Source organism: Eleginops maclovinus, chromosome 5 (assembly GCF_036324505.1).
Source record: "Eleginops maclovinus isolate JMC-PN-2008 ecotype Puerto Natales chromosome 5, JC_Emac_rtc_rv5, whole genome shotgun sequence".
Classification (NCBI taxonomy): domain Eukaryota; kingdom Metazoa; phylum Chordata; class Actinopteri; order Perciformes; family Eleginopidae; genus Eleginops; species Eleginops maclovinus.
This window is the reverse complement of record NC_086353.1, coordinates 22,671,749-22,743,837: the sequence shown is the minus strand read 5'-3', so window position 1 is coordinate 22,743,837 and position 72,089 is coordinate 22,671,749. Positions and strand designations below refer to the sequence as shown.

The window sequence follows — 72,089 nt, the reverse complement described above, 5'->3', positions numbered from 1 at the left end:
ACACATAACCTTGAACTATTATAAACTGGAATGGACAATTTTAACTATTTCCTGAGATTTTTATAGCAAACAACCTTTAGATTGAACACATTTTTTAATAATTTCATTGTAAATTGCAGCAAGGCATTAAGTTTAGCTGTAAAATGCTCACTGAAGAGTGACCTCTCTGTCAGTGTAAGGCAGTGTTGTAATGAAAGCTGGCTATGGGCTGAGGATGAGGAGAAAAGAGATCAGGACACTGTGTCTCCGACACAAAGGGCAGCGGTGGACTGGCTCTGTACAACCCTGCTGCTCCTCACTGGAAAACGAAGAAAACATTGCTGCCAAAATGAAGAAAGTTCTCTATTTGTGTTAAATTACAAAAATGCTGCCCCAGAAAATGATATGCCCAGATGGGAGTAACAAGGGGGTACTTAAATAATAATATGTTCTAACAGGTACAGTGGTTACAGTGGTTACAGTGGTTTATCAGTGTTTTGAGCCACTGGAGAGGCAGCTAATAGGCCAAGCAACAAAAACAAAAACATTACACATTCTTATTATCTCAGAATCTGAATTTCAAGCAATGAGGCAACTGAAACAGTTTTTGTTTTGCAGTATGAGCAAAAACACCCACCGACCCCTTCATCAATTGCTGTTTAGTAGACTACAGCAGGTAATAGGATGTGATGGTACTGCCTTCAGCAGGTGGTGGAGGATGGGTAGAGTCAAGGTTGCCTGAGTGCAATGTCAGGACCCTGATTGAAGCAGACAGGCTATCTAGATGTGCCCCTCAACACAACCTGATCTCTGATTGGTCGGGACTGGCTGGATGGCTTTTGCAGATGGGGGCTTCCTCCTCTAATTGTCACCAAGAGGACAACATCCTCCTCTATAACTACAAACATCCCATGAGAAGACACACAGGAGCAGGAGTAAGACGTCAGAGATCAAAACAAATGTTGTTTTGAGAACAAAATTACCCTGAACATCCCCACATAGAGAAAGAAGGTATCAGTATAATTTAACTGAATATAAAAGAATATCAACTTGTATTTAGCGTGTGAATATATACTATGTATAAGCTGGGCTTGACAGAGAAGTACATACAAAAACAAGCCATTTGAACCAACTCAATTTGAGAAAGGTAAACAATTTGAACAAACAGCAAAAGAGAGAATTCTGGACATGAACTTCAAGAAATAGAAAAATAATCAGACAAAGGATTTTTTAATATATATATTTTTTAAATTCAAGAAGATGAATTTTCATTAGCTCCATAGCCCGACATTTTAAAATTGTGGGGGACTCACATCCAAAATATGATCAGTCTGCCTTGATTAAGTCCTAGCCTGCACATCTGAAGTTCCTTTTCAGATTTTTTAAATAGTATTTCATAGAATATATGGATACAGAATATTATGTTCCTGGATGATTTGAACTACAAAGACAGTGTATTAAAAAAGGACCAAAACTAGATCCTTGAGGAACCCTGCAGCTTTGGTTTGTTAATCAATGTTAACCATTTACATTTACAAGTCTTTAAGAAGGAGTCAGCAGTCAAATAACTATTTGAAGTAATTGAATAATAAATTAAATAACACAAGCAGGAACTTCAATGTAATTGGTACGAACACTTAGACAAGCACAAAGGTTGTAGACGTGCTCCACCAGTAGGAAACCCATGTATGATCAGTGCAGATGTAAAGCTTAAGGTTATATGTAAATGAATGCATTATAAGGTGAGAGAAGTCACTCTCATGGGTCTTTAATGTGGAGGAGAAATCTTCCAAATTGGAGTGAATTATTAAGCTTTACCATCATTTTTCAAAGACAGCATCATACATTCATTGATGTGTTCATGTCATACATTGTAAGGTGTTTGTAGTTTATGGAGTCTGCAACATTTCCCCAATTATTTCTCTGCAGCTCTCCACCTGCAAAGTGTTCTTATTTTAAAATGCAGTCTCAAATGTTTGCCAAGAGCAGACAGTAGGTGTATATCATTTCAATAAATTTGAGTGAAGGAGACAAATTCACAGCTCTCTATCACGACTCTGATGGATACAGAGGAGGAGGCAGAGAGCACTCAGAGGTCTGTCTGCAAGCCCTTTAACTCACCGGCTGTCTGCACTGTAGGTGTGGTGATGCTGCAGGAAGAATACACACACAGCAAAGAGGCGACTGCAAAACACTCATACGCACGCTTATTTATGCAAACAGGGTGTGTATATTGTACATCAATGCTTTGTTAAGCCCATAGCTAACACACACACACACACACACACACACACACATTTTAACACAGTCAGCTTGGAGGCTAGGGCTCAAATGGTTCCCTCTGGATGACAGAAAAGATGATCTGTGGGCTGGGGAGACGAATTGACGATGTCAGGAAGTGTTATATATTATATTATGTGGGAACCGCGCTGACTAAGAAACTTTAAAAAAGTAATTACTTTTTACACCTCTAATATTAATCAGAAGTGCCGTTAAAGGTTCCTTTAAATAACCGTTAAGCCTTCAAATGTTCACATGACAGCTTCTGGATTTAACAGGTGAGGAAAGGAAAAAATGAGAGATTTAACAAGCCTATGATTCTAAGGAATGTTCTGATCACCACCAACTAGCTTAGCATCACCAATCTCTAGAGACCAGCTATTATTCCATCCTTGAGTAACACTTACTATGCGACAGAAAAAGCCATGAAAGGTTTGTGACGTAATCACTTTTTTGCCAATAGGTAGCTGCTAAACGACGTAACTTATAAAGCAGGGGGCCTACTCCTCTGTAAAAATCTGAGAATTATTACCTTTGATATGAGAAGGCGAGTTTGTGTTAGTAAATGAAGGAACGTGCTGAGTACAAATCCCATTAAGGACGGGAAAGAAGTCTTTGTTTTCAATTCGGTTTCTAATGCATTTTAATATGATATCATATCCCCCTATTGCCTAGCAACACAAACATCATCAGGGGTAATCATGTCAGCCCAATTCATTGACTCTATCAATGATTCACCAATAAGTGGCATGTTATGACCCAGCTTTAGGGCTAAATGGATACCAAGAAAATTAAACCAGGTCCCGGAGGACTCCAGGCCTGTGATAAACTAATGGAAATCAATCGGGGTCTCTCATTAAAGCGATAATCCACTATGTTGGCTGAAGTTGCATTGATTGGAAAACAGTTTGAGTGACAGCCATGCTAACCTCAGGGGCCGTTAGCGATGAGTCATGGACAGTGGGACTGTTGGAGCACCCTCGGTGTCACTTGTCATATCCTGGCTCTTCGCTTTGATCCGGCAGGACACTGGGGGCCACATGTTGTGACACTGTTGGAATATCCGCATGATGACTGGATTCCCCTTCTTATTTACTGCACTCTGTATTCACTGCAAGTCATTTCGTAGTGTGAGCAAGGTAAAGGACTTGTAAACATTTATACAGCTCGAAGAAGCTTGTTTTTGAAAAACACCTATACTTTTGATCTATTGCCACATCAGCCCCAGTCTCTCTGCCATTTCTTCTCCCTCCATCTCTGTGAAAGCTTGAGGACACCGATCTCTCCACCCACGGTTTACTCTGAGAAAGTTGCTTCCACCCATCATATGGGAATACTTTCTCTCAGTAAGATATTAAACACAACTCCCCCAAGTCACGACAATATTGGCTCATCACCTGTGTTTGTGTGTGTGTGTGTGTGTGTGTGTGTGTGTGTGTGTGTGTGTGTGTGTGTGTGTGTGTGTGTGTGTGTGTGTGTGTGTGTGTGTGTGTGTGTGTGTGTGTGTGTGTGTGTGTGTGTGTGTGTGTGTGGTTTCATTTCCCTTTCATAAAACTAAATAGAATTCCTTGCGGTGAGGAAAATATTTGTTCACCTTTGGAGCATCTGTGTGTGCATTTGTGTGTGTTTGCTGTCATTGCCCACTGGTCATGTGCCCTATGGGTGTATATAAATATTGATTGGAGTAAAAATGCGTAGTAAAGGTGGAGCAGGTTAGGTGTAAGCGCCACACCGACGTAAAGCTTAGCAGGAGCAAACAAATACCAAGACAATGTGTATATTTCTCTGTCAATGCCAAGCTTCTTTCTTGGAACATTTTAAATGCAAAAGTTGGCAAAAGTCCAAAACACAAGACAAACAACTTCCTATTTTAAGCAGCAGCACATTAACAAGCAGTGAGCTGTGTCAGTGTTCAGGCCTAATCAGTGCACAAAAGCATTTATCGAAGCGGACCTAAATGTTCTCCTCTCAGCCAAATGAAACCAGGCTGCAGTCTGCCATTGATTTCTCCTCCAGGATAGTGACTAACTACCTGAGGGCCGATGTTATCGCTGAGCCAATGTGTAAAGTTTGCTTTTAACTGTTGCTGTTTGTATTGAGCAGCTCACTATTTACAGTACTTGGCAGGATGTGTGTTTTCTGTGTTCACAACAAACTGACCTCCAAATTTTTCCCGCTTACAGTTGGAATTTGAAGAATGTGTGGTTACTTTTTAAATCAAGGTTAAGAAAATCCATAGTCATTAACCTTCCATGCAATTGGTTGTTAAAATGGTGGTGGTTGTGAGTTGTTTTGGAGCTTCTTGGTGATTACTAATTAGCAATGACTTTGCTGTTAGAGATTGGGTTCATTCATTTGTACCTATTCCTTTTTTGTTATTTGAGTTTTCAAATGACTTATCCACTTCAAAATGATAACCACACACAGTCACCAATATCACAACATTTTTGGAGACAATAAATATTTATTTATGTCCCGCTCACGAGCCATGTCAAAAAAACTCTTCATGCTGATCAAGAGCCCTCCACTTCGCTTCGGGCTCCCTGATCAGCCTATCGGGTGTTGTTTTCCCCATAGTGACCACCTCGCTGCACATTATCCCTTACTTATTGAATGGTTAACGTTAGCTTAAGCCTATGTTTGTTCTTGATGCCAGTTGGCTGGATTGGCTGCGCCGACCTGTAAATAAACATATAGGGATTGTGTAACCTTTCTATCATGTTCTTATAAAAAAACATATTTGTATATAACACCCACTTTGATGGTACAGCCTTAGTGCTGTGGATATAAAAGGATGCTCGTTGTGCCATTAGGTTGTGGGTTAATGTTGGTATGGATGGCAGAATGTAACTGTGTCTACTTTGATGTTTTGTAGGATACATCTTCTTGCAGTCGTAGGTCACCAAGACATCAGAGAGAACCACCGCTGGATTGAAGTGTTGCCATGTCCGCAGGCCTGGCTATTTGCCATCCCTTGTAAATAGTTGTACATATTGGCAATAAATTCGCACACTTCCTGCCACTCATAGGTCAGCCTAACAAACCCAAAGAGCTTCAGTCTCCTGTTTGATCCTCAGTTTGCATACTACTGGCACACTGAGATTGCATAAAATAATCTCTCTGAGCATTGGAGACCCATGTAGACACAAAGAGTCTGTGATTTTGTGTCTCCCTTCACCACCAGTAATCACCCTGATCCCAAAGGCCCAGCAGAGGCTCTTGGCGGCTGCCCCAGCAGGTGCCTGTCAGAATACTCTTATTTAAGGGTTTGGTGCTGTGCATTCCCCAGATCCTCATGCAAGGGGTGGGGGGGTTAGCAGGTGCAGAGACACTTATCCTTTAAGCTAAGGTAGGGAGCTGGTTTCGCAGAAAGGGGGTTAGACAATCGGCAGATAAACGGTCGTTAAGCCAGCAAGAGTGAAGTTTCGCCGACATATTATTGCTTTAACTTCTCCAAGTGGTAAGCCAGCCTGCTACGAAATAAGGGGTTGGTTATAGTGAAAGGCAGCAATCCAAAAAAGGGAGGAAGCCAAGGAGACAGGCAGGGACAGAAAAAAAATTCTAGAGGCAGGTGTAGAAGAAGGCAAGGCAATGTCAGACTGTTTGTCCGTTGACTTGTCAGCCTAACTCTCTGGCGTTTGTGTATGTTTGTGTGTGTTAGGAGAAAGGGTGGGGGTGCACTGAGGTGTCAGCTGCATAACAACACATGAGGGAAATCACTGTCGGAAAGCTGGAGCTGTGTGTCAGCCCGGACCCCAGAGGGTGACCAGTCGGATTAGCGGCGCTGCATCGTGTTGTTTCCTTCTCTGCTGCGTGTGGGTGTGGACATGTGATTGGCAGCAGTGTTTTAGTGTGTCTCGCCCCAAATTATCCTTGAGTGCACTGGAGATCAAGCACATGTGTAAGCTCACGGCGTAAACAGATCTATATTTGTTTGCAGTTTGTTTGTCTTACGAATAATCTTTCACAAGCAGAAGGAGAAATAGGCTTAACTGCTTCATCCATACCTTCCACTTTGCTGTTGTATGGATGTTTGCTTTCAGTACAGCAATCTTCCCCGTCTTTCAGGAGATTATGCCGGGTCACTACAGTATGTCAACAAATTGTTTGACCTTGTGCTGACCTTCCTGCTGCTGCTGCTGCTGCCCATATGGAGTTTCTATCCCGCAAACTCCCCCACTGCCTGAAACGCCTTGATTAGACTCTTTATTTACTTATGCGATATAATGACATCACTATGTAACACTCTAGCTTCTATTGACTAGCGTTTTAACACATTGTACGTGATAAGGTAATGGTGCGTTCACTCCAGACACGATGCAAAGATTCGCTCTAATCACTGGAGTTTCTGTAAGGTGAGTTTACTCGCGTCATTCAAACAAGACGCACTGGCGAGGGGGCGGGGCTTATCTTCATGTAGATATTATGGTAGACACCAGCTTGAACAAAATGAACATATTTTACCGTCATTGTGATACACCTTCCAAAATGATGCCGAAATAACAACATACTGGTACCTGCTAAAAACATGAATTAATGATTTGTGCATAAAGACGGCAAACGAAACATTCTTAAAATGCATGTTTTCTGGAAGGAGATCGATCAAGCTAGGCTAACATGTAGCTGCTCCGTCCACACTCACAACAGGCTGAGATCCTCACAGCTGATTGGCTTATGCGAGACTGCGTCGCGCTAATTTGATGCTCGAGTTGAAACAATGTAAGCGTTATTCGCCGCAAGAACGAATACGTGTCTATTTGCATCTTTACAGGTCATCGTCGGAGGGAGCGCACGATAAGGGGCGGGACATCTCAAACCGGTTGACAAATCACAACAGAGCCGGACTGCTAACCAATCAGAGCAGACTGGGCTCTGGTTTCAGACAGAGGGTGAAAAGAGGTGCTGCAGCACAGGCAGTATAAGAAAAATAAAGAGCTTTTTGAACATTAAAGCATGGAGACATTTCATAGTAGAGACACAAAATGCAATTATGAAACATTAGCAGGCACCCTTTTATGCCTTAAGATGTTAACTTAGACATATTTGCAAAGATGTAGATTTTTTTTCCACAGAGACAGAGGCATATGGATCTAAAAGACATAATTTAACCATAGATCAATACCAAAATAGTTGGAATTTCCACCATTGAACGTTTGGTTTCTGTGACGTTATATTCAGCCTTTGTTTGGATGGATAAGCTTAGCTCTTTTGTACCCATGAAAAGCATTTCCAGCTAAATTCCTGCTCTAAAAGAAGCCTAAATTACTCTTGTGACCTGCCTGAGCCCACTTCCATAGATAATGCCCTTTACGTAATCATCTTAACATGATTAATAGACTGTGAGAGCCATCTAAGAGGTGACTTTTGTTGACCTTTTATGGGTATTTCCCTTTAGAGGAGCTATAAGAGGCTTGGCTATTGTCTGTTTCACCATCAGGGCCAACACAGTCTGCCAGAGTTGATATACTTCTGTGACGTATCGCCTCTCTCAAGGGGAGGGGAAATGAAGTCCATAAACTCAAACAGATTTCCCAGTAAGCACATGAAGAGAGCATAGATAGTTTATTACCCTCAAGAGGAAGTCGTTTTTTTGCCACAGGCAGGCTCACGTTACACATAAAAGTGTTTTCCAAAGACAATTGACATATTCTCCCCTTACTAAAAGGATTTTTTATTCAAATACAAACATAGTTGATGAAGACACATACACCATCGGCCATTCAGGGTAACAAAATTTACACCCACAACACAACAGAGAAATATATTCATGCACAGGAAATACACTGTGGTACATCAATACAAGCAAAGGCAGGTACACAGAAGGCACATAGACAATGCTGCGCGCATGTGCACATGCATACACATTGACAGAGCGGCAGGTATCCAGTGACAGAGCAGGACAGGATAGTAAGTACTGCTGCAGAGGCCATTTGACACCTCCTTTATGGAGATTCAGTCGGGGTGCTCTGGCAGCATACTAAAAAGCTAGTTCAGGCTGCCGAATTCATTTCAACAAATTTCTTCTGAAAAGATCACCAAATAGATTACTTTAGGTCTCATTTACATTAACATTCACCTTTGCTATTTTATATATTTCTCCCTGAAAACTGTTTCTTTAACACAGGAACCTATTAGGAAAAGTTTACAGGGGAATGCCCGTTGTTTGATGAAACCATGATAGTCTGAAAAATGTCCTAATGGACCGAGAGCCTTTCATCCCAAAAAAAAGAGAACATTGTGCCAAAAATATTCACTCTACCTGAAAAAAAAGGGAATCACATTGCTGATTATTATGCTGTATAACAACATTTGACCTTAAAAGTAATGTATAGGCATAATAATATATACATATATTTTGTTATTATATGAATACATAATTAAATAGTAACGCTGTGTGATTCCTGGTTCAAATGTTTCAAACACATCAAGGCTTGCCAGGTCTTTCTGCAGTGCTAACTCTGCACTGAAATAAAGTATGGAGAAAGATTTGGCTGTGCGATGTTAGTTTATAACCAACAATGTATGTTAGGAGGAGCTGGTTGTGGACTTGAGGAGGACAAAGGCACCGGTGACTCCTTTCAATGCGAGGGGTAAGTGTAGACATTGTGGAGTATACAATAAGTATGCTACTCCACATTGACAACAAACTGGACTGGTGAAAAGACATTGAAGCCCCTGAAGGGTGCTGGACACTCTGACGGCCGTGTCGGAAAAGAGGATGCTGTCCAAGTTTTGAGTATCTAAGAAAACCATGTCCCACTTAATCCATGACACACTGGTCAGGCACAGGAGTAGCTTAAGTAAAAGACTCATTGTACCAAGATGCACCACAGAGCAGCACAGCGAGTCCTTTCTGCCTGTGCCCATCAGGCTGTTGATCTCTCAGAGCGGCAGGCTCTCTGAGTCAGTATGATGGCACTTTTTATCTTTTATTGAACATTTCCCTTTAATTTTGATGTCTTTTTGTATGCACATTCTTACTTTTTATATTATATAATACATTATATTTAATTTTATTTATCTATTATTTTATTCAGTTTATAATGCAACAACTATCACTTTAACCAAGGATTATGAAAGTATTCTGGTTCTGATTTTATTTATTTATTTAAACGGCCTTCTGAACTTATCATAGGAAACGAGACAATCAGAGTTGTTTTAACTCAGATATTGAACTAAAATGATTGATTAAAAAGAACTAAATAAAGTTGGTAACTAGTGATGATGCAGAGGTTAATAGGTTGGCAAAATGTTTCTTTTACCGCAGACTTGCCTATGTGAGATAACAAACTTTTTGTCAGCAAGTTACATTTTCCTGTGTGTGTGTTTGTGTGTGTGTGTGCGTGCGTGCAGCCACCCTGTGTGTTCCTGCTGCTTCTCTGATGTCATCGCCAGAACACCCCCACAGTGCGGGGCTGCATGCCTCCGTCTGCAGGGCGCTGATTGTTGTGGCATCCCTCCTTTCTCATCTTCCGCCACTCCATCCTTTCTCCGTGTCTGACTCCCCGTGGTGTTATAGTTTGAGTTGACATTCCCATTCTGCCTGAGGACTGTCAGCAGGACACTGTGTTCCTTTTTCACACAGGAGAGCTGATGAAAAGGGAGACCCCCTACTGTACGTGTGCAGCCAGTCAACAAATATAACATTAAAGTTTAAGTAGAAATAAGTGACTCTCTGATTTTGTGCACTTTTGTCCTGGTTTATATCTAGCTATAGATATCAGGTTCAAAACAAAATTCCATAAATGATAAAAACCTAATTGATGAAGTCAAGTGACTGTCTTTGTTTTGTTAATGTGAAAGAAACCATGTAACGTTTTAAGTGTTTGTTGCTATTTATGTATTTACCTAAGGTGACCAAAAGGTGCAAACGTGCTACAGCGGCCCAAAACACTTCCATTAGGAGAAACACGCTGCAGCTTCAGAAACGATGCAAATATAGAAACACAAAAACGCCAAAACACATGCAAATGAAGAAAGAGCTCGACCAACTCGACAATCCATGTGCTGCATTTAGAAAACATTCCGACTTTAGGAAAAGTGCACAGTGTTTACTAAAAGTGTTGCATAATTTCTTGAAGTTTGGGGATGATAAGGTTGGCCAACTGTCATTGCTGGCACTGTTAGCCTGTTACATATTTGGAAGTGTTTTGTCAGTATATTTAAAATGACTATGTTAAGTACCTAAGCTATCTAGCTTACAGCAGATCTGCAGTAATATCGGAAGGATCATGCGATCACATTGTAAAATAAGTTGATTAAACTTACATTTTAGGTACATTTCCAGTGAGGGTGATAGTTGGCCAACTTTAGATTCCCCGACCATCAACAAGTCCGAGCTGTACTGTGTGCGTCACCTTTTAGTTTCCCTGTTTCCATGTTTTGTGATTTGAGCTTCTTGCAGTGTTTTTTATTTGCAGTGTTTTGTTTATACTATGCATCAAGTGGGTTATAGTTTTATAAACGCTTCACATGTTTCGTAACCTTGTTGAAGATGTCCCTTCATTTGCGTGTGTTGTGGCACATTTGTGTTGTTATACAGTATGTGGATTTTCTTTTTACTTCAGGGCATTTTTCCATTCTCTCTAATGTAAATGTTTTGGGCCATTGTTACACATTCGCACCTGTTGGCAACCGTATGTACCTGCCGAAGGACTGATGATAATAGCTCATTCTGGTATAAATCATTCTTCTCTTTTTAGGGATAGACCTTTTTTTAATTAAAAAAGAAATGCAATTTAAAATGTAAATCTATTTATTAATGTCTGAACACACACATCAGTATAACAACATGTAATTTGTCAGTAGAATGAGCGAGTGAAGATTCAACTACAAATTGGGATTACACGTTACCATTAAATACCTAAGAATGTATATCTTTTTTTAAACAAGGAACAAGTTTCATTACCATCATAAGATTTTCAGGGCACTCAGTCTCCCCTCTTCCTCTCCCACGGGTTGATTGCTTGATTGATATAAAATGCATTGCTTTTGAATCTTTAATTCTCATTAAACAAATAGCCTGTATAACGGCTAGCAAATTCAAAATTGTCATCAATTATCTCTCCAGACCTCTCATTAGAGATTCTGGCCACAGTTTTGTGCTGCTGTCCGCGGCAGGACGCTGGCAGCTCCGCCTTCACTAATAAGAAGAAAAGTGCAAAGTCATAGAGAGAGGGGAAAGAGAGCCACGCTATTCCTCTCTTTTTCTCTCATTTGATCATCTTTATATCTCCCTCAGTTGGTGGTAAAGCTGTTACATTACACAGGCAAAGGGAATGGCATGAAATGATGGCAGTTATGAGCTATTAAGATTTTTCAGTCCCCAAATTGAACTCTTTACAGCAGACATAGCCCCAAGCCTATCTGCTGTAGATCTTTCTGATAGTTGATGTTGTTGTGGCATTAATCAGTAACAATAGTTGAAAATGTAATAAATACTCAATTGATGCCTCCAAAAAAAGAGATTAACCAGGAAACTTGTCGACTAAGTGAATCGATTCCTCTTAGTTCTCGATTCACGATGATTTCCAGACTCTGTGTCCGAAAAAGACTCTAAGTATGAGAGTTTTGGAGAGGGCAGAGTGATATGCAGCCAACTCATCATCCATTGACTCACAGTCATTCCGAACTGCAATAAATTATCAGATTAATCATATACAGTACATCAGCTGTAGGCGATTTCCTCTGCAGACATTCGACGATTTTTGAAAGGAGACAATCGCCCAGTGTTGGACCTTTCCGGCAAGATGGATTGGGAACGCTTTGTCTTGATTTTTTTTTATCTCAGGGCTGGAGAGTCCTCTTGAATGTCGATTAGAGTTGCTACTTTGTGTGTTCAATGAAGGAAACACACACTTATGCTTTTCGTATCCTTTACACACACACACACACACACACACACACACACACACACACACACACACACACACACACACACACACACACACACATTACATTGCGTTTGCCAAGCCCAATCAACAGGACCCCAGGGGACCAAGACTGGGAGAACCAAATTCAATCAGGCTATTGATTTAAGGGTGTGTGCGTGTCACACTCACCACCATGTCAAGGCCCACTTTTGTCTAAAACAGCCCTAGAAGTACTTCTATTTAAAGGTCTATCAGCAGCTACAGTGCGGCTGCAGCTGGAGAGCTCTCTCGTCTTCAGCGGCGCCGCGTCCTCGAGCAACGTCCTCCAGGATACGGCGTGAGGTAAACTAAGGCTGACACACTTCATGTCCGGGCTTTGCTGAATATCAGCATAACTGCAAAACATCGCAGCGAGGGCTTCATTTACAAAAGTCCACCGTTGTGTCATGGACACTCGAGGGGACGTGCGGACAAACGTAAACAGACAGCTGGTTTTCTGAACCTGAGGGATTAGTATTGTGATATGCTCTGTGTTCTTTTAAGACAGCCTGTCTGCTGATACTTTTTTCAGAGACAAAACCGTAGCTTGATCCGTTGTTGTTGTTGTTGTTGTTTTGGAGCCTCCTAACCAAAGCATGTTTTCTGATTAACCCTCACCTCTGTGATTCTGCCCCCAGGTAAAGATAATACTGGACCCTTGCGCATTTATGCAGATGTGACGCTAACTGTGACAGACGTTTGACGATTAGCTAGCGCTATGATTCCTGCCCAACAAGACATCTGTACGGGCGCATAAAATGGAGCGATAAATGTCCTTATTACTACACAACACCGTGTCTGGGCACAAGGGGGTCGGATGAGTGCCGTGATGAATGTTATGCCCCCCAGAATGAGACAGCAGTTTATGTATGGAGGAAGGGAAGCAAATGATCTCGTTTTACTAGTGTGCAGGCGGTGTGATAAATCTGAGACCCCAGTGGCCATTTTAAGAGCGGCTTGGCCTGTTTTGCAGACCCCCCCTGACTATGAGGAGAATCAGGCTTCCATTATGAGATTCATATTCCTAGGCATATCGGAGGTCTATTTTAATAATCATTTAACTAGGCTATATTTAATACATAATTATAGCAAACTGCTGTTTAGGTGATTTTTATAGGGCAAAAAATGGGATGGTTGCTGTTTTGAACAATAACATATGTTATACTCTATGCATGACGGAGTTTTTGGTCTATTTTCTTTTGGAATGGCAATACATTTTCAACATACTGGAGCCCAGTAATATTCAAAGAACAAAAAGATGCTCTGACAAATCATTTCCAAAGTTTCACCTATTAAGTCTGATTTATTCTCACTTCATCTAATGATTTTAACCCCATAACACTCTGCTCTATTATTGTCTAACGTATATGCTGTCATGATATCATGATGTGACCTTTGCCATGAGGTGAAGGTCACATTATGGTTCCCAATGCTGTTCATTCCAATTGGTTGCTCGCTAATCTTTATCAAATATGACCGCAGCTTCCTTTGATTTATGTTCCGTAGGAAGCTGCTAAAGCTAGTGGCTCCAATATCCCAATAAAAGTGTCATTCACATGAGATACAGCTCAGCCATTTATTTCCAAGTAAAGAAACAATGTTCTTTGCCCTGAACGCATTGATTCACAAGGACTTGCAGGCATGTTACTGTATGTTAGTCCTATTCTCTTGTTTACCTCTTTAGAATGGACACAAGGGGAAATCAATACTTCTCTCTGGCAGGACCGTAAACAGTCTCCATCCGATATTTACTGGTGTTGAGGTTCAGTGGTCTTCCTCTTGCTACTGTCTCCATCTACCCCACCCGAGTTTAGATTTCTGCCCAGACCGAGTCACTCTATCACTGAGCCTCCTCTCAGATATATTCCCCCTTTTCCTCCCACGGCTATCGCCCATCAGGATGGCAGGGTCTTTAATCGATGTGGAGCCAAATGGGTCCTGGAAAAGGCCATTTAGCCTGGGCTGTTGGCACTGCTGCTCGGACAACATGATGAAGCTTCTTGAGTGGAGATAAAAGGAGGCAGAGAGGCTAGCAGTTAATGATAGAAATGTGTAGTATGGGTCCCCAGCACAGAGAAACTACCAGATGCTAACTTGCATATGTTGGGCAATTTGCACAACTAGCATAAGTTGCGTTAATAAGCATGAATTGCCATTATAGCATATGGTGAAATAGAAAAAAAAAATGGCTTAGCCGATTTGTACAATTTTGGATTGATCTTGGGGATTGTTGAGGATGCTGAGTCCATTTCTGACTTTTTCAGTATCAGAAATGGCACTTTTAATCAGAAAATGGCCATATACAGTGGGGCAAAAAAGTATTTAGTCAGCCACCAATTGTGCAAGTTCTCCCATTTAAAAAGATGAGAGAGGCCTGTAATTTTTATCATAGGTACACTTCATCTATGAGAGACAGAATGAGAAAATAAAATCCAGGAAATCACATTGTAGGATTTTTAATGAATTTATTTTCAAATGATTGTGGAAAATAAGTATTTGGTCAATAACAAAAGTTCATCTCAATACTTTGTTATATACCCTTTGTTGGCAATGACAGAGGTCAAACGTTTTCTGTAAGTCTTCACAAGGTTTTCACACACTGTTGCTGGTATTTTGGCCCATTCCTCCATGCAGATCTCCTCTAAAGCAGTGATGTTTTGGGGCTGTCGCTGGGCAACACGGACTTTCAACTACCTCCAAAGATTTTCTATGGGGTTGAGATCTGGAGACTGGCTAGACCACTCCAGGACCTTGAAATGCTTCTTACGAAGCCACTCCTTCGTTGCCCTGGCGGTGTGTTTGGGATCATTGTCATGCTGAAAGACCCAGCCACGCTTCATCTTCAGTGCCCTTGCTGATGGAAGGAGGTTTTCACTCAAAATCTCACGATACATGGCCCCATTCATTCTTTCCTTTACACGGATCAGTCGTCCTGGTCCCTTTGCAGAAAAACAGCCCCAAAGCATGATGTTTCCACCCCCATGCTTCACAGTAGGTATGGTGTTCTTTGGATGCAACTCTGCATTCTTTCTCCTCCAAACACGACGAGTTGAGTTTTTACCAAAAAGTTCTATTTTGGTTTCATCTGACCATATGACATTCTCCCAATCCTCTTCTGGATCATCCAAATGCCCTCTAGCAAACTTCAGACGGGCCTGGACATGTACTGGCTTAAGCAGGGGGACACGTCTGGAACTGCAGGATTTAAGTCCCTGGCGGCGTAGTGTGTTACTGATGGTAGCCTCTGTTACTTTGGTCCCAGCTCTCTGCAGGTCATTCACTAGGTCCCCCCGTGTGGTTCTGGGATTTTTGCTCACCGTTCTTGTGATCATTTTGACCCCACGGGGTGAGATCTTGCGAGGGGCCCCAGATTGAGGGAGATTAGCAGTGGTCTTGTATGTCTTCCATTTTCTAATAATTGCTCCCACAGTTGATTTCTTCACACCAAGCTGCTTACCTATTGCAGATTCAGTTTTCCCAGCCTGGTGCAGGTCTACAATTTTGTCTCTGGTTTCCTTTGACAGCTCTTTGGTCTTGGCCATAGTGGAGTTTGGAGTATGACTGTTTGAGGTTGTGGACAGGTGTCTTTTATACTGATAACGAGTTCAAAAAGGTGCCATTAATACAGGTAACGAGTGGAGGACAGAGGAGCCTCTTAAAGCAGAAGTTACAGGTCTGTGAGAGCCAGAAATCCTGCTTGTTTGTAGGTGACCAAATACTTATTTTACCGAGGAATTTACCAATTAATTCATTAAAAATCCTACAATGTGATTTCCTGGATTTTTTTTCTCATTTTGTCTCTTATAGTTGAGGTGTACCTATGATAAAAATTACAGGCCTCTCTCATCTTTTTAAATGGGAGAACTTGCACAATTGGTGGCTGACTAAATACTTTTTTGCCCCACTGTATGTATTCCCTATTGGCTGATTTTGATGAATTTGTGGTTGTCAAGTCTGTTAATTTTAGCATCAAATTAACAGACTGGACTAGAAAAAATAGGATGGATTTATATTAAGATATTGTTTATACCACAGCGGCAGAATTGCCATTGCCATTAATTGTGCCATCCAGTGCCTTCTCTCCGTTGCCTCCAAAATCCACTAACATGTCTGTGGAATATTAGCATTGTTAAGCTAGTTTTTTGCTAACCCGAAAATTAACCGACTGGGTGATTGATTTGTTTACTGATTGCAGATTTCTCTATTTATTTAAGACCGAGAGTGAAATATGGCCATTTTCTATCCTGAAAATGTAATAAATGGATTCAGCCTCCTCAATAACACCCAAAGCACTCCAAAAAAATTGTTATTTTCTCACTTCACTTTATGTGTAAGGTTGAGTCAACCTAATCACACCACTGATACTACTGTGAATGTGAAGGTGCAACAGTACAGAAGATTGTGATTCTCATCTCACTATTGTGTTTGTAATTCCTGAAGCACAAACATTATCGACTCATCCAAATGAGTGTGCTGTATTTCCCTGTTGCTTAATCTGATTGCAATGTATACATTGATTTTGTCATCCACTGCAGGCATAATATCTGACAAGCAGAGATGTCTTGAATTTGATGAGGTTTCCTAAACTTAAAGAGAATCAAGTATTATGGAAAATAAAGTGATAAGTGATAAATGTATTGTGTTTTCTAATAAATATATTACTCTGAATTTGGTGTTTCAACAACAAATGCCAAAGCTTCCTACCTTAACTATGATGGCTTTTCAAAAATCACAAATAAAAGTTTATATCAGCAAAGAAACCCCTAAAAAACAAACTTCATTCTCAGGCACATGTCTTATTTGGAGCACTTGTCAAGATAGCTGCCAATACAGCTAGGTGCCATACTGTGAGCAACTGTGATTATTGCCCTATAATGTAGGAATACAAGTTTCCATACGACAGGCACAGCGTGGGGATTGGTGTCACCTTGTACTTGTATTCACTCTACTATGACACACCTCCCTAGTGACTGCATTATGTTTCTACCTATGCTTGGTTACCAAAACAACAAGTGTATCCACATTTAAATAGAGAGGTTTCTATAAAACAATTACCTAGCAGTTGGTTGCTAACTTTATTAACTAAAGCCGTTTTCGCATATGTCCTGGGTCAGACGTTTTTCTCAGTTTCTGGAAGTATGCTGTTTGGTTTAGACGATTAGACAACACCAGGATAAAGTGTGCAGGGGGCCGGACATGGCATGAATAACACTGGGGTCACACAATAAAGGTTGGTAATCTGCTCATGAACAACGTCTCTTATTTGTTCTTAATGGTCTACTGATTTCAGCGTGCTATTACCCACAGAGGTTCCCAAATAGAAAGGTCTCCGGAGTTCATGTAAATTATGCTCAAAATTAGTATGTTAGTTATGACCAAGCAATAGATGTGAAATGTCCAAACAAACACAAAGCAGTTTAACATTTCTTAATGCTGAACTGTAAAAAAAAAATGCACCTTGTCTCTTGTCAACCGCATGACCACATCCGCTGAGGTCGTCATAATGTCTGCGCTGCTAAGGGCAGAGATCATCGGTGTTTGGTTCTGCTTGGGAGAACGACCATACTATCATGGGTCAGTGCGTGACCCCGTGCTGAGAAGATCAGGGGTAAATACAGATGAGTGGGGCATAGCATGGCATGCCGTGGTACACCATATAATAGTTGCTATAGAAGTGAAAAACCAAACTAAAATCTAATAGAGTAGATTGTAATCTGGATGAGGCTGCACTTCCTATTCAGCTATTTGACTTTCAATCATTCTAGTCAGACATCAATAATCAGTAGGTTATTATTGATGCGTAAAGTAGTAACACATTAAACAGGACATTTTTTTTTTGTAGCGCAACCGCCAGTTTCAAGACAGAAGTGTAAAAGGTTAAAAGTCAAAGTGTTAAAGCTAAAAGCAAAAAGAAGACCCAAACAAAAAGTCTTACTCACACAGAGATAACACACTAGTGGGTGAGTGTGAGGATGGAGCATCTGCTGCTGCCCACTGGGCCTCCCAGCTAGAGCAAGCACTCACACAATCAGAACCAAACCGCAGCTGATTCTAATGAGGCCGAAGCCTGCTGGGCAGCAGGACGCCTGTCATGGCTCTCTGATTGTTGTCCCAAAGCCCCTCACACATCCTCCACTGTTTCACACCATCCTCACGGTTTTACACTCTGCAATGTTTCCCCCTCAGCATTGTTTTTTCAAAGTAGCATCAAATTAACAGACTTGACTAGACTGGACAAGAAAAAATAATTGACATGGATTCGTATTAAGATATTATTTATACAACAGCGGCAGAATTGCCATTGCCATTAATTGTGCCTTCCAGTGCCATGTCTCCGTTGCCACCGAAATCCACTAGCATGTCTGTAGAATATTAGCATTGTTAAGCTAGTTGTTTTGCTAACCCGAAAATAAACCGACTGGCAGATTGTTTTGTTTCCTGATTGCAGATTTCCATCGATGGTTTGCAGAAGTGTCTGGTCAGAAGTTGGTTGCAGCACGGTAGGGTTACTTAAACTAGTGGCAATCGCAGGGTGCAGACCTCCGCGAAGGCCATTTATATTCTCCTCGGAAGGTCCCACTTCCTGAGGTGCTTACTCTTTGTTTTTCTACATTGGTGTGTTGATGGGCTTTAAGCCATGTTGTTGAAAACATACTGAACACTGCAAATAACATGTGGTTTGTTATCAAGTGTTAAGACAATATGTTATCATCTGATTTCTTCTGACGTTACATTATGTAATCATCCCATTTATAAAATAATTTTTCAATTATTCTGACACTACCCTGAATGCAGCACAACACCATATCTTGCAATGTTAAGGAAGGAAATATAATTTGTGTATCCGCCCCCTGATCTGGATCTGTCCAAAACCAAACCAATGCAACACCCTTCTATTCATGTAGGTCGGGGCCAGTACGTTTTTTTCCATAATCCTGCTGACAGACAGACACTGAAGTCTTGCAATGTATTCCTGTCCAGCGCCTGCCCTTTTCTCCTTATCCAAACTCCAACTCCTTCAGTCTCTTTGCGTCTCCTTTCTGCCCATTATTCTTTAACTCCAACTCTTTTTTCTTCTCTATCTGAGAGTCTCTCCATCATCAGGGGGGATAAGCCCAAATAAATCTGTCTAAAGCCTTTGCCGGGCCGTTGGTCTCATAGGAATGATACCTATTCCCTCTCATTTCAAACGACACTAATGGCATATTGACGTACGCGCAGATTAACAGATTATTGTATATGTGTGGGTATGCTGGGTGCACACTCATCTCAGTGTATTTTCTAATCCAACTTCAGAGCGTCTTTTATCATTTTGGATCACTCAGAAGGAATCTGAACTTGTCCTTTTGCCCTTAAACTGGCATACATTAGCATGAGCTTTACCACCAGCATGAGTTTACTATTAAGACCCTTTGATTCATTGTGGACTGACAATGCACATAATATATTATAGATCTGTAAAAACCTCATTTGTACCATTTACACAGTCATTTTACTATTTCATTTATGTTTTCATTACCAATGAATAAAATGATATATGTGTAACAGTCAAATCCATTCTAACTTCCCTATTTGCTCTTGCAAACACATCACGTTCGTGAGGGAGCATCTTGCAGATGGATGCTGGGGCTTGGCTATTTTTAAAGCGATAATAAAACCACAGAAAAAAGGGGACTTGTGGGTAATGTCAGTGGTGTAAAGAACAGGAGGGGACAAAGTCATGAAAAAAAAATATCCCCAAGGAGTCATCTCATCCTTTATTTCAAGCCCCGTAGCTAAACTAATACAGTGAAACGGTCTAAAACGGCCCCTTTATTTCTCACCCTCATCTTCTGAGTGTGTGCGTTTGGGTGTGCTTGATTCGCATGAGTGCACTCTTGTGCCTGATCATTGTGAGAAGAAGTGCTAAAATGGTGCCCCATTGGTTTTAGTATTTTGTCCATATATTCCCTTAGTGGAGATTAAACTCTGCTCACCTCACACAATGGCACACCACGGAAACAAGATATACTCTCACATCTTACTGTGTTACTTACCCATCACATGCCCTTTTTCAAATGTTTTTGGCCCATTAAATGTCTGTTGTCAGTCGTATTAACTACCAATGTAATGTTTTATGAGGCAAGCTGCGCACACGTGTAGGCCAGAAGGTGAACATCCAATGTTATGAAAGAGCTGCACTTCTGTTGTTTTACTGTTAGCTAGGTTTAGTCACGAAACCATGTGATAAGGGTTAGTTATGCAAACATTGTTGACATAACAGGGTTAGATTTACGGTTACTGCTAGGGTTCTACTCGTGGAACTATTAGGCAATTTCCTCCCCTCTATCTACCGGCTGTCAACACTAAATCTATCATTAAAAGAAGATGTGGGTAACTAAGAATGCTTACATTTGTAACTGTTGTGAAAATATTTTCTTAGACCCGTAACTTTGACCTAGTTTGTCAATCTCTACTGCCCTCGCTGAGCACAGGCCTCAACCTTGGGTTGCTGTACTCTCTGGGTTTTGTCTCCTTATTCCTGCCTACTGGGGTCAGCTGATAGAGGTGTTAAAGTGCTGTGCCTGTTTTATCTTGTCATGCGGAATGTAGATTATTCTCTCAGAACCAGCTCAATACATGGGACTGGGGAAGAGATATTTAGAATTGGTCGGGCAACCGATGTGTCAACTCGTGGCTGCAGTAATTGTCTTGGTCAATTCTCCAGCCGTAACTTCAAATACATCTTCTGTGTGTGCCATCAAGTTCCAGGTTCTCATTGTGTTTCGAATCTGTGCTCCAGAAGTTTCCATTACAGTTACGTCATGCAACATTCAACATTAACTTAGGCTTCATTAGGTAAAATAACTCAAACTTGACTTTTGGTAACCCATGATGGTCGCACTGAGGACTCCGCTGCCCATTTCATGAGTTTGACTCTAGCTCGTGGAACTGTCAGGCAATGTCCTCCCATCTGTCTCCCCCTTTTCAAAACTGAGTCTATCATTAAAGGCACACTTTGGCCCAAATCATATCTTTAAAAAAAGCCCCAGGATTTTTTAACCCGGTGTTCTTCATTGGTCTTTATACTACGTTAACGTACTTCCTACTGATATAATTAGTACGGCCACCAGAGGTTAACGCCCCCTTCCATTGTTATCGGTGAGCAACCGTTTGAATACTTTATAACGTCGCTATATAGCGCAGAGGCTTTTATTATCTGTACATGACACAGAATGACTAAGAGTCTATTTATATGGGCAGTAAACTTTCAACAGTGTCAACTGCTGAACCTGAATTGTATGAGGGAATCAACTAATTAGCAACATTAGCCAAGAGACAGGGGTACCAATATAGAGCCAACCATAAGCATCTGCATTCTAAAGAGTGAAACTGGACACATAAGCGCAGTTGAGCATTCAATCTTGAAATATGGTCCAAATGATAAATTAAATGATGTGGATGCGCCGGCTTGAGCTTTCTTGCATGCATCATTGCTCATGGTAAGGAATACAGTAAATTGCTACAAAAAGTTGTCTGGGCAGATTAATTACAATTTGATTAGTTTATTTAAGAAGTAGCACCCAGTTATTATAGCTAACGGACACTGTGATGTCCCTTTTTAACTCAACAAGTGTGGCTCTGGCGCAGCCTAGCCAGTTAGCAAGTTAGCTTGTAGCAAGCTAGTGGTAAACAAATAAAGGTAAAAAACGCCAGCCACTTTGGTTGAGTACGATCAAAAATACAAACTAGCAAGTTACAGATGCACTGCAGTAGCTATCCAAGCTAAAAAACATGCTAACGTGACACTTCCGTAGCTAGCCAAGCTAATAAACAAACAATGCTAACGTGACACTGCCTATCAAACTGGAATAATTTAATACTTACCCTTGCAGTGATGATGCCGAAGTTTTTGGATGTAAGACTCCACAGTTGAATGTTGTTTACGAAGCCGGACTGACACCATTTGTAAGCCTCCAAGCTTTTGTACGCTCTGAGGGAGTCTCCTGAGTACACTGATGGAAAGCTTACAAGATAGCTGTGGATGTCTGCGTAGCGCAAGTCGGGTACATCGTCTTCAGAGCAGGAGGTTATGCTCTTGAAAAGCACACCGGGTGAATTATATGGGTCGCTTATATTTAATCTCTCTAATTTTGTACTATAAAGCCGAATTTCACTTGAATTAAAATGAGAAGTATACTCGCTCGGTAAGAAAACACTGGCACCGGTGGTCATGTTGACTGCCAAAATGGTGGCTCCCAACCAAAAGTCACGTGACCGCAGGAGCTCTATAAACGTACTAATAGGCGTAGAAGGCTCTTTTTTACTCTTAAATATGACACAGATAATGACTAATGACGTCTATATAATGGGCTGATATCTTTCAAAGCGGTTGTCAAATGCTGAATGCCTGAATTGTATGAGGTAATTCAAACTAATATAAGCCAATCATTAGTCAGAGAGACAGTTACCATTATACGAAGCCAACCAAAGCATCTGTCATCTCTTAAAAGTGAAACTTGGACACATTAAGCTGCAGCTTAGCTTTCCAATATTCTTGAAATATTTGGTCAAATGATAATTAAATTGCATGTGTGTGTATGTGCGGCTCGGTTAGAGAGCTTCTTGCTGGCATCATTGCTCATGTAGAGACAGCCTTCTATTAATTTGATCTTTGACAAAGATAGATTGGAAGTCATAATGTCAGACATTAGAAATTCACATTTGCTGATGTGTTTTTGCTGCAATATCTGAAAGATCAGCAGGCGATTAAGCAGCAAAATCATCAACCCAAGGCGCTCTTTCCTTCATCAGAGAATATACATTTGTCCTAGTACGAGGTGCCGTTTGTGCATCCAATACGTGTTAAAACGCCTCCCAGCAGTGCAGTGAATTCAAATCCCCTTCATGCAGTAGCTCTAAGTCCAGCTGAGACTCTCTCTGCATGCTCTGTCCTAGTTACAGTAGAGTCTTGAAAAAGATGTGGTACCAATAATGATGATGCGGTTTGAATGTAGGTTTTCTTTGGTGCCCCGGGTGTCTCTTCATCGTATAGACACTGATTTACGAAAGAGTCTAAACATTCTCTCAGGTATGGATTTGAATATCTTGCTATCTGTATATGGTGGCCCCGGCACCGCACACAATTGTATTGTATTCTGCTCTTAGTGTGCAGCATGTTGATACACACTGCAACACTAGGCAACTATTATCCAGCAGGGGTGGACATTTTACCCAAAGTAATTACGTGTATGCTCTCTAATCTGCTGTGGTACTGTATATTCTTCTGCATACTTACCTCTACAAGGTTTTTACTAAATACCGTGCACACACAAAGTGTATGCTATTCAGCTAAATGCACTATGAATCATAATAACATTACATTATAAAGGGAACTCTGCTGCTTTCCAATGTAGCTCTATTGCTCTAAAAATATATAATTAAATTGTTAAAGCACAATGTTGATTTATGAGTGCAACTTCGACTGATTTTCAACTGCAACTTATGGGTCAGTTTTGATCTTTTGAAGCTGCTTTGCTGGATTCTTTTGCCCCCTTGGAGGAAAAAGGCCATAAACCCAACATTGACTGACATACTGAGAAACATTATCATTCATTTTGAGTTGTTTTGGCCCACCTGCTGTGGAAGTCCAAATTACTCCTAGCTCTGTCACTGTGTTTTATGAGCAGTAATTAAGGCGGTAGGTAAATAGATGGTCTGCTGTGGTAATGGCTACCCTTGATCACAAAATGCTTTTTTGCCACTTTTAATCAAATGGTAAGACTGATTTATTCAACATGGTCAATGATGTATTCATCCAGGGACTGCAGAGGTGAAGTAGCTCATAGCTAATTCTGCAGCCAGTCAACAAATAGAGAGAGTATAAGTAAATAGTAAATATAAATGTGATATAGACTATGTAAAGCTTTTGTTGGTATTGATGTATTTACATGCTCATTGACTGCAAATGGAATTAAGCAGTTAGCTTATAGCTAAATGTGGCTCAAACCATCTCTTCTCTTTTGAGAAAAATGTTTTATTCATGCATGGTCCTTCTAACCATTAACGTCTCTACAAATAGCTTAGAAAGGACAAAGCACCACAAAAAGATAAACAGCATTTATTTTCAACACATTCTATGTCGACTATTAACATAGTTACATTAGCCACAATGGAGCAGTCATTAGCTACAGAGTAATTACATTTAAGTGGGTAACACCAAATTACACTGTTAAAGAAAATGAATGGATAATGATAGACCAAGATATATCACTTCCTTAGAGAAAGAGAGTTAGAACTCTTGAGTGCTTAGAAAACTCCAAAACAAGGAAAAGATGAAAATGGAGAAACACCTGTAGTAGATCCGGTCAAGAGGTCACGGAAGCTGGGCAATCCATGTGGGAGGTTGGCATAAGGGTTGATAATCCCAACATTGACATATAGAAACATGGAAAATGATTGAGATAGGACAGACTTTTTGGAAGAAGAGAGTTTGAACACTTGACTGCGTAGCTCCAAAGCAAAATTACATGAAAACAGCAGCAGAAAGGATTTAGACAAGAGGTCACGGAAGGTCGAAGCAGTTTCATGTGGGAGGTTGGCGTCAGGGTCCTGTCTTTTGTTCTCACCCATGTCTCGATGAGTCAGTCCTGGGGTTCTCTCTGAGAGTTCAGCTCCCACCTCTGCCTGCCTCCGTGGTTGTCACTTCATATTAGCATTGAGTTAATGTTAAAAATCTCACTCCACCATTCCTGCCTTTGCTCACCCACTCAGAAGTCAGAGAAAAGATAGAAGGAAACAAAAAACCTGCAGAAAGATTGTCTGAAACTGCAATCAGTGACCGGAAGATTATAGATACAATGATATCAGAAACAAAATAACATGTTGTTTCGAAGGTTTAACAGTACATAGTTATACATCATGTGTTGTAATAGAAAAGCTATGAAGGGTAACTGAATTCATCTGTGGGAAATTCTCCACCTCCAAAGATTGTGCAGTCATATTTGTGTGAAAGAAAATATCTAATTAACTTTTATACAACAAAATCTCACTGTGAGCCGACAATGTGAGCACATCACAACACGTCTCCGGGGAAATAGGAGAAAGAAGCCGTTTTCACTAAACTCTACCACTGAACTGCACCTTTTAAATTCTCCTTCAGTGGCAGAATGCACATGGAAAGCCGGCAGTTGCTGATTACATAATTAGATGCATTAAATCAGATGGTAATTACACACAGATTGCGACTGCAAATGGAATGAATAGCTTTCTTTGCACATCAATCAACTCATCTGTCCATCAGTTAGCATAATCGAGCCTCTAAAGCCCTTTACACGAGTTAGCGTAGCGCCTCATTGCCTCGCTATGCTTTATTGGTTGGATGGTTATATTGAACGTCAGACAGTAGTTATACTCCCTGCTGCTTGGCGCCCTACCTAGAAGACAGTAGATTTAACACTTAGTGCAAAAAATACTGTGTGGAAGATCCAGGGCAATTCTTCTCAGGAAGTCTTAATGTGCCAACAACTGGGGCCAGAGCTTTATTACATCTTTGGAAATGTTTCCTTTAGGTGCACTGCAAGCTGGATAAACCATACAGCAGCCACACTGCAGAACATTGTAAACATTTGTACTTGTACAGCCTTCACTTTTGAAGTATTTATCTAAATTAGGTTCAAACTATGACGGCGTTAGAGCCTTTGTGCTGTGAGTACAGAAATAAATCAATTACAGAAGCAGGAGAAAAAACATGCACAGTATTGCGGAGGTGTAGGAGTATGGAACTTGGAGATATGCTTCATTTGTCCATGTGTTGTTCCTAAATTAAAAAAGTTATCTCCTCATCCAAATCACTGTTTTGCTTTCTTGAGAAAAGGTCAAATTTAAGGCAATGGCTTTGTGGGTTACGTTTTGGTTCATACGTGACGTAAAATGAATCTTTGACCTCATTTGTGGGTTGTACGGCATTAGCAACAAACCAACCATGGAAAGTCCCCGCCCATCCTCTTGAATCTCTGAATCCCTGAATCCCCTCCCTCAGCACCTCTGTGTGTCTTTGTATTGGCCACCGGTTTCAGAGGGATGTCTCAGAAGTCCAGACGCTGTGCTGTTTTAGGTGGCAAAGATCCGGCACCTACGAGTTTCTGGACTTCTCTGCCACCATTGTTGGGGGACGGAGAGCCAGAAACACTTCCGCAAACGGGCGTGGCCAGCAGCAGCTCATCATCATTTAAAGCTACAGTTAGGAATCAGCACTTTTTAGAACAGGGCTGAAACAGAGGGGTTTACGGCATGCTATAATTCATGATCTGTTTGGTGTTTTGAGCAAAACAACTTCAGAGACATGTTTTGTATATATATACAGTATCTGAGACCTATAATATATTCTATAAATACAGTATAAGACGTGACCTTTAAATCACAAGTATACTGTATAGTTTTTATATACATACCAGTGACGTGCGGTGAAGTTCATGGCTGGTGAGGCACTGACGTCATCACAATCAGATTTGAACTGGACTCACTAGCACCCCCTGCCATGAGGCAGGAGAACTGCGTGCCTCACCTAGTCTCTTCGCAGCGGTTTTGCTCAGCACAAGAGACACGTTACAGACATACAGTTGACAAAAAACACTGTATATTATATACACCAGCTAAAGTATGGAAATGAGTTAATATAGCCAGGGTGTTTGAACATTTTAATAGCGACATACAGACAGACAGCAGTTACAGTCTCCCTGTATAGCATGTCAGCAGGTTGGTGCCTCACCGAGCAGCCGTTCTCAGTGTTTGAACGTGAATATGAAAATTCAGCGATTTTGGATCAAAATAATGTAAAACTGGTGAAATTAAAAGGAAAATAACTTTATAATACAAACAACTGGATAAATATGATCATTACATTTATTTCTTCATTTTACTTTTCATGATGAGGGGAGGCGCCTTCCCTCACCGCACGTCACTGATACATACAATCTAAATAAAATTAAAAATATATAAAAAATATATAGCATTTGTTCATCCACTGAAAAACTTTAAGAGAATATCAAAGTTTTTCTCATATCTTTTTGTAAACATAATCAAAGTTGTTGTGTTACCCATCCCCAGGCTATGATTTCATATTTGTTCATTTTATTTACAATGGCCCTAATACGATGTTGTAAAAAACTTTGAAGGTAACAAAGCTGGAATACCACATTTGTAATTTAAACCTTTCAAGGCCTTTCTGAATCCCACAACTATAAAAATGACAATAAACTGATTCATAGCCCGGAGCTGTTGTTTAACATTTCGGCCTCAATCATACAATTGAAATAATACGGTATTGTTCCAGAGAATATATCCACATAGTAATTTATGAGGCATGTCAATGTGACAAGCAACAACAATATATTCACCACTTTAACTTTTATGGATATGCCAATAAACTATTTTACAATTTTAAGTTACATAATCAAAATGTATTCCTTTGTTTTGTGATGCAAAGCAGTTCTTGTTCTTGCTGCCAGAACTTGCAAATATATTTTGAAGTGACAGATGAACAGATCTACTCACATCATGCAAAAATAGGTTTGTATTATAGCTATACCAGAAGTGCACAAGACACAGGTTATATTTGAAATTGTGATATTGTGTCCTATTTATACGTTGCAAAGAGAAAACTCACCTGTTTGGCCATTAAATAAATGTTCAAAAAGCTCTTTATGTGGGGTAGGGTGTATAAGGGATGGGCGGGAGGAGGAGTACAGAGCGATGGTGGATGATTTTGTTGAGTGGAAGAAACCATCTGCTTCTGAATGTGGCAAAGACCAGAGAGATGGTTATGGATTTCAGGAGGAAGAGGATGTGCTCACTGCCCCTGTGCATTCTGGGAGAGGATGTGGCTGTTGTGGAGGACTTCAAGTACTTGGGAGTGCACACTGACACTGTGTACAAAAAGGGGATGAGCCGACTCTATTTCCTGAGGAGGCTGAGATCCTTCAACGTGTGCAGCAAGATGTTGGGGATCTTCTACCAGTGTGTGGTTGCTAGTGCACTCCTCTTTGCTGTGGTTTGCTCGGGGGGCAGCATCAGAGGCGGTGACACCAGGAGACTTAACAAACTAATTAAGAAAGCTGGCTCTGTCATCGGCATCAAACTGGACCCTTTTGAAGCTGTGGTGGAGAGGAGGACTCTGAACAGACTGTTATCCATCATAGATAACCCCACCCACCCTCTCCACCTGCAGCTGGACAGACCGCGGAGCTCCTTCTCCAACAGACTGCTCCAGCTCCGCTGTCATAAGGACAGATACAGGGGAACATTCCTGCCCGGAATGTGTGGGAGAGAACTTTGGGATTTTAGCCTTTGCAGACCATTTACATGCGACGAAATCTATATAACACACTACAGGAAAGGGGAAACCCAAAAAGCATCATAGATTTTTCTGGACAAAATGCAAGGCTGTCTTACAATGCAACCCCACCGCAGTGCTGGTTAACAAAAGCCAACTCACATCAACTACTAAATATTGTGTTATAATGACACCAGCACTACATGACAGACAACACCCATTTAGTCTCCCTGTCTAGAAGGAGCCGTACAAATGTGTCGCCACACTGAAGTTTGTTTAATCAGCCCCCTCCATTCCAGCAAAGATATAGCACGAGTAATAAGAGATCTGTTATCTCTCCGTGGCCATTAGCCTTAGTGTGTGAAGTCATCAGAGGATGTAATTAACTCCTATTGTACTAGAGATGGGTCATTAGCCAAATTCTTAGACGTGTATATCGTTGACGTGATTTGGTGGTGACCTACATGAGGTGAGGAGTTAAACACGCTGTGTTGTGAGACTGCCAGGCTGTGTTGTGATGCAAAGCTTGTGATCAGGCTGGAGTTATGTTTTTTTTTATGGTCACCTACAGCATGCAGATGAAGCACATTGTTTCCTCACTTCGTATGCAAAGACATTCATCACTTTACAAAAGAGAGAGCTTTTGTGAGTCACAGATATGGAATAGGTCTTGGTCTCATGCATGTGTGCATTTATTCAAATCAGTGTAGCTTAAGGATGCCATTTCTTTCTGTCCCCAGAGAACCAACTGTCAGAGTGCAGGGAGAATATCATAAACGTCTTCTTCCTTCCTGTTCCTCCACTCGGCCTGTCTGACGTGGTTTACATTTCACACCACAGGGAGCTCGCTGTGATGCTCCCATTTACATAAATAAATGAAGTTATTTCACATGGGGGAAATTTGAGACTTCGCAGTGTTACTGTAAATCATAAACGGAGGATGTGTTTGTTTGTTTCCGTTGTATCTAGATGATCAATCATTGATAGTTCCATTGAAATCCTCGCTGCTGCGTAAATGTAATAAAACCCCGAACATCCTGGCAGAGCAGCTGATGCTGAGTATTGGTGCAACAAGCCACACATTGTCAAACAGCTCCCTAAAGCCGCATGAGACATGGTCACAGACGGATTCAAGCAGCTGTCAAAAACTGTATCTCGAAAGCGACTTTTTGGTTGTTTTTCTTCAGTTGTATTGTTTAAACAGACCAGGAATACAATAATCTGCAACACAAGGAAGAAACTAAGTCCAACTCAAATAAGCAGTTTGATGAAGAACCAAAAACTTGTGGTGGCATTTTCATCTGTATACTTTCTAATGATAATGATTTGTTAAAGAGGAGAAGAATGCACTTCTGGAATTATTAACCTATATTGAGATATAGTAAATCAAGCCTCGGGTTAACTTAAGTGGACAAACTCATAACTACCTCTCTCAGTTAAAGGGTGACTCCAATTTATTACAACTTTTAAAGTTTTGATCTTTAGAATTTAGTTCTCGTTTTCATTAGTTGTGTGTTTATCCTATTGGCTATTATAGCATTGCTTTCACTAAGAACCCAATGCTGAGATCTCTGAACTCAAAAAGTCTGACAAGGTAAGAAACATAAGACACAAAATGTAATTCTGTTTCTTTGAGTCAATTGGTGTGTTCAAGAAAAGTAAGGAAAAAGCTCAAATGGTAGAACGTTCGCTTAGCATGCAAGAGCTCGCGGGATCAATGACCGCATTCTCCAGAGGACTTTCAACCTTCCCTTTCTCAGTCTGAGAAACCGAAACATTAAGTCTGTTTTTGGTATGCTGATTTTCAAATCAAGGAATCAGCAGTAAGTTCCCACCTTCTACAGTACAGTCAACATGCCGAAGTGCCCTTGGGCATTACACTGAAACCCAAATGTGGTAGTCTACAGGATTGAAGTGTTTGTAGGTTGTTTTGTATAAACACTTCAGCTAAACATGCAACGTAAATAAAAAATGTAACAGGAATTATCATCAAAGTCACCTCGTCATTGAGACGACTGAAGCTGCTTCAGTCAGAAAGATGGACGGAAGGGGTTTCTATTGAGGGATGAAGACTTAAATAAAGTTGCCACTATGAGTTTGCAGCTGGTGTTTGGTGCATATGTCTGCTGGGGGAGTGAAAAGCAGTGATACCCTGACTTTTACCTGAAGGGCAAATATTCCTAGAAAGGCTCCAGGGTGAACCCCAAAAACTCTGTGAAGCTGCAATGCCCCGAAGTGCTCTTTACAGTAAGAGGAACACCGAGTTCTGACAAAGCTTTTGTGAAGAGTGGCTCACCACTCTTCACAGGGACTGCCACAGGGACTGAGTCAAGTCGAAAAAACAAGCTTAATTTTTGATGCAGTTTTAGGGAATGCTGTTACCTTTCAGGCAGAAGAAGAAGGGCTCCAGTCGGAAATGTTGGGTTTGGATTCTGAAAATGACGACGCCGATGGTAGGATGACAAGAAATGTCTACTGGGAGTGCATCACTCTGGAAGTATTACTCATGTTTATGTTTGTTTGTTCTACATTGCTAGGAATACAAACAGTATGACTGAACCCATGGTACCACCAGTCCTGACTTTATCCTCAAAGACATTTTTGGGGGTTTACCTTCATAATATTTGTTATGTTTATGTGAGCTTCCAGGGGTTCTAGGGCAGCTGAAAATCAATCTTATTGTGAGTGAGAGAGTCAGTCTGTCAAGGGTTGTTGTATGCACTTGCATTCAAACACTTCTGTCTGTTTCTTTTGTGTACATGCTTTTTAATGCACTTAATAACATTAATTTCCATTCTTTCTACACATTATCACTCTCAGTGACATTTGATGTGATAATGTTCTTGTTTAATGATGGACTAAGAACATTTTTGGTCATAAAGCCTTGACGTCATATGTGTGTTGACAGCTCAAATAAAAGTTACTATCTTGTGCAGATTGACAGTAAATACCGCCAGAGACCTAACGCTCTGAAGTGTCACTACAGTATATCGGACTTGAGCTGAACGCATTTGCATGTGGAATGTGTGCTGCTGCAGTAGTTCATCTTGTGTTGACAGGTTTCCTCCGGTTGATCGACCGGTCATCTGGGTAGATTACATGTCTGATTTGCACGTTGATAGATTATTGCGACCCTGCAGCCTGAGTATGGTTATCTCCGGCTCTGGTTCTGACTGGTGTCCCGTTGCTCTCACAGCCGACAGATTTGGTGTGGTGTTTATAGATCTACCCTTGCATCGGCCGGGTATGCAGATGGGGAGGATTGACCTGCTGCGACCTTGGAAGAGTGCCCTGGCGGAGGACGACGGCGACCTCGGGATGGGCAGGACGTGCTGCAATGCAGCAGAGCAGATCAGTGGCGCTGCATGCTCTCACCCACACACACACACACACACACACACACACACACACACACACACACACACACACACACACACACACACACACACACACACACACACACACACACACACACACACATAAACTGCGGCTGAACAACACAAACACACTTACTGTACCTTTTAAACAGCAAAACGTGTATAGATGCACACAAATCAATAGAAACATACACACACACACAAACACACATACACACTGTCTTCCTGGATGAGCAGCCGAGAGTGTGTCTTCATCAACCTGCTGCTGTCTGGCTGGCTGAAATAGACACACCACCCACATGACTCCGCATATTTAGCAGCACGTAAAACAAGCACGTGCTCACACACATTTACCTCCACACCCCTTCATAGCTGCACACGTACACAAACAAAGAGAAAAGATGCAAGAACACATTACAGAGATGTGGAAAAAGCAGGCGGGAATTCTATAAACTGTCAAAAAATGTATCATGTATAAACACACCTTAAATAAATGTAAAAACACTCACAGAGAGTATTACTTTTAAGGCATTGTATAAATGGAACGACACATTTGTGCCTCGGTGTTTTCTCTTACTACTGTACATAATCTACCATAACTAAAAATAACTTTTCTTTTCTTCTGCATCTAAGCAACATCTTCTTATCACACAGGCACACACATTTAAATCTTCAATGTTATTTTTCCTTTGCACTGCAACAGTCACTGCTTTACAGATAAGGGGATCACTCATCCCATAGGAGGACAATATGCAGCCGCAGTGCCAAGATATCTGATTTAAATAGCAGCACTGCACAGGCCCTCATTAAAGAGATTTTCCGGGGCAAATAAGTAAACCCTAATCACTCTGAGCAATCAGATCAAACCAAAACAGCCTCAGTCAATACTTCAGCCCAGTGGACGACCTAATGCACGTTGGTATTTGCGACGACCTTGTGCTGACATTTATTTCTTGGGGGGCGTTCCCATACCCATAAAAACCATTCCTTACTTCAACACTGATAATGAAGAAGAGGTATGGTGGTGTTGTGTATTTCTCCCTTTGTCAACAATCCAATGAAAAGACCAGAATCAACAGCGTATAGATCCTGCTAACAAGTATTGTCAGCCAAAGCCTTAATGTTACTGCTCTGTGCTGCAGAGCTCTGTTTTTCTGCTCAAACTAAAAAAAAAACACATCAAAGCTACACTGTTGCACTAGGTTACATGTTCTTTCATTATAGTGAAAAGATGGGAGCTGGAGTTCATTTTAAATCGAGAAAAAAAAACAAATAAATACCCAATGTGTTTTTTCTGGAAATGATTCAGTCATTAGTTGAAAAACTAAACATTTTATGTATCCTGTAACATAGGCTAACCCTAACCCTGTATGTACCCTATAACCATATAACCCTAACCCTGCCTGTTTGTAAAGATTACTAATGTATTAGGAATAAATACATCAGGAGTCAAAGAAAGGGTTGTGATTGTGGATTTGTAAATTAAAGAAATTACCGGCACATTGATTTTGGTCTTTTCATTGGATGTTATAAGGGTCACAAATATATCAAACATTTTCAGCTTCACCATTTGACCAAATACTAAACCCACACACGATGCATTGGAAGTCCTTAGTAGCGTAGCAGAGGTTGGAGCACAACAGGATTTAGCCTGTTGGTCAGGATGTTAGGGAAGTTGACATGTGGCGAGGCAGTCCCCGTGACTTAACAGGAAATGTTTTCCTGTTTGACTCTATTGTTTCCCGACTGACGGGATGCGACACGGCAACATGTGATGTTTACCATGTGATGCTCAGGATGTGTTTTTTGCTCGAGCTTGAATGTTTAACTTCATCAGAATCTCTTGTTTTTTAGCACTTGGTTTATTCTTTAGCACAGATATTGGAACAACTGATAAACAACTTATTCTTCACCTTTTTTTGTCATTGTGGCTGACTTATAGATTTCTTAGACCTTTGGCTGCAGGGTCGACACGCTGCACACACTCGAGTCATTTCAGTTCACTGAAATAAAACAAGCAATGCACTTTTACATAGAAGAAGTCTGTTTATTGTTTGATAGATATATCATATGCATCTTCATATAATAGTTTTCTAATACCAGTAAGTCAAAAATAATAATCATATTATATTTTATTATATATATAGATATATAGAAAACTAATCCAATAATCTACTTTTTACTTGGACTGTACTTCCTTGTAAAAAAACAACATGGAGAAACGTATAATTTTCTCCCCAGCTTCAATATATAGGCGCATCAAGGGAGATAGAAGATAATACAAAAAAGAAAAAATTACACCTGAACATTGCATCTTATAGAACTAAAACATCTGTCAGCAGCTAGTAATGATGACCATCTCGGTTTAAGACACAGGAAGAGGTTTTTTTTTTTTTCTTTGCTAGAACAAATATGCTTTAAATTCAGTTGAAATGGCTGAAAACGTTCAAGACGTTGGCAATCACGTGATCCGCTGGATGTGGAGACCAAAAGACAGAACATTAGATTACACCAGTCCCGTTACACACTCTGAAGATGGAGGAGAGGAGGCAGAGAGCGGATAAACAGGGAGGGGAAATAACTCCGGCAGGGTATAGAAAGTTTCATTTATGTGCTTCTCCACCAATGGTGCAACATTTGTAAACAGAGGGTAGTGGCACAAACAGTGCATTCTTCTTTCACCCATCCCCAGCGTCTCTCCCCTTTTTTCTGCGTACTCTCCAGGAGGTAGGGAGGTAGCCGTGTCACAGTTGGAAAGGAGAGATATCCACTTTAATCCATTTAGCTGCGGCAGTCTTTGTGAATTTTACCAACCGTACTTATTTCCACCAAACTCCCCCCCGTGGCTCTTAAACTCTCGATATGTAGAAATGAAAACATGGAGGCAGTCAGTTTCAGGGCATGGAAGAGGCCGTGGAGGACCGACCGTTCTCAGTCCTGGAGGATGGCGTCCGGCAGTCCTCGTTTATATCAAGGCCAGAGACGCAGGAGGGCTGGACCACTGTGACCCCCCCTCCGTTTGAGGAGCCTAGCTGGTCAAGTTTGGGTCAAGAGGATGCATCAAAGCTGTAGAACAAGAACAAGAACAACAATTTTTACTTATGTGTAACTTTTGTGGGGCCTTATTGAAAGAAGTAGTACGGTTACCGGTAGCAACTTGATTTAATAGACAGTGGAAATTCATTTTTAGTATTGGTGCTTGGATTAACCCAAAAATGTCTTTACATTTAGGGTTAGAGATGTCACCGACTAAGAGTTGACATCTGATAGGTTAATTCCCGCGAATCGTCGACTGATTTTCGCATAATGTGTGTTAGCTTGCTAGCTTTACCTCGTTGTACTTACCACTTCCTGCTGTCCGCCCCCCATTTTGCAACTCAAAGATATAAAGCAGATGGAGAGTCAATGAGACAAAGGGAACAGCTGTGTATACCCATTTCCCCCTACTGATTCCAGCGTATAATCGCTCTTAAATACAACATTATTTAGTGCAATGTTTGTGCTACATTCTTACGTGAGTAATCTGCTAAAAACAACGGTACCCTTTGGACGTTCCTATCAGGCCTTACGGAGGCTGTCACCCGCCTCTCCAACACATATACTGAATTTAACCTTGAATGCAATTCTTACAATAATCCATCATATGCTAATGGTAATGGCTTGTTAAGAAATGGATTTTGCCATTTGCCAAAGGGATTTTCCACAATCTGGCTACCTATGATATGGTCTTTTATTGTCACTGAAATACAGTGGGGCAAAAAAGTATTTAGTCAGCCACCACTTGTGCAAGTTCTCCCATTTAAAAAGATGAGAGAGGCCTGTATCATTTATCATAGGTATACCTCAACTATGAGAGACAGAATGAGAAAAGAAAATCCAGGAAATCACATTGTAGGATTTTTAATCAATTAATTGGTAAATTCCTCGGTAAAATAAGTATTTGGTCACCTACAAACAAGCAAGATTTCTGGCTCTCACAGACCTGTAACTTCTTCTTTAAGAGGCTCCTCTGTCCTCCACTCGTTACCTGTATTAATGGCACCTTTTTGAACTCGTTATCAGTATAAAAGACACCTGTCCACAACCTCTAACAGTCATACTCCAAACTCCACTATGGCCAAGACCAAAGAGCTGTCAAAGGAGACCAGAGACAAAATTGTAGACCTGCACCAGGCTGGGAAAACTGAATCTGCAATAGGTAAGCAGCTTGGTGTGAAGAAATCAACTGTGGGAGCAATCATTAGAAAATGGAAGACATACAAGACCACTGCTAATCTCCCTCGATCTGGGGCTCCACGCAAGATCTCACCCCGTGGGGTCAAAATGATCACAAGAACGGTGAGCAAAAATCCCAGAACCACACGGGGGGACCTAGTGAATGACCTGCAGAGAGCTGGGACCAAAGTAACAGAGGCTACCATCAGTAACACACTACGCCGCCAGGGACTTAAATCCTGCAGTTCCAGACGTGTCCCCCTGCTTAAGCCAGTACATGTCCAGGCCCGTCGGAAGTTTGCTAGAGGGCATTTGGATGATCCAGAAGAGGATTGGGAGAATGTCATATGGTCAGATGAAACCAAAATAGAACTTTTTGGTAAAAACTCAACTCGTCGTGTTTGGAGGAGAAAGAGTGCAGAGTTGCATCCAAAGAACACCATACCTACTGTGAAGCATGGGGGTGGAAACATCATGCTTTGGGGCTGTTTTTCTGCAAAGGGACCAGGACGACTGATCCGTGTAAAGGAAAGAATGAATGGGGCCATGTATCGTGAGATTTTGAGTGAAAACCTCCTTCCATCAGCAAGGGCACTGAAGATGAAGCGTGGCTGGGTCTTTCAGCATGACAATGATCCCAAACACACCGCCAGGGCAACGAAGGAGTGGCTTCGTAAGAAGCATTTCAAGGTCCTGGAGTAGCCTAGCCAGTCTCCAGATCTCAACCCCATAGAAAATCTTTGGAGGGAGTTGAAAGTCCGTGTTGCCCAGTGACAGCCCCAAAACATCACTGCTTTAGAGGAGATCTGCATGGAGGAATGGGCCAAAATACCAGCAACAGTGTGGAAACCTTGTGAAGACTTACAGAAAACGTTTGACCTCTGTCATTGCCAACAAAGGGTATGTAACAAAGTATTGAGATGAACTTTTGTTATTGACCAAATACTTATTTTCCACAATAATTTGAAATAAATTCATTAAAAATCCTACAATGTGATTTTCTGGATTTTTTTTTCTCATTCTGTCTCTCATAGTTGAAGTATACCTATGATGAAAATTACAGGCATCTCTCATCTTTTTAAATGGGAGAACTTGCACAATTGGTGGCTGACTAAATACTTTTTTGCCCCACTGTATAAAGCATTAGAATAGGATTATTAAACCATAAATGAAGCCATCAGTCACAATGTGTAAGATAGATAAATAGATCAATCGATAGATAGAGAGAGAGAGCAGAAATCCTGTGAAAGCAAGTGATTTTAAGTGAATAAGATGTACGTCACTGCAGGCTTTTGTGTTGCTTATCAGTGACAGATCCTTCATCTGTCTCCTCCACAGCAGAGCGCCCAGGGACGGCCATGGGCCCCGGCTTTTACTCTGCATTGTTAACACATCCTTTTTGGTATTCTTCTGAGCTTGCAAATCATCTACTGACATAAAGTCAACTTTCTTCTGCTCCTCACCTGAGTCATTGATATGTTTGTATGAGGCAGAGAGGCAAACAATAAGGGGAATATGAAAGAAAAGAAGGAGGACTTCAACCTTAAGGATAAAAGGGTCATCATGTATGAGAGAACAACCATGAGCATGTGTGTGAATTATGCACATTTGTATGTGCGTGTGTTCTGGCTAGAGGGGGTGCCGCTATGTGCTACCAGGGAGGTATGTCTTGTCTTGCAGTCATTAAATATTAACACGGCCATCTCGCCCTCCCACTGGGACCTGATTGAAGATGTAGGATGGTGCACAGGGACAGGATTGGGTCACCTCTAGCTCTGTAGTCCCACTGTAAAGCCAATGTGATTACACCTGGGCCAGAACAAGCTTGCAAACACATTACTCATCTGGAGCTTGGACGCTTGGCTAACACAAGGACTGACCCTGCAGTGGCATGAGATCACAACAAAATATAAATCAGAGATATTGTGTTGATCACCTAATGATTAACAGAAGATGTATGGTCCAGACTCAGAGACTTGTTATTGTGATCAAAAATACCCTAAAACCCAACTCCTAAATGTAAATATGTTTAAAGAAATTGGATAAAGGAAGAGCTCTGTATGTTACAATAGGATCATTTGAGCTAATTACAGGATGACGGGCCCTTGTGGGAAGCAAACACAATGACCTTTAATGGCTGTTCTTCTCCCAAAGACTTTAATTATCACGAAATGAAAAACAATTAGAGAGGTTCTTACCTGTCCCATAGCTTGACATTTCTACAGTTGTTGGTGCAGCAGCCGGCTGATATCAAAGCTGTTACAAAGAGAGAGGAAGAGACGAGATTTCAATGTGTTGTTTTGACGAGAGAAGAGTGCCTCATTAATCAGAGAACAATGAGAAGATTGAGTAAGTAGCTACAGCCAAGAAGCAATTAGCTAAACTGGAAGCATGGGGAAACAGCTAGCACGACAGCTACGTGGTTTAACTATTTCTTAGCAAAAAGTCTTTATTGTGGTGCCCAGACCTTTTGAATAGCTGTACTAAGAATTGGCAAAATCCTGACATATCCCACAAAGCCTCAGATGTTTTTATGAAAAGATTAAATGTAAAATATATAACGTGTTAGTTAATTGCTGGCTGGTGATTTGTTTACTTTGGACCGAGCTAGCATCTGGCTTTCTTGGTTTTAGTCTTCATGTTAAACTAGGCCAATTTCTGAGTGGGCTCAATATTTCCATGTCATTGGGTGTTCAATTTGTATGGGGAAGTCTGAAATGTCCACTGAAACACCCCCTCAAGTCGGATTTCAGACTCGGAAAGTTGGGAGAACCTCACTAAACCAGTACATCGAGTGTTGTAATTCTGTTTAGTAGCATTATCTGTTGTACACACAATATTATCCAAGTTTTATCCGTGGATGTGTTGCTACGGTTTTTGAAACTTGCGTAATGTGTTAGCAACTAGTATTGCTAAGAATGAGTGACAAAGCTCAAAGCATTTAGCTGTAAGCGTTACAATTTAGATGCCAGGGATGAAGAGCTTTTAAAATTTACTGAAAGACATCGCTCACTCCGACGGTTCATGGCCTTCTACTTTTAATGGTGTTGTTTAAGAGCATCATTTACAACTATTCAACACCCCGGCCTCGTTTGTTTCAATCTCTGCTGCAATGGTGCGAGCGACAGCAACAACCTTCGCAGGAAATGTGAGTCATAATGTACACACAGATACCGGCTGACTGATTTATCCAAAACTTAATCTCAAAGTGTATCAAATTTAAGACGAGAAGATAACATGGAACAATAGCAGGAGACAAATGGGGGCTGAAGAGGGAGATAGAATCAGGGCTTTGAAATTGTATTTGTGGTATCTCACAGTGACAAGTGTAAGACGTCACACTATCACAATAAACATTATTATCCTTAAACACAAGACAGGCTATGGACTCTATCTTGACATCTGGACCAAAAACTCTTGTGCTGCTTTCTATCATCTTGGCAAGAAAAATGTAAAAGTAAATGGTGTTAATCTAAAGCTGTTTTAAAGTATATTATTGGCCCTCAAACTCTGTGAGGTTCTGGTCGGAGCTCGGTTCAGTTAAACGGTCAAAAAATGCCTTTGCCTTAAGCAGTGTAAGCTTTAAAAAGAAAATGTTATCCCTTTATACCTCCTTTGTCCTTCAAAACAATTCTATTATCCCCCCCATGCTTGATAATGCTTTCGCTCTTTCTCTCTCCACCAACCATTTCCTCCCCATGAGCCCATAATCATGTTTTCACCACATTTCCTCTCCTTGGCGCGCTTACACTTCTCATTAAAGATTCATAACGCTCGTGTCCGCCGAGTTCTGTTCCAGTAGCCACCTTCACTAAGTTCCCTGCCCCTTTCCTTGCTTTGTTTATCTTCATGGGAGTGGGAAGGGAGGTGAAAAACAGCACAGCGAGATATCAAAACTCCTTTAAAGAGTCGGGGGATGCAGAGGTGGGCCGGAGGGTGTTTTTCGTATGGAGGTCAGGGTGTGCAAAATGGAATTGATTTCACGGCTAAAGCGGAGCTCATAGACTGGTTAGAGAGAGGCTAATACATGATCAACCAGAAGTGTAGCTGTTAGCTATTTAAATGGTAAAACAGAGCAGGATTTTTGCTTGGATATGCTCTGATTCTAAAAAACATAGAATAGCCAAGCAATGACATCCAAGAAGTATCTGAATATGTTTTTGGATGGGTGCTGGAGTCCAGAAACATAGATTCATGTTGGTTTTATTTAGGGCAAAAATAAATAGTAGGTAAGTGATCAGGTCCAGATGTGTTACTGAGGATTTTTCCGGATAATCACGTCTACAAGGCCTTGTCATAACCCCCATCTGTGCCTGAGCTCATTTTCTTGTCGGCTCATCCAGATTAGTTGGTACCACTTTACAATGAGACTACCCCTATAAAGGATTCATAAAGGGTTTGTAATGAGGTTATTAATTAGGTTGTAAACACTCTATTAATCATTGAGAACCATTTATAAACCAGTTCTAACATAGTTTTCATACATCAACACAGGCTCACTATTTGGCAAGATGACTAAGCCTTATATCGGCGACCTAGCTTACTTCTTCTTCTTCATCAGCCAACATCCTCGGTATCTGTTCACTGAGTTGATTCTCTCCCCATCCATCTTGATGTTTCTTGGCATCTCTCAGTTGCTGTGTTTATTTCTTTTCTCATTAAAGCTTATTCATGATTTATAAAGTGTTCACAACCTAATTAATTACAAACTATTGTTAAACCCTTTGTAAGAGTAGTCTTATTGTAAACTGGTACCTTTGATTTGTTTCAAACTTGCACAATATTTTCCCGTCATTGCATTATATTTGATCGCACTGTACATCAAAGTAGATAAACCTGCAATGTTATCAATTAGCCTTCGATTCAATCGAAAATACGACTCCTAAGAAAACAAGGAAGTCACTACAACAAAAATATTTTCGTAAATAAAGGCAAGAACGGTTTCTTGTTCAATGTATCAAACTATCTCCCTTCTGGGTCTGATAGCTCTCTGGTTCAAGCACAAGAACAATTAGCTTAAATGGATTTGCTGTCTCAAGGTCTGAGGGAAGAGGAGTCTGTGTGGGTCAGAGCAAGAGTCGAGGCTATAGATAATGTGATTACTCGAGAATAATGCAGAGCCTAAGCTCCCTTAAATTTCACCTCTGTACACCAGATCTCGAGTGAAAGGCTCTAAATTTTCCCACAAAGAGATCTGGGAGATTGGCCGGGGAGAAGCTGCTCCCACACTGCATAAATCACTGTTCCGGGTGAGGAAGACTTCTCCCTCTGGAGCCAGCCACCAATTATTAACTCCACACCACTCATAATCCTGTAAAACTCAAGTTCTGTTCTATTTCGTAAAATCAGATCTGTTTTGTTTCATGAAGATTGGTGCAATAAGTTTGATTTGATAGGAAGCTGTGATCCAAATCAGCTCTGACAAAAAATGTGTATCCGTATTATTCATCCAAACCAGTAATCGCATTGTTATTGATGTCTGGATCGAGCCAATAAACACATAAACTTCCCCCCCACTCCTTACTTTTCCTTCTCTCAACTAACAGGATCAATGCAAGGTAATTTCACATGGCCATTCCCTCAGATCTCCTAAAAATCTGCCATATAAATAATTCAGCCTGGCTGGGAAGCCTGTGGAGATGCATGGTAGATCAGTGACCTTCCGCTTAGATGGCAGTCAGTCAGACAATCAGGGAGACAGTCAGTCAGTCAGCCAGGCTGCAATCTAGGAGAGCTGCTTGTCTTGACGTCCCTCGGGCGGCTACAGTCAGTGCTTTTACATGCAACTCTTGGAGCACGAGTCTCTGAATGCATAATACAGAGTGCACAGAACACCAAGAGGAAGCAACGCGATGCAGGATAGTTATGGATTCATGTCAGTATTTGGTCAGCTGCACGGAAAAGGCCCCAGTCTTGTGAGTCCAGACTTCTAGTCGATAAACCACTTCAGCCCTCTGGGAATTTCATCGCTTTGGTCGTTTCTGCCGCACTAGATTGCAGAACCGATGTGCTGATTGGCTACACTGGTTGTCAGTCATGGACGCATAAGCTGTCAGTCATTGATGGAGATACCCTTGTGGCTTGTCTTTCTCTTTTGAATCAATTAAGTTACTTTGTATAAAGACATTATAACTTTCAAGTTGTCATTTACGAGGCTGGCATTTTGAAACTCATGAACATAATGGCTGCCCTGAAGTTGTCTGAAGAACGTTTTTGACATTTTCTCCAAAACATATACTGAACTGCGTGACTCCAACAACAGGTGGACAACTGCAAATGGCTTCAAATTTAGAAATGTGTTTTTTTTCAGAGTGCTTTTTTGAAGTTACCCGTCTGACGCTCTTACTCTCCGTAAAAGAATGTTAATTAACATCTTTCTAAGGATGTTAAACAAGCTGGATTCTTAGAGTTTATGGACATTGCCATTTTGCCCATTTGGTGTCGTACAGTACAAGCTAATTTTCCCTAAATCACTGGCTGCTCACCTACTAGTGCTTTAACATCGTTAATATTTAAACTCACATTTGCTGTCATATTAGATTAAACAGAGTATGAAAATAAGGTAATAATAGGAATAAACACTGTCATGCTGCTATAATGTCTTCTGACTATTGTGTAACAACTATGATGAAGTGAGTGATGGCAGCAGGTAGGGACGGGCAAGTATTGGAAGACGGGTTTTCTGCAGTTTGGCTCCCTGTGAGGCTGAACACTGTGGAGAGAGGAGAGCACGAAACTCACTGGAGTAGAGCTGGATAATTGGAGCCCGGTATACTGTGTGTGGTGTGTGTGTGTGTGTGTGTGTGTGTGTGTGTGTGTGTGTGTGTGTGTGTGTGTGTGTGTGTGTGTGTGTGTGTGTGTGTGTGTGTGTGTGTGTGTGTGTGTGTGTGTGTGTGTGTGTGTGTGTGTGTGTGTGTGTGTGTGTGTGTGTGTGTGTGTGTGTATATGTGTGTGTGTGTGTGTGTGTGTGTGTGTGTCTGTCTTATTTTGCCTTCGTGATCTCAGGGAGTCAGATGGATGTACACACATCTATTTTAGAAGGGAGCTCTAACTCGTGCAACCACGTGCAGAGTCATGTATGGAGTGTCAGCGCCACATTTTGTATATAATCAGGAGTTTGTGTGTTTTATAACGGGGCAACATCGTAAATCTTTGTTTTGAAGACAACTATTTGATCATTTCGTATTTAATCAAAAGAGATCAGAAGATCAGGTACAAACAGAATGCCTTCAGAAAGATTTATAGAAACAAGGGCTGTCCCGTCAGGCTTTAACTCTTCTTTGTTGCTGTGTCCTCCGTGTTCAAACCCCCACATCATGTTTTCCAAAGGCTCATGTTGTCAACCGCATTGATGTTGTACGCATCCTCCTATGACTCTCAAAGGTAAATTAAATATTTAAGCAGGCATTTGCAAGATAAACTGATGTTGTCCCATTTTAACATGTCACCACCCATCACTCCTCAGTGCAGTTTAATAATATAACAGGACGGGCTTATGGGAGCTTGTGATGTATGTGTGTGGGAGATGGGTGTGGTTAAGATGCATTTTTTCCCCAGCTGTGAATGATGTTAAGATTTCAATTATCCCAGGATACTTTGCTGCTTCCTCCAGCGCTGAGGATCTGCATTTAATAGCTTCTTCTCTCAACTCTCGGAAGCTTTCGGACCTCGGTGACCCATGTCCTGAGGCTCAAACTTGTTTACAGTCTCTGACACTGTTTTTGGCTCCCTGGTAAAAACAACTAATCCTTCTCTGGTTGTGTCATGTTGAAAGACCCTTTGTTTTAAGACAGAAACAAACCAATACATTGCATCAGATATATAAAATAATGTTGTTTTATATAGAATAATAGTTTGAAATTAGGGCTGGGTTATTATTATCACGTTAACGCATTAATCAGTTAACGCCGACAATTATTTTATTGCGCATTCATGTTTTTTTGTATCATTATTTTGAAAGTACATTGCTCACTGGCTCTGAAAACACATACAGACAAACCATGGATCACAGAAGGGGTGGGATGTTGATCAGTATTGGATTAGAATGGGTGTCTTCTCCTACTCATGTCCATTAGGACAAGGCAGAGGACTTTGAGTCTGAAGTATCACTTAAATGTAATACACACTGTTGATGCAAACAAATCATCCAAACAAACAAACATAATTGTATTGATTAACAGTGGGAGCCGCATTCACATGCCCTAGCTGTATATAAAAAAAATGCCCCGGCAGTGGCAAATAGCTTTGGTTTTGTACATTAATTAATGTTAAATTGAGATTTACAAGAAATATTTTAGCTGCTACTGTGTAAAGGAAAAAGTGCTGTTAAAAAGCACCTTATTTGTTATAGTGTTTGCAAACCAAATGTTATTGTACATTTGGTCATTTAGCAGTGCTTTTAAATTAAAAGTGCGCAACACACTACTTTGAATTCATAATTTAATTTTGCGCATAACAAGAAAATACATTAAAATCATGCAAAAAAACGTGGATTTTTATTTTAATGGTTGCCAAGCATTAGGTTACATATAAAATGTTATTAATATTTCATCAGATTTTCACGCCTTAGGGATGAACTGACATTAGCGCCTATGTACGATGCCTTCAGGGTCCAATGTAGGAGCGGATAAGAATGTACATCCTTCTGTTTTTAAAAAAGGAATACTTCACAACAGTCTTCTAGTATTTTTAGTTTGTTTGTCATTTTAAGATGTTTTTTGGGCCTTCTTTAAAGATACAGATGGGAAAGAGGGAAATAAAGGGAACGACATTGCCAGACATTTTCAGTAGGCTTGGGAATTGAACCCGCTAACTAGGCTGAGTTATCCGGCAGCCCGCCAACTTGAATCTGTCTGACTTCTTGGTAAATGAAGAACCCAAAACATTGGAAAATTGTTGAAGAATTAACTATTGAAATAGGCAATTACTAATTAAACCATGTCCGCATAAAGGGACGGGATGTGGGAGAGTTTTTATAATGTTTTGCTATATCTGTTGTTCAATGCAGCCCCTACTAACTTCAATTAATCAAATTTCAGTTTTTATTTCTTGTTTTAATGTTTTTTTTAAAGTAACACAGGGTGAGTAATTCTTACAGAAATGGACAATTTGCAGATGAGCTATTCCTTTAAAGAAGTGAGATTAATAGTTAAGTGCTTTTAAGCTCTAGAATATTAATAAATATCAATACAAAGTTTCTTGGCAAAATATTCAGGAACTCAGCAGCCCACCGTTATAGAAACTATTAAGAACGATGAACATACCGGCTCAGAAAATGACCGTCTACTGCACTTGAAAGCAACACAAGAATTCCTTCTAATATATTTCTTACCTGCAGCTAAAGCTCTTGCAAAGTCAGATAAAAGAGGTAATTAAATGTACCTTTTTGCTGTAACAGTAAAGGAAATGAGCCAGTCAGTCTGGAGCAGTGGGGGGTAATGGAATTGATTTAAATATCTCTGGGAGGAAATCTCACAGACCATAAAATCTGTCTGAAAGAGAAGGCATAATGATATAAATATAATGACGGCGGTGCCAATCATTTCACGTAGGATCAGCCCATCCATCCGAGATTATAGGAGCCATGTATGTTCCTCTCTGTCATTCCCGTCAGGAATAACTCTGCATCAAATGCACATAATGCACAATATGAGCAGGAGATGTATGCCCCAGGAAATGGATGACTAGATCCTGGGTGTTGTGAAAGGGAGGGACAATAATGTTGTCAGCTGCAGAGGTTTTGACATGTCACATTCCCGATATGTTATCTCATGTTCCTTCCCTGTTTTAACAGATGTAGCAGATGGCGAGGCTGTAAAAACCATCAGAGCGATGGCAGCCGCAAAGCAGCTCATCACCACTGCTTGATCAGAGATACAAATGCACAACAGATAGACAAGCTAGCCGTGCATTAAAGCGACAAGAACCAGCCTTTTAAAGAAGAAACACGCTCTCTTTTACAGACTCATAAAAAGCACTGTTGCTCGATTTAATGAACTCTGCAGTTTTACCAATATCACCACATGTTGTCTGGAAGCTTCTGGGGGTTAATGGCAGCTAACATTAATCCCTTTGTCAGACATGGAAGACATAACATTGTTGTTTTAATTTGCATTACTGATGATTTATTAAGACAATGCACACTTGGTATTTGGCAAAAGCTGATAATGAACTTCAATGAGTTAAATGGTTTTATTGTTAAGGAAGAAAAGTACTCATGTACTCATTTCTCTCACAAACTGCATGATGCATAATGTTTTTGTTTTTTAAAGTTCATGGCTGTTAACGCGTTTGTTAATGACGATCATGTTCATAAGGGACGCTCGCCTCCATAACGTAAACGGGAAAATGTAGATTAGAGGTCTGCCACTTATTTATAGCAGATTATCAATTATTAGGGACACATTTGAAGATCACACTTGAAAATACCTTGCATTTCAATAGATCATGAAAATAATTGGTAATAACAGCCCAACTGGTCTCTGATTGTGTACATTTTAGCCAAAAACTTGGTAAATTGTAGCATTTTTTAGACTTTATCCCAACATTTTTGCCGTACTTCTCTTAATATTCTGTTAATGCTCCATAGCAAACTCACTCTGTCTAATTACACTGTATCTATCATCAGATCTTCCTTGTATCCTATAGGAGCCAAACGTAACTCTGAGCAACTATATCTTGTGCATTTAACTACATCTGTCTGTCACCTCCTTCACTCCCACCTGATGCCCACAGACTGCCCGCTCTCTTCATGACGCACAGCTGAAGTAAATGGTACAAAAGCTAAATGTGGTTACTGCTGGTGACTTTGGGACTGACAGAGGTTCCCTCAGGCCCAGCGCTGCCCTCGTGCATGGCAGCCACTCAACTTCCAGTTAATTACCTGGCCTCGCAGGCTAATTTCCTCTTAGCTCAGTGGGCCGTTCCCCGTTGGCACGACCTGAGAGGACAAAGACTGTTCCCCATTCCACTGGGTTTGCGTGTCTACCGGATGACTGGGGCTACTGTGGAACATTTGTCACATACCTCTGGGGTTTGGGCCACAGCGACGCTAGTACACGCCAAGCAGGATCCTTCATAACTCACACAGCTACTTAGCCGTGGAGCTTCTAGTGCATGGACATGTTTGGACAGTGTTGGTTTGGATGCTTCCTAAAACAGCCAGCTGCTCGACATGTTCATAAATACCGCTTTAATGATCTGTTTAAATCAGTTTTAACGACAAATCATAACATTTACATCCACCAGAGTTCCAAAATGCTGCGCATGCACACACATGTTCATCCTGGTTAAATATGTAGCGCATAATCATTGTCCTTGTTTCCTCCTAATTTATAATTTAGCTTGCCAAAAATATTTTTTGTTCTCTCGTTGACGTTACTGTTGCTAGGAGTATTTAGCTGCAATACGGATATAGGACCAAAAAGTAGCGTGCCTTGTTTAAGTATCACACTGCTAACAGGCAAAATAACTCCCTTTGCTCTATTGAGGAGAAGCAAGCTATACAAGAGAGGAAGATGAGGGCGGCTTGATTAAGAATGACAATGATATGCACGAGAGGTAGATAAACAAAATGCCTAATCATGCACTCCCTGGTTAATGGCTGCACTGATGGCCCATAGGCAAGGGTGTTTGGGATAATTGGTCTCAGGTGTGATTAAAAATTCAAATGCCATGATAGCATTTAAAAGAGATGCGGAAAAGACATCCACCTAGAGAAACAAAGGTCTCTGTTGGATTTTAAACACTGCTGGAGCTTTAACCTGCTCTCATTCCTTCACTCGTTTAATGCAGGGAATAAAGTGTGAATGAGAGATGGTACCCTTATTTGTAGATAAATATTAAAGTTTTAGATAAAGTCTGCAGTGATAGAACCAAAGCATTTGTGTCTGAGACATGGATTTATAAAGACAACTGGATACAGTGTTGGAGGCGGGACCCCGTTCATTCCTATGAGAGTTGCTTAGTGGCGCATGAAAATGGAGCGCCTGTAGATTCAAAAAGTACCTGTATCTGGGCCTGTGCATGTGTACAACCCCTCCAATCTGCAGCGTCATAGCCGGTCTTGGCTAATCCAAATCAATGGAAAGGGAAAATAACTTAGGCCCTAATGATTTAAATAAGGGCTATTCAAGCGATCACACTTGGTAGTTGATCTAGCTCAATTACAGACATCTCTTTCCCAATGTCAGTCACTAGGGAAAGTGTATTTGTGCCCCAAGACATCACGGACAGACACGCAAGCACTTCCTGGAGACTCAGTCTGAACAAAGCATGTCATGAGAGGCGATACTTCGGGATTCAGTTGATGCCACAATTCTGCATACTTGATTTTAACAGTAACGATCGATCAGGGTTCGAAACTAACATTTTCAATATTTTATCCCTGATAATCTTAATTTGTCTACAACAAATCCTGATGACATCGGCAGCAGAAAACAGAGTCAACGTTAACGCTTCTCTGTGAACAATCCTGCTTGATTAAGAACAGAGCTAACAGCTTAAAAGCATTGAGTTACATTATGAAGCACTCAAGCTCTATTCAGTAAGAAGGAGTAGACTATTGGGCCAAGGTAAAGTAGGGCTTCATCAAGATGTTCCAATTTTAATTAAATGGGTTTTTTCTCTTGCCAAGAAACTTGAATAAATAAGGTTTTATTGACATCTAACTTTCTGGTATCCTGACTTTCCTAGTCTGAACAAGTCAACCTACATAACATCATGCTACTTTGGTGAGCTGAACTCGTGTAGAAAGGAAAAGCTGGGATGGAAGCAATAAAGATGAAGGTTGTCTGGTAATAATACTAATCCATTTGAATTACAGCAGCCTAACTCTCCCTAAATCCTTTCATGCCATGCAGCTGTGACAAACATTTGAGTTTCTTCAAATGTCACTTAGGCTGTGATACTTCATAATTTGTCAAGGGGATGCTTTCCATCCATCGCCTTGGCAGACGAACGAGGGAGAAGATGACAGAAGAGTGGAATCAGAGCAAGAGGAGAAGATGCGTTGCAAAGAGGAAGATGGAAAGGAAGAAGGAGAGGAAGAAAACATCCAGTAATCCACTCAAATACTTCCTCAACTCTATTTCCACAGCCAAGCTTGGCAAACAGCACATCCTCTGGACTCCTCCAGAAAGACGGCTTTGAAATCTGAGTTTTCTCTCTGTCCGACAGCTGGTTGTTCACACTGGCAGCCAATTAGATGGAAGGATGGAGAAAGAGAGATATCCTGACTTTCACAGTGACAGTGGAGAGGGAGAACATTATCTGAGGCCACAGCTACAGTGATGATTTCCTGTTGCAAACAGGCAGCAGCACTTCTTAACAACAGCTGGAGGAGCTGGATCATCTCAGCTGATGCAATTAACAGAATGAGAATGAATGAGACACTCGGATGTTCTTTGCTAATTTGATCAGATAAAATAGTTTAAAATGCTACTGTGCTGCCAGTGTTTGTCAGTTCTTATTAAGTCAATATGATGGTGGCACTGAAATGCACTGAAAGTTAGGAAACCATATGCAAATAGACGCAACACAATCAAAGGAAAATACCTCACAAATTTGATGAAAGCTGCACTGCATTAAGAAAAAGGAGAATTGTTTCAATGGAGGCATAAATAGCACATTGTTGTTGCCGTTTGTGGAATAAAGAGTATTTGAAGTTGGCTATCCATTAGAAATGTTAGATTTAAAAGCTACCATAAAATAATAGGGAATGACAAATATGTTTTCTTTATAATGAAGTAAATGTTGATTGCACAATGGCTACAGAGGCTATAGAGTAATGAAAAACACAAGGTAGTTACATTAGTTCCCTATCCTCACTAGCATTGCTTCCAATATTCTGTTTACCACCGAGAACGATGTTCCGGGAAAATTAAGGATTGATTGACTGCACAAAAGGAAATGTGTCAACCATTGCGCAACCAAAACAGGAAGGGGATCGCACATTTTTCTCAATAGCTATCCCTAGTTACGAAAGAGTATCAATGTACTATCATGAGTGGAAATGGGAGACGATGGAACAACCAAAGTTGCAGAGTAAAACCAGTGTGTCCTGCATTGTTGATACTTGCCTCTGAGGAAAAGGAAAAGCTTTCAGGTTGTCAGCTATTGAAAAATGTATTTATATAAATGTTATATAAAGCAGGCATCTGGCAAGTTGGGGTAACATTTTGCAAATCAAGGGATACCTTGCATGTAGCCTGGCTATACCAGCCTACGTACTTCCGCCCAATTTCATTTTGCTCCTGTAAGTGAGAGGGGGAGGGGTTGAGAGCCATTACATCGAAGTTGGTGCCGAGTTTGAATTGTAGTCTTGTCTGTAGTTCAACAATGGCGACGGAGGAAGAGACGCTACTAGCTATCTGCTCGGTTGTGTTTCAAAGTTACGAATTGTCCCCTGAATCCTTATGTTACATTGACAACATCGACACATGTCATTGACAGCCATTTTGACAGTCACGCTCGCAGGTAGCAATTTGTTACTGTGAAAGCGGAAGTAGGAAGCGTCAGGTCAGAGCCTGCCCTTCGGCGCATAACATACGTCATACACGTCATTACCAAACGTCAGTGATTGGTTAAGGGAACTCCCATGATTTTAAACTTCAGACAAATTTCCACCCATTACAGTAATCCAAATCCAATGACGCTGTTCCAGACTTTATGCCGGAGAGAATCGAAGTCAAACAGGCTGGTATTACCAGGCTAGATACTATGTACTCACAACCGAAAATTTGCTAAAGACATTTCAGGTTAAAAAGTAAGTTATCGCTGGCTTGAAATGATGAGCCTGTTTTTTTTACCTCTGTGTGAAATGTATTAACATCCAATATGAGTGGTTAACCTGGACCTGTTTTAATATTGCTTTTCAAAAAATGTATAAAGAAAGTATAATACGTCTTTGTATCATAGGTAACTAAAGGAAGCTGAACTTTGACGGTCAATTGCATAATTTTACAGTGTGTGTGTGTGTGTGTGTGTGTGTGCATGCGTGCGTGTGTGTGTGTGTGTGGCAAGGGCAGAGTTTCTCTCACCCACTGTAGTATCTTTTTTTCTCCCATGCAGCCTAATTTTTTTCTCCTCCCCATCATCTGAGTAGCTTAGGCTAATATGCAGAACTTGTGATTGCTAAAGCAGAAAACATGATTAAGTCTCTCATCTTTTTGAATAAGACCCTCCGCAGCGCAGAGATCCTATAGGCTTAGCGAACTGTCTGGGTCAGGACACTACACTGTTCATGGCTGATTATCTTTTACCGAAGGGGAAGTCTATCACATGAAATGATGGACGTATTTGTTCTGGGTCACAACAGAACTGAATAGATTTAATAGAATAAACAAGCTTTACTGCGCTATAATTTTATATGGCTAGGATAATATGTATTGCTATTCAATGAATGTATTCACTTTATACTCCCTAAATAGTCTTAATGCATTTTTTTATGTAATTTATTTTTTCAAAGTATGAATAATAAAGTATGTACACCAGTGTTATTTTCTGGTTCATGTTGGATGGAAGGCTTATTTTTTATTCGTATTCTAGTCATTTTTCGGGGTTCATATCCTACTCCCAGTTTTTCCACATAACACAATATAGTCCATTTCCCAAAAAACCAACTAACACCGGCCGTCAGTCTCAAGTTGGAAAACTTACAATCGGCATTCATTCCCAGGACAAATGACCCTTTTTTTGTGCAATTTGTCATGATTCACAAATTCTGTCCGGTTTGTCAAGGTATTTAAGAGCTCCTACAAATTGATAAATATCTACGCATTACAGAGATTGCATAATATTGGAGAGAAAAAAGGGACCTGCTGACATCAAGTCAAATAGCAAAGATGTGACTGCAGGTACAGAATACCACTATTATTATTACTTATGTTTGTGTACTATGGATCTAATGTAATGGAGGCCAACGTTTAGGTCAGCAGACTATTGCCTATTTTTAGCGGCTTATCATGTGCTTAAAACCCCTGCTGATGGGTGTGAAATGGGTAAATGTGTGATGAGCATTCCAAAACATGCAGAAGCAGTGTGTATTAAAAGGCCGTAGAGGTCAGAGTATTGTTTTGCTTTCATTTTGGATTTTGCCAGGAATTTAAACGCCCTGAGCTCCAGCGCTGTCGAGTAGCTCGGGACTTTTATTTGTTTGGCTAAAACACTCTAGTGACCCTGGATGGGACACTAGCACATCCATCTAAATCACACACACACACACACGTACACACACACACACACACACACACACACACACACACACACACACACACACACACACACACACACACACACACACACACACACACACACCAAGTACATAAAAAATGAAATAATACTGTTGAAAGGGCTTAGTGGATAATCCGAGTGAGTAGAGAGTACTACATCGTCACAGGAATTAAATTCCCTCTTTGTCCAAAAATGGACATGGCAGTCAGGATGGGTCAGAGGATGACACATGGACACAACCACAAAGCTGCTCTCTTTACTTCTCCTACTTTACAATATAGTCCATTCATACTCTTGCTTGTCTTTACTGTATTTAAGTCAGCAATTTCTCCCACCAAAAAACAGCCAGTGTGACGCAATTAATTCAGTATCTGCACGTCGGCTAATATTGTATGCCTTGTCACTGAAACACTGTGAGGTTGGTGGCCTTGTGAGGGCATTAGAGGCCCTGTGGGGACATCTTTTATAGAGATCGACTACCATTCTGACAGATAACTACAAATAATACACCAATATTACTCTATAGCGACACACACACGCACTCTTTTCTCAAACAAAGGCTCAAAGTCTTTGTGAACATGGTTTAAGGCGGTTTGTTGCATGTATTTCACTTGGAGTTCACAACACACATGCTACAGTGGGGCAAACCACCAGACTCCAAGGCCAGTGAGTTCCTGTGTGCACTCACAACATTTTCCAATTAAGGATTTGCGAGGCATTACCGTGGCCAGGCCTTTTTGCAGACATTATACGGGTTTCAGGTTACATCGAGATTCAAATCACTTATTGAGCTACAGGGCACAGAGAGATGAAATAGAAACAGAATGATCATCCGACTCAAAGTTGTGCCTTTGCATTAATCCGGTGCAATCTTTGGAGATTGCAAAATGGCTAGAGAGAGTATGTTTACTCCCAGACTGTAATTTCTAAGGTTGTAACGGCTGTTTTGTAACCCTAACCCTAACCCTAATTCTATTCCTTCAGCAAATTATAGTGTTTTAAACCAATAAAGTTTTTGGGATCCACAAACAAGATATTTTGACTTTAATTCTGCATGCCAATCAAAGCCTAAGGTCGGACATTTGCGACCTTCAAGCATCCCGTTGCAAGAAGTAAACAAAAAAAGCAGAATGCAACACAATGATGTTTCTCTTCTTGTTTTCCTTGCAGCTTTGAAGCTTCTTGACAACATTTTTTTTTATTTCAGAGGGTTGAATAGTTTACATGCAGCTCGCTTTGCATGGAAGTACTAAAAAGCCGATCTCTCTAATTTGTGCAAAGGAGTTATGCTTCTGCCACAGGAGTTCTTGCTTTTTTTGTAAACTTTAAATATAGCTGTTTTAACTCAAATACATATTGTTACTTGTAGCTGTTAGCTATATTTTACAATTATCTGCAAAAGCCAGTAAATGTTGTGTGGTTCCTTATATTTACAGGCTTTTTAAAAAGTTTTCCCAAATAACTCTTGTTTTTATCATATAATCAGAGTCTAATTGGCAACACTTCTTTTAGTTTGTTATTTAGAGTGTGCACTATGAGGGGTACTGCCATTGTTGTGTGACATCGTAAAAAAACAGCTTTTTAGGTACGATTTTTTATAAGAAATTGTTCAAACAAATGTTACATTTCCAAGTTGCCCCTTGGGAAAAGTGCCCCTTTAAGGTCATGCTAATGTTAGCAAAGATAGCGCGCAGTGATTTGTCTTTGCTTTGCAACTGTCTTTTTTACAAGGAAACATAATAATCAATAGACATAAATGAATCCATTATCCATAAAAATTGCACATAATATCACATAACTAACTATTGGTCTTACTATACATAAGAGGTTATTGAACTTCTTCCAGGAATCACCCTGCTCTGTGTACACTGTTTCTCTTGTATTTTCAGCGTGGTATTGCCAAGGCAGGCAGATATTTCACCTTGAGGAATTTGTCCTTTAGCTTCTGGCAGCTCTGTGCCACTCAGCACTTTTTTCCCCTAGACTCCAGAAATCATTATCAGCCACTGTGGGGTATTTAAACAGCAGCCAAGTTGGTACTTTGATATTCCTCCTTCTCTCTGACACCCTTAACTCTCCCTGATCTCACTGGAAACAGATCAGCGAGCTGGGAAAGATTTGGAGGTAATTCGACGTCTTAAGAGGTGCGCGTGTGTTGCAAACGCTACACCGCACACTGATATCTGAGCACGGTTCTTTTGAGTTGAATATGTTCAATTTATACAGAAGGTGAAAAATAATCAAATAATATGTTCCATTTACTTTCTCTCTCATCCACCGAGCCAACCCACATTCCTCTCGGGACGGCAGAAAAAATCAATAATGCTGTAAATTTTGCAACAGTCACAATGGGGAAGAGTATCTGTGTTTTTTCAGTAAAATAAATGTGTTGTACTGAAATCGCCTTTAACTCAGAGATATTCCTTATTTAGTTGAGTTCATGTTAGACTTTGACTGTATAAGATGATTCAAAATGTCAACTGTTGAATTTAAAGGTATAACATGTAACATTTCCGCATTGAAATTCCTGAACACAATGAGAAATATCTGTAATCTTACATACAATTGTGCAAACTTTTGCTTAAAGCTGTTATAAACTGGGTTTTATTTAGTTTTAAGTGATATTTTTATTATCTGGATTGTTTTCAACTTCAATTTTTAATAGGATGAAGAGTTTTAGTCATCGGACTTCTGGATATAATCATTAAAAAAAGCTGAGCAAATTTGAGCAATTAGCTCACTGTGTTACTGGGGAAAAGACATTTTGTACGTAAAGCTGCTCTGTTTATTATGGAAAGTAGAAGAACGCTGTGGATAATTTGACTCCCCTTTAAAACCTTTAGAACAAGTCCTAACCACAGAAAAGTTAACTGCAATGATGGACCTTTTGGTGAGGACAACAACTCCCACGATCCTACGCTTTTTCACAAAGTACCCAAACTTTGTCGTTGGATATTGTTTTAATGGAGACCCCTAGTTGCAGTTAAAAAACTAAAATTGCGCGTACGAGAGTATGTTTGCATGAGAACGTTTTTGAGTTAATTCCAAAAATCGAGACACAGATTGACCCCATGCACTCGCACAAACCTACCGTTCATGCCATTGTAGATGCCCCGATGGTGTGGCGACAGCTCGTCAGCGGTTGGCCTCCTCTGCCCGTCTCTCACCGGGCTTCCGAACTTCACATGGTCAGGGCTCATACTGTACTGGTGCCTATGAGTTTCCGGGCTGCCCCCCTGGACCACGCATCCCTTTTCATGGTGCTCTGTGGCCCCTAAATGTGCCTGCCTGGGTTCGGGGCTCCCGCAGCCTAAACTGCTGATGCTGCTCCTCTGGTGCCTTTGATAGAGCTCCCCGCTTCCCCCCTGACCCAGGAAGTGCTGCCTCTGTCCCAGGAGGAGGTCAGAGCTGTGGTGCTTTGGGTGCTGCTCCGGACTGCGTCGGCCTACGTTCCGCCCGTATTTCTCCGGGCTGAGGCCCCTCATGACTCGACTGTGGTCAGGCACGGATATGGAGCCGCAGCGGGGACGACAGAGTTGGGGCAGGGTGTACGGGTACTCCAGGCTCGTACTCCGGTGGCGTCCTGCAGGGTGCTCAGGGCTGGACACATCCCTGTCTCCGCCGCCTCCTATTCCACTGATGCTGCTACACCTGGGTTTGTGCACAAGCTCCGGGCTTCCTTTTTCTCCACCGCTACCAACCCCACCCACCCCTGGAGCCAGGTGAGACTGCTTGTGGTGAGGGTGATCGGAGCTGTCAGCACTTCCTGCACTTGAGGTGCTGCTCCCGTCCCCCACGTCTCTCATCAGGAGCCCCTGCCCGGGCACCAGCAGCAAACTACTCTGGCTGTCGATGGAGTTGCGGCACCCTCCCATCCCTACACTCCCTCCCCCTATGCTTCCTCCTCCGCCACTGCCACTTCCTCCACCTACCACCCCCTTCTCCTCGTCAAGCAGCAGGCAGAGCTCCTTCAGCTCCAAATTCTCCCTGATTACCTCCTCCTGCCGAAGTTCCAGCTCCTTGAGTTTCTGGAGGTAGAGGGACACCTCTTTGCGCATGATGCTGGCGCTGTAGCGTCCTAAGCGCTGCCACTCCCTGGATACGCGCTTGCCTTTCTGGCGGTCGTCATCCAGGAAGCAGCACAAGTCCCGCAGCTCGCGGTTGTCCTCTTGAAGCTTCTGGTTAATATCCTGGGGGAAAGGGAAGGAAAGAACAATAGACAAAATGAGTTTAACTGAGGCAATGGGGAGCAGAAAGAACCCAAATGTGATTTTGATTTGGTATAAAACTAATTCACTTGTTTTCTATTGATTTAACTCTGACTAAATCGCTACAGCAATTGTCGAATTTCAATCCATTTCACTGCTCTTTCAGATTTCAGTCCGCCGTATGCAATTATAATGAAATGAAATCCTAATCCTCTCTATCTTTTCCCTCAAAAGCATTCCCTCACTATGTGCCATTCAATGTGAAGTATTTAATGTAGACTGCAGGAGATTGGAGAGGGCCATACATATAAATGAAAGCAGTTGAGTCACACGGCCCATACATTTCACACCTAGCAATGTTTACTTAAACATCTCTCCTTCATCTCCCCGAGAGCTCCTTCTTTCCTGCCCTTGCTCTCCCGCTCCCTCCCTCTCACACCCTCCAGCTCTTTCCTGTGTAATTAAGCAGCTTGGAAGGGAGGAGAGGTGACGAGGTCTCTGAAAGAAAGGCAAATGATCCCCATGTGTTTCATCTGAGGGTACCTCAGGCTGGGTCTCAGCTTTAACTGCAAATATTGTGGACCCTGTGCCACAACCCTCTTATTAGCAGTGTGGAAAATGAAGGCAGTACAAAGGTTATGGAAAAGGAGAATGCTTGCATTGACTTCAGAAGCAAATGCCACGTTGTTCTAAAGTGCACATGCTGTAAATTGACATGCAGGAATTGTCTGGGAATGTGAGGTGTGTGTAGCTCAGGCAGGAAGAAATCTGGACTCCAGATTTGAGCATTGGCATATGAACAGAGAGACGTGCTCTCTACTTGAGCATAAGAACGATGGACTTCTCTTTCATTGGCCTGTTCAGCACTTTAACTTGCTTTGTTGTTTTATATAAAGTTTTAGGTAAAGCTGTGTGATATGATAATATGCATCATTACAATTATTTAAAAACTAAATTGTAAATATTTGTTATATTTTATTTTTTACGCGATATAGGCAATATAGTGCAACATTCCATTTGTTTTCACTATAATATCAATATAGTTATTTTGTATTTGCGGAGGTACCCAAAATGAAAGAATAATTGCTAATTGCGATTGGTCAAGTACTTAATTCATACAAAAATAAGCTTTACTGTGGTTGTTTCATATTGGTTTTCTATTAATTGAAATACTAGAAGAAAAAAAACGTAATATTGTGATATATCATTAGTGAGATATCATTGCATTTTGGCAATATCGCCCAGGAATTTATTTTAGGGATACATTTTGTAAATTATTTCCCTTTTTATGTTAATATAACTGTTTTTGGATCTTCAAGCATTTCCAGAAAGTTGAACATAATCTATAAGCCTTCCTTAAGCATACCATAAAGTCTGTGTGCAGAAACAGTATTCATTCACCCCACATCACACACACTCTCATGCAGGCCTGCACAAATGGCCCGATGAACTTCGATGATACCATCTATTCTCACACCATGTTCTCTAAAAAGCAGAGCATCCGTCCTTATATGCGCGCTCTCAGGTGTGCTCAAAACCTATGATCTCATCTTTCACCGATGCGCGCCCCCTCCTCACCTTCAGCCCCCTGATCTCGTTCAAGTGCAGCTGGAGGCTGCGATTGACCTCTCGGATGAGATTTCCGTGGTCCAGAATCACACTCATCTTGTCGGCCTCGGACCGCCTCAGCCGCTGCACCAGATCCTCCTTGCCCCACTTGAGCAGCTCCTCGTCGGTCAGGCCGGAGATGTCCTCCGCTGGACTTTCCGTCTTCGCTATCGACAGCTGGAGCTGGGGCTGGGGCGGCGGAGTTGCTTTCTCCATTGGCACGGCTCTTCCGGCACCGACAAAGGGCAGAAAATAGTCCGAGGCTCGTTGGCAACCTCCGCTCGCATCCGCTCCCTGGTCGACTTGAGGTGTAAAACGGTTACCGGCAGAAAGTCAGTCGCATAGTTTGGCCTTTTTTGTTCAGTTTGCTCGCGACACTTCCACTCTCGGCTAGCGCAACAGCTGACGATGCCGGCTGAGTGCGATACAGTGAGAAAGCTGCTCTGCTGTCTATCACTGCAACATCCTCACAGCCACATTACAGTGGTACAGTGGTTTCAGTGTGAGTTATCGTCTCGCGTTTCCAAATTCGGTCCCAAATAAGTGAGAAAAGCTTCCGCGGACAGTGGATGCACACACCTGCCGCCTGTAGGTCCAGCACACTGCGAGGGATAGAGGGGAGAGTCTGCTTTGCACCGCAGAAACACACAGAGAGAAAGAAGAGAGGGAAGAGCTCTCCCCCTTCTCAATCCCTCTCTCTAGCTCTCTCCCTCCAGGGGTTTATGCTCCACCAAAAATACAGCTTGGTTACAGCGCCACTTAATGTTCACAGACACTCTAAACAAGCTGTGCGAAATGCTGAGTTCACTTTCTCTCAGATTTAGTCTGTTTTAAGTGGGAAAATGCATTATTGTTGAAATGTGTTGACAAGGAAAGCACAATAGTAAAATATATAGATTTTAAAATATGTTTAGTATAATTTCATAGCATATTCGTTTTAAAAAAATACAAGAAAATGTCATATTTAAGAAAATAGAAGTATCCATTCCCAAATCGTTGGATAAAGTCCATTTCAGTTGTATTCCGATTCTAAGTGTTTCCATTTTTTGTATAGTTTTTAAAGTTCAAACGATGGATTTTGCCACAAATATATCATAGGCAAGATATTGGGCTTTTTAAAAACAGTTTTCAATGCCAACAAAAACTCTCAGTTAGTGAGCCAAGCCTTGAATGCAGCACAGATATTAGATTCCAGCAGTCTACTCCAGCACCATGGACAGCTGCTAATGGGAGCAACAAGGCTTTGGCCTTCAGATATACATTACAATCTATGATTACAATTGTTTACAACACACATCAGTGTATATGTGTAGGTTACCATTAGTTAACCATTTCTAAAGGGATTTTATTTTTGGGAGCAAGGGTGAGCAGTAATTGTTAAGGCTGACTAGGAAAATACTTTTTTAAGCTGCAACTGTAAATCACAACATCATATTTTTAAGAGGATGATATGGATTAATTAATCAGTTGTGCAGAGTTATGTGCAGTGAAGATGTATTGTTAAGTATGCTGCTTAATTAAACCTTACAATCGAGAAAGTTTTACATGAAGCTTCACGTAAAATAACAAATATTACTTGTAGTAACATTTCTATGTTCTATTTCAGTAACATTCAAATTATTGCTTTAGGGTAAAAAAGTATGAGTATGATATTCTCCTCTAAAGGCTGATGGAGTAAACATAGACAATATACGTATGCAGCTTAAAAAAGGCTACCAAAAGATAGTAGATCCACTTATGTAAAGCCTATTTACACGGTGAATAATTAAGTTCACTCTGGCCTTTTGGTCGTTTGGGATTAATCACTTGTGTAGTACACAGTGCGTTACCAAGAGGTGAGATAGCAATACGTAAAATTATCTAAACACAATGGTCTAATCACGCCATATCAATGAGAACTACAAAATAAATCGTTGCAATACTTTCGTTTCTGTAAGTGAATAGTTCAAACTCAATTTCCCACAATTACCCTCTTCCCGTGCGTACGCAGTGCACACCCTAATCACGTCACGGAGAAAACAGCCAATAGGAGACGCCTGAATTTGGAGTAACACGTCATTCTAGTAAAGTGCAGCAGGAGCCGGCTGACAGGGAGTGATCCCCTCACTGTCGTCTTTCTGTCCATTGTATCCGTCTGCTTGTATCTCCAAATGCTGTAATTTTTTCCGAACCCACCAATTTGTTTGCTTGTGTCTAGACGTGAGGCCAACCTAATATCAAAGGTAAGCTTTTGACTTAAATTTGCTCGAAAGTAGGCCACCCGTTTCGGCTGCCATTCATGAAGGGACAGGAAGTGGGTCGATGCTACATTCCGTTGGCTAGCCCAAGGAACGAAACGTTAGCTTGTCTGACTGACAGAGCAACGTGATATTGTGAGACAACGTGTACCGTTATATTCGTGTGGTTTCGATAACACACACTGTAAATGGTGTCAGAAACAGTGTAAACAATTTGTGTCCGTTTCTGAATGGAAATGCTATTCACGAAAGATACCAAGTCATAAGTGATTATACGTGGCCTGTAGCCTATGTTATTCAATTCAAGGTAATCACTATTAATGATCAATTCTAGGATTTAATCCAATGTCAAGGTTTGCCTGTATTTCTCCCCCGAAAGTATAATGGCAAATCGCCAAATAACCCCTGACAACGTCTACGTGCAACAGATATGGCAGGGCAAAGCTCACATTCTGTAAGAAAAACATTGATTATAGGGAAACTGACTCTTATTAGTGGATTATATATTATGAGTATATTGTGATACCTTCAGTTTTCAGTCTTTTCCATCCATACGTCTAAAATGACAGTTGAAACAGGACATTTTTGGCATTTTGATCATGCCCCGATTTATATAACAGGCCTAGGTACAAAACAGCATTTATGGAAAAGGTGTTTAAAGCTAATGAGACATTGATTCTTCTCTTATCTCAGGTCAGTCAACTGTGACCAACGGTAACTTAATGTTATATAATATAATAACAATATGCTGTTGTAGTTTAACTAAAAGCATTGCCTCACAAATTGATTACATAACAGAGATTAACAAGTGAGATTGCCAAGTATTAGCCTAATCAAAGAAAACCTGCAAAGTGTCCCAGTTCCGACTGGTACTATGTGCTTATTTCAATGTTATCTGGCTTTTTAACTGTTGATTAGACAAAACAAATGCTTTGAAGATGTCACATTGGACATTTATAGACTTCAGAATCAGAATTAGATTTTCAAATATTATAAATACAATGGTAAAATGTTGCAAACACACTTAAAAAATAAGAGAAAATATAGAAATATTATTTAAAAACTATTGTAAATAAAATAAAAAAATGTGAACAAGATAAATAAATATGCAAAAAATTGATATGCAATATAAAATGTGAAATTAGTGTGAAAACATATGTAAGGTGTCTGCATTAATGTTGCAGGGTTGCTAGTACACCGTTAATCTACAGAAATATAGATCATATTATATAATCTGAAAGTTTAAGAGGTCTTGAGAGATTTAAAATATTGGTCTATTTGGTCTTGTAACCTAGCTGAAATGCTCTTGTTTTGCCCAGGGAATACAAAGTTCCTCAGAAAACAGTGAGAAACAGGGCGAGTCTACAGTCACTACAGCAGCCTTCTTGGTGACGCTTCTCTAAAGGCATCAGCGATATTTCACTGACACACGCCAACAAAGGTGTAGTCTAAAAATATCTTTAGGATTCCTCTGGGTTACTTTCCATCACATCAAAAAACACGCTTGCCAAGTTTGCCGATGACACAGTTTACGTTTCTGCGTCATGCTGTATTGAATCTGCGTCTTATTTAAGCATGGGAGGGAAAGTAGCACCTGTATAAAGGGAGGCTCAGAAGTGAAAAGGTTAGACTAGCTGAAAGAACTACCTGTGTAAAGAGCTGCTCACACACTGCAGCTACTCAAAACAAGAGTCACTGGGACTATAGTGTTTTCTCTACCGGACTTACACCTGACTTTGATCTATTGGCTTCTCTCCCTGCTGAAGCTCCGCAATGGCAACCTACCAGGAGTTCATCCAACAAAACGAGGACAGGGATGGGGTGAGATTCAGCTGGAACCTGTGGCCCTCCAGCCGTCTGGAGGCCACCAGGCTCGTGGTGCCGGTCTCCTGCCTCTTCACACCTCTCAAGGAGAGACCCGATTTACCGCCGGTCCAGTACGAGCCGGTGCTGTGCAGCCGGGCCAACTGCAAGGCTGTGCTCAACCCACTATGGTGAGTGAGATGGAAAACATTGCTAACAGATGGGATGCTGCCATGCATAAAAACTGTCTTTATACAAACTGCATTGTCTATAGTAAAGATATTTTCTATTCTGTTTAATTCTTTATGATTATCAACATTTATTTTGTAGATTTTACTATATAAAAATTGTGTTTAACCTACTGTGCCACTGCCTTTTGTAGAGCTGCCAATAGAAGTCCACTAATTGATTAGTAAAAAAATGTTTTAATAAATAATAATTGTAATTCTTCTTGCAAAACTATCAAAGACTGATATTTTCAGCTTCCAAAATAAGGTCATTTTTTTATTAAACTGAAAATGTTTGGGTTTTGGAGCAAACCATTCAAAAGCATCACTTTGGATTAGTAGAATCTGGGAATGCACCTTTATTTCTTCTGACATTACACAGACCAAACATATAGGGGTGGCAGTGGCTCAGTCTGTAGGGACTTGGCTTGCGAATGGTCGCCGGTTCAAGTCCCGATCCGACCATTGTAATACAGAATGAGATGAACTTCGTGTTACGGCTGAGTGAAGCACTTCACTTCCCCACTGGAAAAATATATATTCTTCTTCTTAATCAGTTAATCTAGAAAATAAAGGGCCCAGGATTGGACAACTAAAACTATCTTCAGTTGCAGCCTTAGTCTAGTGAACACTATGTTTTTTTTCATTCTAGTATTCCTTAAATCAAATTAAATGGGTTGCAGGGATATGAATTGGGTTTCGTGTTTGAATATATTTGACCACATCAGCGTTTCCAAATGATGATGTGTTACATATTCTAGGCGTGGTACTGCAAATACACCGTCAGTATTTACTTAATATCATTCACAGCTGTACTCCTGCCAATTGGATGCAAGCCCTAATTTGTTTTGTTCTCTCCTCCACAGTCAAGTTGACTTCAGAGCCAAAATATGGGCGTGCAACTTCTGCTTTCAAAGGAACCCAGTAAGTACTGACGTCCACAGCATACTTTAAATCCATATCAATTGTTTCTCTGCGTAATACAGAGCAATGTGGACTAGCTGCATTCCTTTTGTTCATGTTGGTTGTGTATTTGTCTCCGCAGTTCCCTCCCTCTTATGCAGGCATCTCAGAAGTGAACCAGCCGGCTGAACTCATGCCACAGTTCTCTACCATCGAGTACATAGTGCAGGTAAATATTACACACGTCTGCACTCTGACCCATGCATGGAGATTGTATGTTCTCCAGGTGTTCCGTGCGAAGGGGAATAATAACGATTTCTGATAATGGCCTCTCAACATGGAGAGTTTTCTATTTCTAATATTTTCCACTTCTGTGTCAGATCGATGTGTTCAGTGTCATCCTGCAACTCTGACTGATTTTGGATAACTTCCCATGGTTTAAGAGCCTTTTGGAATTGACTGGTTCACCTCATATGGCACATTAGTCTGTCATGCAGCATTTTTACATGTTAAATCATACACCTATTATAAATAAGTGTTATTGTAGTTATACACACACGCATTGCTTTACAACCATTGAGGGCTGCACTACTATTGTTGCGGGTGTGTCTTCATGAATAATGCGTAGGTTTTCATAAGTAATATGATATATCCTCTAGTGTAAATATATTCAACAACCACACACATTAATTCACAATGTTAGTGTTCCAATAAGAAAAGAAAATATCTGCTGTATCAGTGCCAGTTCCTCGGTGTGTGGAAACTCATGTGTTTCTCCTCTCTACAGCGCGGACCTCAGGCCCCGCTGATCTTCCTGTACGTGGTGGACACGTGTTTGGAAGAAGAGGACCTCCAGGCCCTGAAGGAGTCCCTGCAGATGTCCCTGAGCCTGCTGCCCCCCAACGCGCTGGTGGGCCTCATCACATTCGGACGCATGGTTCAGGTCCACGAGCTCAGCTGCGAGGGGATCGCCAAGAGCTACGTGTTCAGGGGCACCAAGGACCTCACCTCCAAACAGATCCAGGTGGGTGCAGGGAAAATAAGGAGAGCATTAGCAAACCTAGGCAAGGCAAACAGAAAAGTGTTTGTTTTTTCCAGATGTAGGGAGGATTAAAAACTGAACGCTGCCTCTCAATATTTAGATTTGACTCTGTGAAAAGCATCAAAGTAAAAAGCCAACATTAAAATATATATTTTTGTGTGTCCTTCAGGAGATGCTTGGTCTAATGAAGCCTGCTGCATCAGGACAGCAAGGTCGCCCCGTGGGCCCTCAGGATGCTGAAGCCCCTTGCAAGTACGTAGGTGCACTCACACCTTCCCCTCTGGTCTTTGTAAAGTTAACTACTGTTAGCTTTACTAGGTAAACAGCTTGTCTTTGCCTAAAGCGTGTTTTGTGTTTCCTTCAGGTTCCTGCAGCCCGTGCACAGAGTCGATATGAACCTGACTGACTTGCTCGGCGAGCTTCAGAGAGACCCCTGGCCCGTCCCTCAGGGCAAACGGCCCCTCCGCTCAACTGGGGTCGCACTGTCGGTCGCTGTGGGCCTGTTGGAGGTACGATACACAAATATGCACACAGACATGCAGATAATATTTTACATTGAGCTGAGACACGGGGTTATTATCCCTCCATAACATGTCTGCTTTCAGTATAGAGGAAATGAAAGACCCAAAATGTATATAATAAATAATAATTTTTTGTAAAGACATCAATGCGGTGAAGTGTATTTGTGATACAAGAGATATAAAAAAAAAACCTGTTGTATATCAAGAAAATAAACAGGCTCCATCTAATATTCAGACTTTTGTCTTGGAACGGTATGAAAAAAGCCAGTATTTAAACATAAAAAATCAACAATCCTTTTTCATAAAGTAATTGTCTTGCTGTAGTCAATCGACTAAATTTCCTCGTAATATCGATTGGGTAATTTGTCCCCTTATCACCTGTATTATCCTTTTCTTAGGTGCATAAAGATAATGCAGGACTATGACTATGCTCATCTTTACACATATAAAAATAAGAGAAAACAAACCAGTGTGTGTTCATGAGTCATTGTGTTGGAGCGCTTCACAGTAACCTGAACTTTATCCTCTTGGAGACGAGAGTGCCACATGTTCAGAGAGGCACACGGTGTCTGACGCCTATCTGCTGCAGGAACAGTACATGGGTTTTGCGAGTTCAAAGGCTAGTTCCATGTTTGCCTTTTCCCCCTCCACCATCATGGTCCTCTCTCCTCCTGCTGCTAATCAGCACGGTTATACAACAAATCCAACCATTCATTCTCCCCGCTATAGTCTCCGTCAGCAGATAGGAGACGGGGCCTGATTGGAATTAATTTGGCTCTTTCAGAGTCGCTGATTTGTGCAAGAGGCTTGATGAATGGGTCTTTAGCATGTAAAGCCCAACTGCAAAAACATGCTCCATTTGTTGGCTTATTTATTTGATGGTTCTCCAGGAATGAGTACACTTTGGCCCTTTTGTAAATGAATCCATGTTTACGTTGTGGTCAGTGAGGGCTTGTTCCTGTGGCTTTGTGGCCTCGTTCCAAATGTCCCGACTTTCCCAGACTCCTGGACTTTAGACTTTGTTGAGTTTTGGCTGCGAGATCTCCCTTCCTCTGAAACTGATTCCCTGAAAGCTTTAAATCTGACTTTGTATAGTCCTTAAGAACACTTTAAGTTAAGCTGTGAAATGGATCTGCATTATTTGAATTGAAACTCATTTCAAATAGCTTTATAAAGTAATTAGTATTCATTATATAATTTAGGGTTATTTGCTCATGTGAAACCTACCTATCCATACCATTTATATAAATACAAATAACTACCCTAATTACATTTAAATAAGCTATCTCTAAAAGATTGTTTAGTGAATAACTGTCAATGTACATGTGATCATAGTTCTTTAAATAAGGCAGACATGATTTTTTTAAATGGCAAATTCGAGAACTAGGTCACTAATCTGTTAGTGGTCATTATCCACATCCACCGCCCAAGTTCATGGATTTTAATGTAGGTATAAATGGGTTAGAAATCTGTTATACAAACTACAGAATGTGACCCAGCCTAAAAACATAACTAAGCTGTAACTTAAGCAGAGGAAACTGTAAAATACTAAACCCACTTCCTCCTCTCGTTATCTCCAGGGTACGTACCCCAACACCGGGGCTCGCGTGATGCTCTTCATCGGAGGCCCCCCTACCCAGGGCCCCGGCATGGTGGTGGGAGACGAGCTGAAGACCCCCATCCGCTCGTGGCACGACATCCAGAAAGACAATGCTCGCCATTTGAAGAAAGCAACCAAGGTGAGCAACGGCTGGGCATTTCCCACTCTACTTGGGTGGAATACTCCTTTACACATTTAGTTTAATTCTGTTGCTGCAACAACTTTATTGTTTAGGCAGGTTAAAATGGAATGTAAAAGTTGATTCAAAACAAGACTGGACTTTTCTCCAAAAAAGGAATAAAGGCAAATAAATGTATTTATTTTTTGTCCCGCAGTACTATGAAGCCATGGCCAACCGCTCAGCAGTAAACGGCCACCCTATTGATATCTACGCCTGTGCCCTGGATCAGACGGGACTGCTGGAGATGAAGTGTTTATCCAACCTCACCGGGTACGTCAGGGACATGTGTTTATTCACATATTGATTCCCCTGAACTTTAGATCCTAACTTTTTATGGTTATTCCTTTCATCAGGGGGCACATTGTGATGGGCGACTCCTTCAACACCTCACTGTTCAAGCAGACCTTCCAGAGGGTCTTCAGCAAAGACTACAACGGAGACTTCCGCATGGCCTTCGGAGGCGTCCTGGAGGTCAAGGTAAAAGAGTCATTCAGTCGTTATTAACCAATGAACATCCCCGAATAAAAACACCGATAGATCTTCTGTACTCATGGTGTGTGTCTTTGTAGACGTCAAGAGAAGTGAAGGTCTGCGGCACCATCGGCCCGTGTGTTTCACTCAACGCCAAGGGTCCCTGCGTCTCAGAGAATGTGAGTCCCTGCCCCCCCCACCCCCTCCTCCTCCTCAGTGTCAGATTCCTTCCTTCCTACAATGCACTTGTAACCCGAGAGCTGCTGTTTTCTGGCTTTCATCACAATGTCTCCTCTGTTGTGTGCAGGAGATGGGCACCGGTGGCACCAGCCAGTGGAAAGTATGCGGACTCAACCCCTCCACCACTCTGGCTGTATTCTTTGAAGTGGTCAATCAGGTAAATAAAACACACCGAATGTGATCTTGTTAGCCATGAAGGGATTACTGTAGACTGATGAGAGTCTCGGATCACATCAAAAAAGTGATTTAATTGTGGTGTGATGAAGGCTTTGTTTAGGGAAACTCTGCAAACAATGGTCTTGTTGTTCCCTGTAGAAGAAGGCCATTTGTCAGTCTCAGGCATAGAGAGATGTCTTACTGTGTCTTCTTTTTTTGTGTGTGTAGCACAATGCACCCGTCCCCCAGGGTGGCAGAGGAGTGATCCAGTTTGTGACCCAGTACCAGCACTCCAGCACACAGAGGAGGATACGGGTCTCCACCGTCGCCAGGAAGTAAGAAGACCCTTACAGTGTCACATAAAAAAATGTATATAATTAAAGGGATACAGTAAATGAAGCAAAGTTTAAGTGCTTATCCAAGATGGACGGCACACAGTATGAAGAAGCACACACGGGGTTAGCAGCTATTTGAGGATTACATTATATTTTGTCTTTTTTTTTACAGATTTACCGTGTCACTGAAGTTGTAGCTGTTACACCTATTTATGCTCTTGAAGGCCACCAGACTCAATTAGGGGGAAAAAACTACACATTTTACCCCAGAACAGCAGAGGAGTTGCCGGTCTACCACTTCCTCGATCCGTTAGTTTGTTTGTCTTATTGTGTGACTTCCAAACAAACCCTTCAAATCTCCAAAGTCTTACAATAACACGAACAAAGTAGCGGACGGAAGCAGTGGTTACTTCCATTTCCTGTGAGGTTAAATCAATGATTTTGTGAATGGACTCTGGTGGCTTTGAAAAGAGCAGAGAAAATGGCTTTAGTTCCTTTTTGGAAAGGGCAGCATGGTAAAGGGGTGAAAATATCACAAATATAGCATACACTTAAACTGATAATAATATTTTAAGGTGGTGCCTCGTCCACAGCACTATATTTCTTATATTTAGTGCAATTACTCCTGTCTCTTGACGAGAAAGAAAGAGACGGCTAGATTAAATATAACCTCCTCTAAAAGGATATTTACATTCCTTTAATTCCTGGCGACGCCTTCAGGGACCTGTTTGCATGAGCGTCTATAAACAGCACGCCCAAGCTCACCTGCACCTCTCCCTTTTTTTTCCCTCTTTCTACCCAAGCTGGGCTGACGCACAGACTCAAATCCAGCACATCGAGTCGTCATTCGACCAGGAAGCGGCCGCGGTGATCATGGCTCGCCTGGGCGTGTTCAGGGCGGAGTCGGAGGAGGGACCAGACGTGCTGCGCTGGCTCGACAGGCAGCTCATCCGCCTGGTGAGTGACGCTACCACACCGCCATACCTGAGCTCTGTGAAAACAAGAATGCATATTTGGCATTCTTAGGATTGTGCGCTATTTATACATTCTGTGATCGCTCACGTAGGATGTGCCGGGTTATTAAAGGTTAAGTTTGCTCAGTATTTGAACCATGTTTTGTCTTCCTTTAGTGTCAGAAGTTCGGACAGTTCAACAAAGATGATCCGACATCATTCAAACTGTCCGAGTCCCTGTCCCTCTACCCACAGGTAAACGCATGGAAATGACTTTTCCACCTATGTCTAGCTTTGATTTCTGTCTGTCCTTACTTTTATTGGTTTTAATATGCTTTAATATAATGTTTATTTCCTCTCCTCCACCTGCAGTTTATGTTCCACCTGCGGCGGTCGCCCTTCCTTCAGGTGTTCAACAACAGCCCCGACGAGTCCTCCTACTACAGACATCACTTTGTCAGGCAGGACCTGACCCAGTCCCTGATCATGATCCAGCCCATCCTCTACTCATACTCCTTCCACGGACCACCAGAGGTCAGCCTCACACCCCCTACACCATTCTTATCACCACTGTTGGAGAAGCACCGGCCTCTCTCTTCAGAATGTCTTGTTGAAATGATGTGCGGGAAGTGTTTCCAACTGGATGTGTGTTCTCTTCACAGCCCGTCCTCCTGGATAGCAGCAGCATCCTTCCGGACCGGATCCTGCTGATGGACACCTTCTTCCAGCTGGTTATCTACCATGGAGAGGTGAGGCAGCAGATCAAAAAGTCCACAGCCGTCCTCATCTGTCATTTACCTCCTTAAATGGACAGTTCCCCTTAAAATCAAGTTGCCAAAATGTTGATATTTCCTGTAGAGGTTACTACCGTCTCTCAAATATATTAAAAGTAGATGGCACTCAGACAAAAATCCCTCCCAAAAAACATAATAGTAATGTCTCTTTCCCAGTAGTATGAACCTGTCAATCAAGATTATCCAAACACGTTGTTATGAGCTCTTAATGAAGTCATTTACTTCTTCCTCTCCAGACCATCGCCCAATGGAGAAAGGCAGGCTACCAAGAAATGGCGGAGTACGAGAACTTCAAGCAGCTGCTGCTGGCTCCCCTGGATGACGCCCAGGAGATCCTGCAGACACGCTTCCCCATGCCGCGCTACGTCGACACGGAGCACGGCGGCTCACAGGCCCGCTTCCTGCTCTCCAAGGTCAACCCCTCGCAGACCCACAACAACCTCTACGCCTGGGGACAGGTACGTTATCATACGCTACAACTGCCTGCTTTTTATGCTTGAGAATACATGGCTTTCAACAGAGAATATGGAAAGACATGCTACTTGCTGCTTCAGTGGGCTGAGGGTATTCAACCCTTAAATGGGAAACAAATATTAATATTTTAGAAATGTGTTGATTAACCATATATACCAACATTACACCATTATTACATACACTTTTATAACACCGTAATTACACTGTTATTACACCCATTTATCACATGGAGACAGCCTGTCAAATGACTGTTTCCCCCAGGATACAGAAACCATATAAAGCTTAAGACCATTACAGCACCCTTTTCTAAATATCTATCTAAAAAAATTAAGAAGTTTCAGAAATATCCTTCTGACGTCCAAATCAAGACCTAAAAACCCCAAAAGTCTGAACCCCGGGGTGAAAAACAATCTGTGTTGGCAGCGAGTTAAACCGTCAGCAAATGCAGGTCCTGGATTTGCTAACCTCAGATTTTGTGTGTGGGAGATTGAAAGCTAAATATAGCGTTAATCTTTTACTCCCCAGGTGAAGGGAGAGCTGAACCCTAACCTGCAGTTTCACAAATACTGCGGACACTTATACAGCATAGATTATCAAGAGAACAAGGCCTTACCTAAACTAATCTGAGCCCTAAACCTAAACACAGGATCAGAGTTGTTCCATCCGGAAAGTGCGTTTCTAACTCTTCTTTCTTCTTTCTCCATCTGCAGGAGACGGGAGCCCCGATCCTCACCGATGACGTCAGTTTGCAGGTCTTCATGGACCACTTGAAAAAACTGGCGGTTTCCAGCTCTGCATAGACGTCTCTATTCCACCACCAAGGGATCCTTCAACATTTCCTCCGTTCCTGTCAAGCAGACGAACCCACAGTCTACTGTATGTGCTTGCTTGTCCCACGTGACATATCCATGCTACAAAACGAACAGGAAACAAAGCACATTCCTTAAAAGACATTTTTACTCATCTTTCATTTACATGTTATTTATGAGACACGGCTCCACACTGTCCTCATGTAAGCAATATCACATGCTCCATTTCTCTTTTTATAAGCAGAATAATTAGACTGATAATTTTTGTTTTTCTCTTTGTTATTTTTACCCAAAAGGTGTGTGTCTTCTGCACCCGGCTGACGGTGCTGTTGTATGTGTTTATGCTTTGTCTATAGCTCAAGATGATATGCCTAGAATTTTCTTAATAATAAATTATAATGGTACCTTCTAATGCTTGTTAATCACTTGACATACTGATACCAAATCCTTCCCGGATTGTAAGTGTTTTCCGAGAAAATTCCTTCTGAATAATGAGGATTAATGTTCCGAGGAATGGGAGTCAATCACATCGACTCTGTTGTCAATGACGAACATAATTTCAATGTATTTTTAACTTTACGGGTGTCTCTATGGTTCATTCCTCTCATCCCCGACTCGACACCATCTGGTATTTTGCGCCCAATGATTTCCCAAGTGTCTTTGTAATCAAACTTTAATATACCGTCAGACTGTATAAAGAAGCGACAGTTGTTTGATTTAGATCCTGTCTGGATTTTAAATGCTATCCATTATAAAGCCCCGTCGGCAGGAAACAAATTGTGTGTGTTTGTCTGTCCTTGCACAAGCATGCATATTCACAGGGTTAGGATCTGCCAGTTGTGTAAAGTAACTAAATATATTTACTCAACTTTGTTAGTTTTCAGACTCTAGTACTTGAGTATTTTAGTGTTTTCTTCTACCCCAGTACAATTCAGAGATAAACTGTGTACGTTTGCTCCACTCCATTTATTAAATACCTCTAATTTTCTTAGCAGGTTTGGATTATTAATGTGAAATATAACCAACCCTTAAATTAGACTTTAGTTCCACCTGGAGTAAATTCACAAGCTACCCTGCAGTATACAAAGTTATACAAATCCACCTGTTAGAGCCATTGTTTGTGTTGATTATAAATTACATATTTCTAATTAATTTAGGTCTTAAAATATTCTTCCAATTTAAGAACTTGTGATAAATTAAATATTCTAATAATAATTTGAGTT

At 41.2% G+C, this 72,089-nt stretch overlaps 2 protein-coding genes across 2 annotated transcripts; one reads left to right on the top strand and one right to left on the bottom strand.

The window, feature by feature from the left end:
- Positions 1-33,829: 33,829 nt before the first annotated feature.
- Positions 33,830-58,742, bottom strand: ccdc85al (coiled-coil domain containing 85A, like). Its single transcript, XM_063884751.1, has 4 exons — positions 58,091-58,742; positions 55,396-56,494; positions 38,273-38,330; positions 33,830-34,925 (listed from the first exon to the last, which is right to left on the bottom strand). Exons 1-4 carry the CDS (start codon positions 58,334-58,336, stop codon positions 34,907-34,909), a joined length of 1,422 nt encoding a protein of 473 aa, XP_063740821.1. The 5' UTR covers positions 58,337-58,742; the 3' UTR covers positions 33,830-34,906.
- A 1,414-nt stretch (positions 58,743-60,156) lies between these two features.
- sec23b (SEC23 homolog B, coat complex II component) lies at positions 60,157-71,643 on the top strand. The gene is made up of 19 exons (XM_063884280.1): positions 60,157-60,342; positions 62,124-62,351; positions 63,254-63,311; positions 63,433-63,519; positions 64,078-64,314; positions 64,502-64,584; positions 64,697-64,841; positions 66,434-66,592; positions 66,789-66,904; positions 66,988-67,111; positions 67,204-67,284; positions 67,413-67,502; positions 67,730-67,836; positions 68,640-68,793; positions 68,967-69,044; positions 69,162-69,323; positions 69,452-69,538; positions 69,820-70,041; positions 70,768-71,643. Exons 2-19 carry the CDS (start codon positions 62,131-62,133, stop codon positions 70,855-70,857), a joined length of 2,301 nt encoding a protein of 766 aa, XP_063740350.1. The 5' UTR covers positions 60,157-60,342; positions 62,124-62,130; the 3' UTR covers positions 70,858-71,643.
- Positions 71,644-72,089: the final 446 nt, after the last annotated feature.

Excerpts from the sequence above, each read along its gene's own strand:
- ccdc85al (XM_063884751.1), bottom strand. The coding sequence starts at position 58,336 with ATGGAGAAAGCAACTCCGCCGCCCCAGCCCCAGCTCCAGCTGTCGATA. Across the intron at positions 56,495-58,090 it reads ACGAGATCAGGGGGCTGAAG|GATATTAACCAGAAGCTTCA; the intron begins GTGAGGAGGGGG and ends CCTTTCCCCCAG. Across the intron at positions 38,331-55,395 it reads CATCTACAATGGCATGAACG|CTTTGATATCAGCCGGCTGC; the intron begins GTAGGTTTGTGC and ends TCTTTGTAACAG.
- sec23b (XM_063884280.1), top strand. The coding sequence starts at position 62,131 with ATGGCAACCTACCAGGAGTTCATCCAACAAAACGAGGACAGGGATGGG. Across the intron at positions 64,315-64,501 it reads TCACCTCCAAACAGATCCAG|GAGATGCTTGGTCTAATGAA; the intron begins GTGGGTGCAGGG and ends TGTGTCCTTCAG. Across the intron at positions 69,324-69,451 it reads CCTTCCACGGACCACCAGAG|CCCGTCCTCCTGGATAGCAG; the intron begins GTCAGCCTCACA and ends TTCTCTTCACAG.